The 72,089-nt window shown below is 35.5% G+C and overlaps 3 protein-coding genes across 6 annotated transcripts; 2 read left to right on the top strand and 1 right to left on the bottom strand.

The window, feature by feature from the left end:
* The first annotated feature begins 29,742 nt into the window (after positions 1–29,742).
* On the top strand, positions 29,743–32,219 carry LOC136230611 (abscisic acid receptor PYL5-like). Of its 4 annotated transcripts, XM_066019736.1 has the most exons (6): positions 29,743–29,881; positions 30,065–30,226; positions 30,326–30,544; positions 31,297–31,478; positions 31,562–31,748; positions 31,836–32,219. In XM_066019736.1, exons 2-6 carry the CDS (start codon positions 30,203–30,205, stop codon positions 31,872–31,874), a joined length of 651 nt encoding a protein of 216 aa, XP_065875808.1. In that variant the 5' UTR covers positions 29,743–29,881; positions 30,065–30,202; the 3' UTR covers positions 31,875–32,219. The 4 variants fall into 4 exon arrangements, with proteins under 4 accessions (XP_065875808.1, XP_065875811.1, XP_065875810.1 ...); XM_066019739.1 differs by lacking the exon at positions 30,065–30,226 and having other exon boundaries at positions 29,794–29,881; XM_066019738.1 differs by lacking the exon at positions 29,743–29,881 and having other exon boundaries at positions 29,891–30,226; positions 31,565–31,748.
* Positions 32,220–44,439: 12,220 nt separating this feature from the next.
* Positions 44,440–56,338, bottom strand: LOC136229359 (uncharacterized). The gene is made up of 14 exons (XM_066018087.1): positions 56,053–56,338; positions 55,466–55,542; positions 54,737–54,895; positions 54,173–54,383; positions 51,276–51,362; positions 51,049–51,188; positions 49,497–49,577; positions 49,306–49,370; positions 47,165–47,340; positions 46,910–47,040; positions 46,733–46,814; positions 45,753–45,966; positions 45,561–45,655; positions 44,440–45,331 (listed from the first exon to the last, which is right to left on the bottom strand). Exons 1-14 carry the CDS (start codon positions 56,218–56,220, stop codon positions 44,864–44,866), a joined length of 2,154 nt encoding a protein of 717 aa, XP_065874159.1. The 5' UTR covers positions 56,221–56,338; the 3' UTR covers positions 44,440–44,863.
* Positions 56,339–58,105: 1,767 nt separating this feature from the next.
* LOC136229843 (casein kinase 1-like protein HD16) lies at positions 58,106–58,839 on the top strand. The gene is made up of 3 exons (XM_066018725.1): positions 58,106–58,313; positions 58,391–58,548; positions 58,639–58,839. Exons 1-3 carry the CDS (start codon positions 58,232–58,234, stop codon positions 58,837–58,839), a joined length of 441 nt encoding a protein of 146 aa, XP_065874797.1. The 5' UTR covers positions 58,106–58,231.
* Positions 58,840–72,089: the final 13,250 nt, after the last annotated feature.

The raw sequence follows: 72,089 nt of genomic DNA, 5'->3' as shown, positions 1-72,089 counted from the left end.
TTGAATATCCTTATAAATAAATGAGTTTATATAGCTCATCAAAATGAAATGTAAAAGACCAAAAAGCCTAACTAGGGTTACAAATAATGAAGAGGGATAAGGGGTAGAGTATGAAGGAAATGCTAAAATGGTATTTATGAAATGCCAAAATGGTATTGTATGATTTGCTTTTTGGCTTTCTTTGGAAGTCCTGCTTCCTTGTTTCTGTTTCTCAAAGATTTCGGTAGCTATGGCTGATATGGAAAGTTCTCTCAAAGACTTGACACTCTCGAATGGGGAGGAGGAGGAACTTGATCTCGGCGGGCCATCTTCTAACCCAATTGCCAAGAATGGCAGTTTATCTCTGGTTGGTCGCTTTCTAACTGATTGTAATATCAATAGCGGAGCTATAAAATCTAGGATGGCTACATTGTGGAGACCCGGGAGGGGAGTGGCGATATCTGAACTGTCAGCCAACAGGTATGTCTTTGAGTTTTTTCATGAAATTGATAGAGCTCGTGTTGTTGCTGGAGGGCCATGGTCCTTTGATAATCATTTGCATGTGCTTGCTGAATGGAAGGATGAACCTTCCCCAAAATTGGTAGAATTGAATATAGCTGATTTTTGGGTTCAAATTTATGATCTGCCTATTGGTTCTATGTCTAAAAAGGTGGGTAGACAAATTGGGGATTTTATCGATAAATATGTTGACTATGATCCTAATAACAATGCTGGTATGAGGAGACTGTTTATGAGAATTAGGGTCTCTATTGATGTTCGAAAACCCTTAAAAAGAATGAAAAAGATTAGAAGAGGCAATGAGGATTGGGCTTATATATCCTTTAAATTTGAGAGATTAGGCACCTTTTGTTACATTTGTGGCTTGTTGGGGCACACTGACAAATATTGTGAAAAGCTTTTTTCCCTTAAACCAGATGAGATAACAAGGGAATGAGGCGACTGGTTGAAAGCCCCAGTTAGAAGATTGGGTGATGTATCTAATGTGAAGTGGCTAAGAGAGCCTGAGGGACCATCAGTAAGACCGGTAGTGGGGAAAGGGAATGCTCAAGAGGAGTCGGGCAATAAGGGAGTGGAGGTAGGGATGGCGGAGGGAGCATGAAGAGGGGTGGGAAAAGAGAATATGCCTGAGGGGCAAAAAGGCAAGATGCTGAGAAGTAAGCACCCTATGGGCGGAGGAGCACCAGTTCAACATATAACTCAAGCAGGGGATAGGGGGATAGGGTAGTGGATAGTGATGATGAGGGTCTTGAAATGACTGAGGATCATAAAAGAAGGCGTGCAGGCTCGGAATTGAAATCAGTTCAGGCAATTGTGAATTAGCTGCAAAGTTCTAGCTCTGACATGGTTCATAACACTGTGAAGTCGATGGTTTCTAAGGTTTCAGTGGATTTATCGTCTTCTAATAGTACAGAAGTGACGCATCCTATGGAGTAGGCTCGTCGGGGATTATGAATTGACTTAGCTGGCATTGCCGAGGGTTGGGTAATCCTCGGGCAGTTAGGTCATTTGGGGAGCTTATTAAATCAAGCAAACCGGATATTGTTTTTTGATTGAGACATTGGTAACGAGTTTGTGTATTGAAAGTTTAACAAGGAAGTTTGGGTTTGAGGGTGCGTTCTTTGTCGACTATAGAGGTAGAAGTGGAGGGCTTGCATTACTGTGGAAAAAGAGTAGTATGGCTTCGGTTAGTACTTTTTCAGATCACCATATTGAGGCCCAAATACATTATACTGAGCTGTGAGATTGGAGACTGGTAGGATTCTATGGGTATGCCAATCATAGTTATCAAAATTAGTCATGGCTTTTACTCTCTCAACTATGCTCTTCCTCGATCCCTCCTATATTAATCATTGGTGACTTCAACTGTATCTTAGCTGATAAGGGAAAATCTGGTGGACCAGCCTACCCTCTAAGGCTTATGCAAAAATTCCAGGAGGCTATTAAGGAGAACGTGCTTCTGGATATTCCTTCTCAGGAGAGTCAGTTTACTTAGGAAAGAAGTTGGGGTACCAGATTCTGGGTCCGAGAAAGGTTGGATAGGGCTACGGTCACTAGCGAGTGGCAGGGAAGATTTTGTAACCACCATCTTCGCACTGTGGTGTCTCCCTATTCTGACCATGCACCATTTTTCCTTGAGTTTGTTCCCTCAGTCAGGAGTTTGGGAAGACACCAGTTTCGTTTTGAACAGGCATGGATTAGGGAGCCGGAGTTCAGAGAGTTTGTCATGGATGGTTGGTTGGGAGGTAGAGGTAGAGGTAGGAACTTAACTGAGAAGTTGGTTGCATGTGCTAGTAGTATGGAACAGTGGGGGCACAGTTACATGCTACATTTCAGGAAGAAAATTGAGGGTTATAAGAGGCGGCTTGATTTTCGGGTTGATAGTGAGGCTCCGAATGATGTGGACAGATTTTTCAGGCTAAGAGAGAGTTGAATGGCATGTTAGAGGCGGAAACAGCTCATTGGCAGCAACGGACTAAGCACTTTTGGCTGAAGGAGGGGGGCCAGAACATGAAATTCTTCAACGCATATGTCAAAGCTCGAAAGCAGTTGAACATTGTCCACATACTGAAATCCGATAATGGTCTGTGGGTGGAAGGTATGCATAATCTTGGTAACATTGTCAATGATTACTTTTTTGAGCTATTTGCTAGACCCGATAATACGTGTTATGATGTTGTTGATGTACTGGTTCCATTAATTCTGATGATATGAGCAATGAGTTGATATCCCCGTTTATATATGATGAATTTAAGAATTCCATGTTTCAAATGCACCCTGATAAATCATCTGGACCTGATGGGTTGAACCCTGGCTTTTTTTAGTTTTTTTTGGGATTTCATAGGGGTAGAGATTATTAATGCGTGTATTGGGTATCCTGAGTATATTAAGGACTTTAGACCCATTTCTCTATGGAATGTCCTCTACAAACTGATTGCTAAGGTTTTATGCTAACAGATTGAAGAGAGTACTACCTTCCCTTATGTTAGAAAAACAATCTGCTTTTGTTCCTGGAAGGTCAATTACTGACAGCATTATGGTAGCCTTCGAATACTTACATTATATGAAAAGGAAGAACATGGGTCAAGTAGGTGAGATATCATTGAAATTAGACATCACTAAGGCATATGACAGAGTTGACTGGACCTTTCTGCGATTAGATATGACCAAATTGGGTTTCCCAACAGGTTGGATTGAGTGGATAATATTATGTGTTACCTCTATAGAATACTCGGTATCGGTGAATAGTAAGTTTATGGGCCCTATTTCACCAGGTAGGGGCTTGAGGAAAGGCGATCCGCTTTCACCTTGTCTCTTTATTCTCTGTGCTGAGGTTATGTCCAAACTAATCACTAAGGCGGTTGTTGAGGGATTTATTCATGGGTGCTTGATTGCTAGGGGGCCCCCATTATCACTCATATTTTCTTTGTAGATGATAGCTTCTTATTCTTCAGGGCTTCTATGGAAGAATGTGACAGAGTGGGGGCAATCCTGATAGAGTACGAGGCTGCCTCAGGCTAGGCTGCTAATTTGCAAAAGTTGGCTATTTTCTTTAGCCCCAATGTGGGTTTAGATCTTCGCATACATGTATGCTCTTCACTTTAGGTGTCTAATCCACTTGATACGGGTCGCTATCTGGGTCTCCCTTCACTAATTGGAAAGTCTAGAGTGGCAATTTTTAGCTTCCTGAAAGACAGATTGTGGAAAAGGTTGAGTTTGTGGACCTACAGGTTCCTATCAGCAGCAGGTAAGGAAGTTTTGATTAAGGCTGTAGCTCAGGCTTTGCCTACTTTCTGTATCAGTGTGTTTAAATTGCCAAAGTCCCTTTGTTTGGAACTCAAACGGATCATGATCTCTTTCTGGTGGGGTATGAAACCGGGGGGCAGACGTTCAATTCATTGGCACAGTTGGGAGCGGATATGTAAGGATAAGAGAGATGTAGGGTTGGGGTTTCGAGATCTGCATAATTTTAATCTAGCCTTGCTAGGAAAACGGGGGTGGAAGCTTTTGGTTAGTCCAGATACTTTGTTGAGCAAGCTCTTAAAAGCTAAATACTTCCCTAAAGTTCATTTTCTTTCCTCCAAATTAGGCAATAATCCTAGTTTTATTTGGGGGAGTGTCTGGAAGGCCATTAGTGTGTTGAAATTGGGTGTGAGATGGAGGGTAGGAAATGGAAAGTCCATATCAGTTTGGAAAGACCCTTGGTTGATTTCTGAGGCACCATTTATGGTTAAGGAGACTACATGGAGGTCTCCAAGGGATATCAGGGTTGCTGACCTCTTTGTCCCGGGGAGGAAGGTTTGGGATAGAGGAAAGATTGAGGCGATGTTATCTGAGGTAGATGCTCGTATTGTGTGCAAGATGATTTTTCCATTTAGAGAGGTTGAGGATGGCTTAATGTGGAATTTCACTAAGGATGGAGTGTATACAAGTAAGTCTGGTTATCGGGCACTGAGTGATGGAAGTGGGCGGGAAGTGGGCCATGAGGGTTGGGTGAGGTTATGGAAGTTAAATATCCCTCCAAAGGTCAAATTGTTCGTATGGAAGTTAATTGTAGGGTGTGTGGCCACTAGACATAGGCTGCAGGGCGTGGGCTACTGGTCCCTATCCATTACTCGTTCTGTCATACTGATGTTGAGCACGACTACCATCTTTTTGTGGGATGCATATATGTTCAGGAGTGTTGGAACCTATCTGGGATCAATGCGGATGTATTCCAACTTGATTATCTAATAGATGCTATTTTGCAGGTTTTAGCTTCCACGGATCATGAGATTTCTTACAAGGCTGCCATGACACTATGGGTGATTTGGACGCAACGAAACCAACTCGTTTGGGAGAGCAAGTACTAATTGCCAGCACAAGCAATATTCTCAGCGGCTCGGTTCCTTGCAGAGTGGCGCCTCTCTCATGTCAGAAGAGTCAGTTGCAGCCCTTCATCACTTACCGAGTCGACAGGTCCAGGATAGGAGGGTGATGCGGATGGGCTGAGTGATCTGGTTCTGTCTATATTAGACGAAGCTGTACAACCTAATTCACCCGTACATGGGCATTGTCGGCTAATATCAAGGATGTTGGTTGCTACTGTGACGAACGCGAATAGGGGCATCATCGACGGGACTTTGGCAGCATCACCTGCGCTGTATCTACCCGCACCAACGAACACCGCACCACAGGCACTATCATCGGACTTGCTGGTAACAGTGGACAGAATCCCACCGCTCAAGCTTTCTAGGATCAGGTGCAAGCAGCTAAATCATCATCTGTTCCGACTAGGTGGCAGCGTCCTCCTGCCGGACTCGTCAAATGTAACTGTGATGCGGCTTCCTTTCAGTCTGCTAATCACAGTGGTTTGGGTGCGCTAATCTGCTCTTCGGATGGCTCTTTTATTGCTTGTAGGAGTCGTTTAATCCCTTTTTGTGAAGATGTGCATATTGCTGAGGCACTAGCTCTCAGAGAAACTATCTTCCAATCTATCGATCTAAACTGTATTAACGTATTATTTGAAAGTGACTTTTTGTCTGTTGACAATATTGTGTCAATACTGTCAGCTTAGATCTGTCAGAGTTTGGGACTATCATTCAGGATTGTCAACTTCTTTTAGGTTCTCGACACGATTTTAAAATGTCTTTTATTCCACGCCTACCGAATAGGGAGGCACATGTTGTTGCACATGTCCTGTCCAATGCTAGTGAGTTTGTGCCCTTGTCTACTCCATCGTGACTGGAGGAAACTATTTGTTCTGATTTGATTCTTTTTGATTAATTTATTTCTTTATTCTAAAAAAAAGTAGTATTTTTATATTTTGAATAAAAACCTTATTATAATCCATCCAACTCATCTCTCAACATCCGTCGTATATATATAGAAAGTGATTTTTTTTTTAAATTAACTTTAAAGAGAAAAAAAACTCTAATTTCCTTTTTCATCCTTCCTCAACCTCTCTCCCCCATCTTTTTATACATATATTTTTGTGTTTATTTTTTTTTATATGATTTGATTGAATTATTCTTTGGGTAAATTACACTTATAGCTGTTGAACTTTATTCTTACTTTTATTATGGTTCTTGAACCTAATCAAATCTCACAGTCTTCTAAATTTTACACTTCATTATTATCATGATAACTTATTTTAACATTGATTAAAATGATATCTCCAATAGTAGAGAACCTTTCAATGTTGAAATGATAAAAAAGACATTTTAAAAAACTAAATGTCTGATTTTTTTAATTTTTAGTTCAAATGGGTGTTGTTTGATTAAGAGAAAGAAATAATTATTTAAGAGAATATGTTCGGAAAGTGATGATTCTGAAAATTTATAATTTTATTTAATATAAAAAAATGTAGTTTAAATAACTTTAATTCTTAAACTTTTATTTTGATATTGTAATTAGTAATTTTAATTTGGGAATTTACCCAATTATTCTTTGAAAATAAATATGTAACTGTTTTATCTACAAATTTTTTGTTCCTCCAAAAGGAAATTATTGGTTTTTAGACCTTTTGGTCATAGTCAGTGCATTATTTTAAAGGGTTAATACACATATTTGCTCTTGTGTTTTCTCGAAAAAACAGATTTGCCCTTAAATCAAATAAACCCACAAAACTATCCCTGAATTTTCCATAAACCTGCAATTATACCCTAATCTGACGGAGCTGCTAAACGGCGATGACATCAAACCTTCTTTATCTCCAGAAAAATTTCAGAAAAGAACAACCAATCACAAACAGAAAAAAATATGCACATTCAATTTCGATTAAAAGCAAGTTAGAAGAACAGATTGGTCAAAATTCATTTTCATAAAAGCTCAATCAACCTAATAAAATGACGTCTAAACCTCCTAATTAATCCAAAAGCAATAGCAATAGAAAACGATAAGAAACCAAATGAATTTTGATTGTCGTCATCCAATTTTTTTAGAGATAAGAAGGTTTGATGTCATCGCCGTTTAGCAGCTCCGTCAGATTAGGGTATAATTGCAGGTTTATGGAAAATTCAGGGACAGTTTTGTGGGTTTATTTGATTTAAGGGTAAATCTGTTTTTCCACGAAAACACGGGGCAAATATGTGTATTAACCCTATTTTAAAAAATCTAATTACTAGTATGGGATCTTGTGATGTTGCGTGTTATCCTGCTATAATGATGATTTACGGACAATGGATAAATTTTTCGAATTTCAAAGGTCTCACTTTTGATTTTATGTTTTTTAATCTTCTGGACTCTTTGCGAAAAAGATGTGTTGTTTTTGGAATTTATTGTCCATCTATTTTCCTTCTTTGGTTCTTGATGTTTTTCTCTATTTAGTGGAATAAATATATACTTTATTATTAAAGAATAACTATACTAACCATCACAATTGCTTCCTCTTATACTTATAACCCTGCTCAGTTTCAGTGGAGAAAGGTCCCCAAACATCAAGATGAACAAGTTCAAAAACTGAAGTAGTCTGTGTTATACTAACAGGAAAAGAAAGCCTCTTCAGCTTAGCTAGAGGGCAGATATTACAATCAAAATGTGAATGAGATGTCTCCTTCACAGTTATTGGTAAATCATGCAACAAACTAAATTTGGAAATAGGAAAATGCCCTAATCTATAATGCCACAACTGTTCATTAGTAAAATGATGTGACTTAGGCTTAATGGATGTAGAAATTGCTCCCACAGTTGATTGCTTAGGAGATGCTTTATTATGCTTTTCATGTGGAATAATGTATAATCCTTTGTAATATCTAGCTGAACCAATCGTCAGCTGTTGATTGGTATCCTGAATATTACAAATATCAGAATCAAATAAGCATTTTACATGTGAATGTGATGCTAATTTGCTTACTGACATAATATTGAAAGTAAAAGAAGGTAGATAGAAAACATTCTTTAAGTATAAGCGATCATTAACCTGAACATCCCCTATTTTAGTAACCGTAAGCTGTTGATTATTAGGCAATTTCACAACTATATTATGAGTATCATGCACCGTATGAAAGTAATCTAGATTATTAACAATGTGGTCAGTAGCCCCACTATCTAGAATCCAACCATGTTGCATAATATCCATAGAATCTTTCATGCTATTATTAATAACAGGGATAGAAATATCTGGATTGATAACACTTCCAATGACATGAGAATGTCCTGATTTTGTTGTTCCATGTGATGGATTATCCAGCATATTCATCAGCCTATTATATTGGTCCTTGGATAAAGTGATACCAGAAATAAGTTCTTGAGGATTTGTAGAAGCAACTGCTTGACTGTCTACAGGAAAATTCTCAGCAGCAACATAAGCTGTAGTATTATCACCACTACTAGAACCTACTCCTTTCTTCTTTGTGAACTTAAAACCAGTAGGAAATCCATGTTTTTTGTAACACTGATCAATTGTATGCCCAGGTTTGTCACAGTGACTACATTTGGGACCTTTTTTCTTATTGTCATAAAACTGACCCCTAGCCAAATTCACAGATGACTCAGTAGAAACACTTCCTATATTCTGTCTCTCTTGTTGCAAAAATAAAGAAAGTGTATTAGTGATATCTGGCATGGGTTTCATCAAGAAAATCTGTGACCTAACATTTGCAAATTCAGAGTTTAAACCTTTGAGAAACCTAATGACTTGATCCTCTTCTTGATAATTCTTCATCTTAGTTAAGAGTGTTGAACACTTACACACAGGATCGCAATTACAAACATAAAGTGGCCTGTAATTGATTAGTTCCTCCCATAAAATCATCTGCTCAGTGTAGTAATCTGTTACAGAAAGAGATCCTTGATTGAAAGAATATAATTCTTCCTGTAACTCAGAGATCTTGAGGGAATCAGCTTGTGCAAAACGTTTTTTCAAATTATTCCAAACATCAAGAGCAGATTCAAACCATTGAACACTTTTGGCTATAGAAGGAGTAACTGACCTTGTTATCCATGAGAAAATCATGGTATTACATCTATCCCATGTAGGTCGATTCTGAATTCTAATTGAAGATAGCGGCATCGATCCATCGATAAAACTGATTTTATTTTTTGCACGAAGAGCCCTCTGAAATTCACGGCTCCATGAATGATAATTGTTTCCATTCAAAACCTGCGCTACAAGAACCAATGAAGGATTCTCTCCTGGATGTAAATAGTAGCAACTAGCCGGATTCAAAGATGGATCCACAAACCCTTGATTTGAAGAATTTCCTCCATGAGAAGTCTGATTTAATGGATTCTGAGTACCTGTTTCAGTTTCGTTTGCCATTGTTCAAGCTTGAACACCAAAAGTACGAATAACTGAACAAGACGAAAGAAGATTTGTGAAAGAAAATTTTTGCAAATAATTGCAAAAGAATGAATCGATTGAAAGAATTTTTTTTTTTTGCAAATAATTGCAAAAGAATGAATCGATCGCTGACAAAACGATCGAGAGGTGAAGAAATTGCAGTAATGCGATTTCTGATTCAAAGATTTCAGTAAAACAATCGCAATAGAATTGAGATTTAGCACGGAAGCGGCTCTGATACCATAACAGATCTGAACAAGATATGCGTGTTTACTGAAAAAATCTAACCAAAGGTTAGACAAATTACAAGAATTGAAAGATTGAATTACAGAGAATGAATGAATTAAGAAATGAAATCTTGAGAATATAAAGATGACAATCAATCGATCCCTTATGCCTAGCAGCTAGTCTGATATTTATACAGCCTAAAAACTAAAAACTAACCGTTGAGTAAAACGGTAGAAGCTACTGCGTTTTGTCTAATAATGCTTATATTGTTAAGCTGAAAGCGGTAATTTTTGCAGTTGACCTAGCTTGGGAGAAAAACTGATACAGGTTTTGGATTGAATCGGACTCCTTGTTAGTGGTCAATAAGTTAAAGTCACATTCTACCAACGTTCCTTGGTCCGTCCATCAAGACTGGTTGAAATATCTACAACAGTGCTCGCAGATGTCCGTCGTGATTACCCCACATATAAAAAGAAGGTAACTGGGTTGCTGATGCTTTAGCCCGCTTTGACGTCTCCTCCTCCGGCATTACGTGGTAGCAATCGGTTCCGCACTTCTGCCACTCACTGCTTTTTGATGATATCTGTAATGTTGGTCACTTTAGATTTTGCTGATATATTTGTTTGTTTGTTGCTTTTTATTGTTATTTGATTTTTTACTTTGTTTTTCCTTTTCCCTCTTTGCATTACATTACTTTTTTTTTAATAATATTGGGTTTTCAGTACGTGCTCTTGGGGTACTAACCTAGTTAGGATTTCAGGATCATTGCTACTGTATCGTTCCAGCTTCTAACAAAAAAAAAAAAAAAAACAATCACAACATAATAGAATAGAAACCAAATTTAATTTAGGTTTAATTACACATAGATGTCCTGTAGTATTATTAATTTACAGATATGTATTTGTCGTATTTTTTTTACAAATTCAATCATGTGATTTGCACCGTAGCAAAATCAAGACAACTGTCGTAACACTATTGAGAGGGATAATTTCGAGGAAAAAAAATTTGACATTTTTTTTGTTGAATTTTCTCTTTCTTTCCTTCTTTTTTCCCCCTCCTTTCTTGTATTCTCTTCTTCTTCCTCCTCTTTCTCCGCATCCTCCTTTCTTCTCTTCTTCTTCCTCCTCTTCCTTTCTTCTCTTCTTTTTCTTCTTCCTCCTCTTATTTACTTTAAATATTGGAATTTGAACAAAACGTTCTTCAATGTCTAGAAATTCATCTGGAATTCTATAATTAAAAAAATTAAGACAAAAAATATGAAGAAGAAGGAAGTCCGTGATACACAAAGTACCTATATATAATTAACCTTTTAATTTATACATAATATACTATAACTTAGAGTTATATAGTAAAGAAATGGATCCAGCCTGAAAAGAGGGTTAAGTAAAAGAATAAATAGTCAAAGAAAATGGGAATATTAAAGATATAAATTAGTAGTAATGTTTTTGGGGTTATTGTAGATTAAGAATTATGAAATCTGTAGAAAGAGATATAATAATTATTTATAGAAATAAAAAAAGAAAGTAGGGAAGGGTATCCCTATCAAATATTAAAAAAAAAGGTAGTATGGTATGTGTCTTATTTCCAAAGTGGGGACATGACATTGAAAAGCTATACAGTCGAAAATATATAAAATAATGAAACCCACATTTTCAAATTTTGGATTTATTCCCCATATATTACAGAAAGTAACACTTGTATCAATCATCCAACTTAAGCCGCCTAATTTCTTAAACACTCTCGGCTTAGTGGCTTCTTAACTTAAGCTATGTGTTGTTGTGTGATTAAATTAATTAAAGGGATTGTAAAACTAATATCAATAATGATTAGTTTATGATGATCATGGAGTCTTCAGCTTTGTCTAATTAAAATCTGCAAAATTCATAACAATTTAATTTAATTAAATCACAATTGTTAATTTGCAGCAGATAATTCTGTGGTGTAATGCGGTTTCATTGAAGTTCTTTAATTTCTTTTAAAGTAAATTTTATGTCTTTCAAAAAAAAAAAAAAAAATTATGTCAAGTAAGTGTACCTAATTCGATAAAAGAAATTCCTACAATAAAATAAAATGTTGTTGCATATAATATTAAATTAGTGATTTGATTTTTATTTTCTAATCAACAAACTGGCATCAAATTGAGTGATTTTCTGATCTTATTAGTTCATGTAGACGATATTCTCCTACTTTTATTTATTCAAGAAGCAACTATTATCACTCTCTTTCCCAGCTTCATTTAAAACGGCATATTTAACTCCAAGTGAGCCGGTCTAGGCGTCAAAATCAGTTTATAAAAGGACTGAAATATTATCATAATCAATGACTAAAAATTGTAATATAAGTTTAATAGAATGGATTAACTTATGTACCTTAATGATGTCGAGTTATAAAAGCCGGTCATGAGTTGTGGAGCAGGATGGACCACGTGTCTCATATTGATAGGAGAAAGTGTGCCTAGCTATCGCAGCTTATTATCCCTCAAGTCCACTAGGTCCATGATTCTCGAGATTGGGGATGATCATAGTAACAATTGGATCCTTGACTCGGTCTAGTGAGACTTTCCAAATCAAGCTTCCTGATATGCGGTCATATTATTTTATTTCGCTGAGGATATGTCATGTTCTCTCTACCTCCGATAGTTGGTTCAGGCCTTTTAGGCGCCACATGGCAGAGTTATATTCGCCTAATATTACATGCATGCCTTCCGGGTTTAATTTATCGTTCTTTAGGATGAGAAAGTGTTGCCTTTAGGAAACGTTGTACTTATTGATTCCTAATAAGTTGAAGGAGGGGGATTTGACATTAATGTCTTTTTAGAAAATTTTAAAATGAGGTGATACGGGCTCCTCAAGATTGATTTTTCCATCCCTTAGTATGCTTATTAATGTGAATGTCAAATCATGTTTTTCTATGCTCATGGGCATCTTTTCAATTAACGGTGGTTCACTTCTATTTTGCCATGTGTCATCATTTTTCTATTTTTGAGGGAGCACCAGGACCCATTTTTAATCATTGTTTTTTAATATTGATGGCATCTATCGATTCGTTTGCCTTTTGAGTAGTATAAAATGAGAAAGATATTAGATACATTTCTTTCATTACTTATCTGATTGCCTCTGATTATTTATTAACCTTTTGGCAATCACAAGGTTCTCTTGAGTGGTGACATCTTGATTTCGCATATTGATCTCGGGGAGATTGTGGTTATATTTTTTATGATGGGTGTGCCTATCATCCCTTTTGTCGAGCGAACATGTTAGGTATTTATGCCCCATATATTGGGTTAGGTTGGCGATTTTCTTTTATGAGCAGAGTTGTGAGAATTTTGGAGGGAATTCTATCTTACCTTTCAGTCCTTTCCAAGTCCTCAGGTGGAGCTTCTGGCCTTTGCGAGAATTATACCTCTTATAGGTTTTGGAATGATAGGAGCTGCCTTTCATCCTTTCTTGAAGTCCAAACTAAGAAATAGGTGGAGGGAGGAGAAGGAAGAGCTGATTCGCAACCTACCCTTTCTTACACCCATTCGCTTATTGTATCTAGAGTGACGTCCTTTTCTTTCGATCCTCTTCATGCATCGTGTATGGGATCGTGAGTGAATCTTTGTTAGCATCTTATGTTTTAGTTTTTGTTTTGTAAAAAAGTAATTCTAGTTTGGCTTGTTTTCTCTTGTCAATTTTATGACTGAATCATTTTCGATTTATGTTTCGATTTGTGCTATGATTTGTTTCAATCGAATAGACGTAGATGCGAGCCTCAGAAAGTTAAAAGTCGTTTTATGTGTTAAAGAAGGTTTTGTTAAAGCCTTTCAAAGAAGGTTTTGTTAAAGCCTTTCAGACTAGGATTGTGATTGAAATCCTTATATCATGCATAAAATCGACCTTTAATATCATTTAAAGAAACTTTAACAAACACACTAAAAAGCCTTAGTGAAAATAAATAAACAATGTAATTTTTTATTATTTGTTTTTCGACTATCTTTGAAGATAGGAAATTGAAATAATAATTACAATAAAAAATCTTTATTTGGAGAGCGTATGAGGACCTTCACTGGTAGAATTAATTAGTGTAGTGGCATTCCAGGTCTTCATCATCCTTTTCCAAAACATATGAGGATCTACTAAGTCATCATCATTCTCTGCATTCACAGTTCCTTCATCCACATCTCATTCATTCACATGTCCTTCATACGGGTTCTCATCGAATTCAATTCCATGTTCAGCTGCAGACTCAAAGAACGCATAAAAAATGTTCTCACTTTCAGTAGCTACCCCTTCATTCACAGTTTCCTCTACATGATTCTCACCTTCAATATCTACCTATTCATTCACACTTTCCTCTACATGATCCCCACATTCAGTATCTACCCTTTCATTCACAGTTTCCTTTACATTATCACTACATATAATCTGCTCCACAAAATTCAAAGTCTGCTCCACACTGTACTCCAAATATTTTATACCCCTTCCATTTTAGACTTACCATTTGCCTTTTTCTTCCTATTCAAGATCACATCTTCATTCCCACCAACATGTACATTCTCATCCTCAATCTCTTTTATCACCACACTGCTTATGGTTGTGGATTCTTCTAAAGCATCTTCAATGTCCTTCACAGTCAATCTCTTCACATATATATTTATTTCTCCAACCTTATCTCCAACCAACTCCATGTTATAGACATGAATGTCATTTCCTAAGGACTAAAGATAATCTGTGCAAAATGGTTGTAGATAAATCTTCCAAAAAGTACTGAAGGACAGTTCAGGCTCATCAATTTCGCGTCCACTGCCACTAGGGACAACCTATCTCAATGGCAATCTGGTCATATAAAAGTGTCATCTTCAGCATAACGGCTTTCCTTCATTATTCTATTGTAATGGATGATAATAGCATAGTACGCATTTTTTAGGTCTACAATTAAAGACAATAATGAAGCGTATTAAATATTGTAAAACCCATTATCAGATAAACCACAGACCTACAGACAAAACAAACCTTTTCACATAATATCACGATAAAGCATATTAAAAAAAATTTAAAACCCTCTTTTTGATCAACCACACATACAAACAATCATTTTTACATATCCTAGATAGCAAAAAAAAAATAACCATATTTTACTTACATGGCATATCCATTTCAGCATTTTCAACGTTGAACCAGCGAATCTCACAAAAATATGTGTCAATGCATTTGAAACCCCATAAAGAGTAGAGTCGAAAAAAAGAAACCAAAATAAAACCATAAGAATGTGAGAAAGGAAAAAGAAACCACAAGTAACAAAAAAAAAAAAACCACGCATGCATATCTTTTTCAATCGACGTTTTTGGAGATGAGTTTCTTCTTTATACTGAGCAGAGATAAACTCGTCAATAGTGAATTTGTAATATTGAGCAGAAATATTGATATTATTCCATCAAACCCTTCGTCTTTATAGAAAGGTTCAAATAGAGAACTAGAATGGAAATGAAAGAGACTGTTTTTGTTGGAATGGAGAAGAAACTGTTGGAATGGACTATGAAGGAGAGAGAGATTATGGTTGTTCGAAATTCGTGATTACTGTTTAAGAGGGAACTAATTAAGGATATTTAGGTCTTTCTAGCGTTTGAGTTTAGGAGGGTCCTGCTTTTTTTTTTTATTAAAAATGGTTGAATAGTTGTTGACCGGTCATAAACCGGAGAAATGCATTTAAATGTCCGATTATCCTTATTTAAAGTATATTTTTGGGCTAAGGTGCAAAAATACCCCTTACGTTTTGGGACAGGAGCAATTTTACCCCTAACGTCTAAAATGGTGCAATTTTACCCCTAATGTTGGAAGTCAAGAGCAATTTTACCCCTAACGTTGATAAATTGGGCCAATTTGAGAAATAATTCATCAAACTGTCTTCTCGGTCATGAATCTTGTCTCTACACTTCACACATGCGTTATTTTATCAGTAACAAATCACAAACATATGTTGGGATGTGAAAAAAATAAGAAAAAAATATTAAAAATATATTGTCTGTTGTACGAATTAGACAAAAAAAAATCAAAAAATTCACCGAATTTATAAATATTAATCACTAATTTTATTATTAAATTACAAAAAACATTATATCCTTTTTTTAGAACAAATTGATATGCAATTGGTGTAAAATAAAGAAAAAAAATGACTGTATTTTATAATAGTGTCTGAAATTGATCCAATTTATCAACGTTAGGGGTAAAATTGCTCTTGGCTACAAACATTAGGGGTAAACTTGCACCATTTTAGACGTCAGGGATAAAATTACACCTGACTCAAAACGTTAGGAGTATTTTTGCACCTTAACCCTATATTTTTAAAACAAAATATAATCAATGGATTAAAGTGTGAACTGATTTATAGTATAGTTGAAATACCATTGATATTGTTTGTAATTTACTCTTTTGAAAGATAGGAATAGAAACCCAAGTTTGGAACAAAAGATGATGTCCGTAAAAACCAATCCTAGAGCTTGTAAAATTCCGAAGGCACCTGAGGTTTTGAGCTATTAATTTTATTTTTGCCTAATGCTTCTCCAACCCTCTTAATTTGTCCAAATTGGTTATTTTACCTTCTTAACTTATTGAATGTTCTATTTATTCTCTTAACTCCATAAAAGTGGTATTTTTCACCTCCTTAACTTGTCCATTTACCCCCAACTCATAGAATGTCCTATTTACCCAATTAACTCCATAAAAGTGGCATTTCTCACCCCTTACAATCGGATATACCTAAATTGATACTATTTTTTAAACGTTAAACCTATATTAATGTTATTTTATACGTGGAACCTAAATTAATACTTATACAAAAACCATATGTCTATTTTGGTACCTTATCCCTACATATAATGTCTTTAACTTGTTTATATTAAGCCTTAATACCTTTCCAGGCCCTCCAAGTTGTCACAATACTGCAACTGACCCCCCGAACTTTGACTTGTGACAACTAACCCTCTCAACTTGCTTATTCGAAAAAATAACTCCTCAAATAGGTTATTTCGGAAGTTTATTTTTGTCCTTTACTTAATATATCACTAGATTAGTTAGATGTAGCAACCAATAATTTGAAATCTTTTATTTCTGATGTAATATTATGTTGGATATTTTTTTGGGTTTAGGGACTATTTGTTCTAAATAAGCAACTTGAGGAGTTATTTGCTCCAATTGAGCAATTTTATGGGTTATTTGTTTCAAATAAGCAAGTTGAGGAGGTTAGTTGTCATAAATCTAAGTTCGGAGGGTCAGTTGTAGTATTAGGACAACTTGAGGGGGCTGAGAAGGTATTAAGCCTTTATTTTAATGTTCTTGTTATTTCTATCTTAATAATTCTTTCTTTTTTTCAACTTTTTGGACTAGTTAAATTTTGTATACCTAATTATTGTAATACAATATTATTGTAATAAACACATGAAGGATCAATATAATTATCAAATTAAAACAAAATAAAATATTGATATTAAAAAATATATTTTCAAACTCATTTGAATAAGTCCTATTAATTCTGCACTATAATGGGTAAAAAAAATACAATTTTTATGCAGTTAATAGAGTAAGTAGGACTATAAGGGGTGAGAAATATCACTTTTATGGAATTAAGAGGGTAAATAAGACATTCGATGAGCTGTGGAGTGGTAAAATGACCAATATGGACAAGTGAAGGGGGTGAGAAATACTATTTTTATGAAGTTAGATAAATAGGACATTCGATTAGTTAGAGAGGTAAAATGATAAATTTGAACAAGTTAAAGGAGCTGGAAGAGCATTAAACCTTTTATTTTATTTCCTATTGTACAGCTTAGTTTTTAGTGTTTTACTAGTGTAGCCGTTTCTTTACTGTATAAAAAAGGTCGTTGCCTTCTTCCACAGATCACTAGTGAGAAATATTTTTTTCTCTTCATTACAACTTTACTCTTAATTTTAGCAAACACTTTAAGGTTTTGGAATTTTATGTGCCAAAATGACAGTACTTGTGATGTTAGGGAGAGAAAAAATAAATAAAATAAAATAAAATAAAGGATTAATACATACCCAGCCCCCTAAAGTTGTCCATTTTATTCATTTAACCCCTTCAACTTAAGGGACATCCTTTTAACCTCCTAAACTCCAAAAAAACGCTACTTTTAACCCCCTATTTTAGAATGCCTAGATATAATGTTGTCCGTGTGTATCACGCGCGTGACACGTGTGTATCCTGAATTACCCAGCCCCCTAAAGTTGTCCATTTTGTTCATTTAACCCCCTCACCTCACGGACCGCCCCTTTAACCCCCTAAACTCCAAAAAAATGCTACTTTTAACCCCATATTTTAGACTGCCGAGATATAATATTGTCCGTGTGTATAATTTGCTCTTTTCTTTCCTACTTTCTTCTTTTGAAAGTCCTTAATATTGAAAAATTGCTATAAATATCATTTAGTCATCACTTCTCTTCCACTGTATTCTATACTTCATATCAAATCAGATTTTAACTCTTTCTTTGTATTGCCTTCCACTGTATCTATATACACTATGGTCATAATTCATACAAAGTTAAAACATTTTTTACAATTCCAACGTGGATTGAGACCAAAAAAAGCACCAATTAAAAATTAGAAAGACACCAATTAAATCTTCTTTATCTCCAATGTCCGTACTTGAGTTGGAACTAGGATTTTTTTGGAGTTTAGGGGGTTAAAGGGTTGTCTCGTGAGGTGAGGGGGTTAAATGAACAAAATGGACAACTTTAGGGGGCTGTATGCATTTTTTTTACCGTTGGAGGCAAGAACAAAATCCTCCCACGCGCCTCCTGTATTTGAGACACAAACGTTGACTAGGTCAATGCCACGTCGGATGATAGGGGGTTAAAAGTAGCGTTTTTTTGGAGTTTAGGGGGTTAAAAGGATGTCCCTTAAGTTGAAGGGGTTAAATGAATAAAATGGACAACTTTAGGAGGCTGGGTATGTATTAAACCTAAAATAAAATGTAAAATTGTTAAAGTAATAGGATATTTTTCCGATCATGACTCTCTGTATAGGCATTCAAAATTTTTTTTTATTTTTTTATTTTTAGAGATCATCTAAACCACTAGTTAGCATTTTCTCTCTCTTGGCGACTCCCATGGCGAAGGAGCGTGAGCCGAGATCTAGGTCGACTTTTGGAGGAGCGGGCGGTCGATCGGCGAAGGAGGCGGCGGATCGTGAGGTAGCTAGGGGGCTGGGCAGGGATCTGGATCCGGATGGGAGTTTGGCGGAGGAGGCGAGGAGATTGGCGCCTGGTTCTCCGCGTGGTAGACGGTTGAGCGCCGACCGTGTCTGAGAGAGATCGAGGGAGCGGGGTTCAGTTCCGGCGGCATTGGTTGATGGGGCGAGATTTCGTATCTCGGAGCGTGGCCAGGAGAAGGCCGTGACATCGGTGGCGCCCGGTCTGGTTGGTGTCGAAGGCGGGTTTGCGGGCGATGTTGGGTTGCCGGCTATAGGAGAGGGAGGGCAGGAGCGGGGGCAGGATCCTGCTTGCTCTTGGCCTGCGATGCGGCAAGTCCCGCCCCGGCTGGGGAGGGCGGCAGGCCCGCGCCTGGAGCTTCGGCTAGTGAAGGAGGATGCCCTGGGCGAGGCCCCGACGACTGTCATGGATTCTAGGGCGATTAGGAATTTTGAGGCTCCCCCGTTGAGTGGGGCTTTGGCACAGGGGGCTGCATGCCAGAATGTCTCAGTTCCTAGTTCTAATCCCGCTTTTGTTGGTAACCCTGGAATAGGGCTGAGGAATTTATCCTGGAGAGATAAGGTGATGGGGGTGGTTAAGGAAGAACCCATGATTGAGGATGACATTATCGAGGAGGATTCTGAGGGAGTTTTTTCTGACTCAGATATTGAGGATGGTGAGCAAGAGGACCCGTTGTGTCCTGTTATCCGGCTTTCATCGGAAGATAAACGGATTCTTAGATCCAAATGGAAACTCTCTTTAATTGTCACTGTGCTTGGGAAAAGGATAAGCTTCAATTACTTTGCCCAGAGGATCCAGGCCCAATGGGCAAAGAAAGGGAAGGTTACTATCACGGACCTGGAGAATGACTATTATGTCATAAAATTTACAAGGGCAGAAGATTATAATGCAGTAGTTAATGGTGGACCTTATATCATCTCCAATCATGTTTTAGCGCTGAGGCCATGGGTCCCAAATTTTAATCCGCATGATTGCTCTGTTAATAGGATCCTTACCTGGGTTAGATTCCCAGGTTTACCCATTGAATACTATAACGAAAGATTTCTGAATAAGATTGGTGGCCTGGTTGGGAAAGTTCACCACGTTGACAAAACTACCGTTGGGGCAGTAAGAGGCAAGTTTGCCAGGGTTTGTATTGACATTGATCTTGCTAAGCCTCTTCTGTCTAAATTCTCTATTCAGAATAAGGTCTTTCATATAGAATACGAAGGTATTCACAATATCTGATATGAATGCGGTATGTTTGGCCATACCTATGATGGCTGCCCTAAAAGAAGGAAAGTGGTTGAGGAGGTGGTGGAGCCTATCATAGGCAGAGCTGAAGCTAGCCAAGGTGAAGAGAAGAACTTTGGACCATGGATGCTGGCCAAAAGGTCGGTCCGAAGAAAGCCACGTGCTAATGCTACTCGGAATCAAGTTCCAGATATCAGCAAGGAGATGAACTCTCTCCAAATTGCTTCTGAGATCAAGGCTAGGCCTCCTGATATTAAGAGTGGTGCTGGTGTTGTCTCAACTTCCGGTTCAGGATCTAGATTCGGAGCCCTATCTCTTGAGGATGGTCAGGATTCGGATTTACCTATTGAGCACATGGAGTTAAGTATGTCAGGCCTTGAGTCTGCTGAGCCAGCCAACATCCTTGGTGACTCTATTAATCCTCCCTTCGATCCCAAAGCCTACGCTAAGGGGAAATCCCAGATCATTGGCTCGACAGGGAAAGCAAAGCTTAATGAGGTTAGTATCCTGCATCCTCTTGTAGACCCCCTAATTGGAAAGTCTATAGGAGTTAATAAGTTACATTTGAAGAAACCTAAGGCTAACCTTAAAAAGAACCTTGGTTCTTTGGATTCTTGGGATAAAAGAGGGTCGGCTGGCACCTCTTCTAGGCTCTCAGGAGCCCCGAATAAATACCTGCTCTAGGATTTGGGCATGTGATCAGTTGTCTTCCTTCTGATGGATTTTTTTGTTTGGAATGTTAGAGGTGCGGCTAGCAAGGCGACCCGCATCCATGTTAATGATCTTATTAAGCAATTTAATCCTTCTTGTTTTGCTCTTCTTGAAACCAAGGTTAGTGGTTCTAAAGCAGATGAGGTGGTTAAAAAGTTTAAGAATTAGAAGTGTGTCAGGTCGGAGGCGACTGGTCGAGCAGGGGGGATTTGGCTTTTTTGGAAGCCAGGTCGTGTTAATATTGATATTATTACTATTGATAATCAATTCATTCATAGTAAGGTGTGTTATCCTGGCAACAAACCTTTCTTTGTTTCCTTTGTCTATGCCGATCCGGTCTTGACTAACCGGAAGAGGCTTTGGGAGATCCTGTACTCTATTAGTACAAACATGGTGGATGCTTGGTTGGTTGCTGGTGACTTTAATGATATTGCCCTGATGAGTGATAAAAAAAGGGGGGGTAATCATTATGTCAACCGGTGCCTTAACCACAAGCAGAATATGGATCTATGCGGGCTGTCGGACCTGGGTGCGGCTGGCCACAAGTTTACTTGGAAAAGGAATAGCGTGTTTGTCCGGTTAGACAAAGTTTATGCGAATGTGGCTGTGATCTATAGATTTCCCGAGGTGAACGTGCTGAATCTCCCTTTTCGTCATTCTGACCATTGTCCTATCCTCGTTAAGCTGGTTAAAGGTCATCGGCTCAAAGGGAATAGACCTTTTAGGTACCTTGTTGCTTGGGATACCCATCCTGAGTTCAGAAATTTTGTTAAAGATAATTGGCAACCTCATTCTAATGTTCTCCTTGCTGCTGAGGAGTTTAGAAGAAATGTGGTGGGATGGAATAAAAACATCTTTGGCCATATTATCCGAAGAAAAAATAAACTTTTAAGGAGAATGGAAGGCATTCAACGCTGTTTGGAGACCCGTTTTGACCACAGTCTGAATTGTCATCTTAGATCTCTCCAGAACGAGTTGGAAGCGGTGCTTAGACAGGAAGAGCTCCTTTGGTTCCAGAAATCTAGGAAGGCTTGGATTAAGGACGGTGACCGAAACACCAGATTCTTCCACCTCTCTACTATTATTATGAGGCAGAGGAACCAGATCGATGCTATTAAAGACTCCAATGGTGATTGGATTTATGAGGAGGAAGATATCCGTCGCCTTGCTCTTGATTTCTATAAAGACCTCTTTAAAGAGGATGAAGTGGATCTGGACAAAGCCCAATCCGGGATCTCCTTTCCTAGGCTGGAGGAGGATGCTATTGAAGAAGCTTTTCATCCTATCGACCAGAAAGAAATTGATCTTGCCTTCACCAGTATTGGAGCTACTAAGGCTCCAGGGATCGATGGTATTCCTGCTAGTTTCTACCATAAACACTGGGATACGGTGAAGGAAGGCGTTTACAGCTTTATTTTAGGAGTTTTCGGTGGATCCAACGATATTAGGCTGGTGAACAAAACCCTCCTGGTTCTGATCCCTAAGGTTGAAAAACCTTCCTCCTTTTTACAGATGAGGCCGATCAGTCTGTGCAATGTGTTATACAAAGCTATCACTAAGATTGTGGCTAATAGGCTCCGGCGTATCCTTCCTGAGATTATTAGCCAAAATCAGGGTAGTTTTGTTCCTGGTAGGCAAATGATGGACAATGTGGTTATTGCCCAGGAGATGGTTCATTCCATGAAAATGAGGAAAGGTAAGAAAGGGATCGTGGCCCTCAAACTTGATCTGGAGAAAGCTTATGACCATTTAAACTGGAGTTTTCTTATGGATAGCTTAAATAGAGCTGGTATACCTGAGAACTGGAGGAGATTGATTGAGGGTTGCATTTCTTCTCCTGTTTTCCAGGTTTTGATCAATGGAGATATGTCTGATGAGTTCTCTCCTTCCAGGGGTATCCGTCAAGGAGATCCTATGAGCCCTTTCCTTTTTGTGATTGCTATGGAAAGGCTGGCTCACCTAATTCAAGAGGCTGTGAGTAAGGGGATTCTCCATCCTGTGTCCATACAAGTTTTGCCCTCCTATTTCCCATTTGTTCTTCGCTGACGATGTGATGATCTTTGTGTAAGGGAATGAGGAGCAAGTTGGTGTGGTCATGGATATCCTTAATTGCTTTTGCGCCGCTTCTGGCCAGAAGATCAATGTTCATAAGTCTCGGATGCTTTGCTCTAAGAACATGGATAGAAGCATTTGTAAAAAACTTAGCGATCTTTCTGGCATTCCTCTTACTCACTCTTTGGGTAAGTATCTTGGGGTCCCCCTCCACAGCGACAGAGTTTCCAAAGCCTCCTTTAAAGAGAATCTGGATAAAACTAATGGGTTGTGTGCTAGTTGGAAGGCCAATTCTCTCTCCATGGCTGGCCGTCTAATCTTAATTCAGTCTGTCAACTGCGCGGCTCCCAATCATATCATGCAAGCCTGTAAATTGCCTGAGCCGGTTCTCAATGAGCTTGACAAAATCAACCGGCGTTTCCTTTGGGGAGAGTCTGGAGAGGGAAGGAAGATTCACCTTGTCCCTTGGAAGGAGATCTGCCAGCCTAAAAGCAGGGGGGTCTTGGCATTAGACAAGCTAAGGACAACAACAAAGTTTTATTAATGAAGCTCCTCTGGAGAATGTGGCAAAACCCTTCTTCTCTTTGGGTTCGTTTGCTCTGTGGCAAGTATCGAAAGGACAAAATCTTTGGGGGCCCTAAGGAGAGAGTTGTCAATTGTTCTTTCCTTTGGAAAGGGCTCAGTGCTGTGTTTGCTGAATTCTGCTCGGGGGTTGGCCTGGAGGTGGGTAATGGTAAGTCCATTAGCTTCTGGTATGACACATGGATCGGAGATAAACCGCTTATAGATGTTTGTAGCTCCCCCCCCCCCACCTAGCAATATCCGCAACTGGAGGATTGCTGATGTGGTGGACTCTGATGGGGACTGGATTTGGTCTAAGTTTGATACCTTCTTGAGTCTGGATACTCTCCTCAGAATCAGGGGAGTTAAGATTAGTAATCTTGAGGAGGACAAGGATAGGCATTGTTGGGCCCTGACTAACAATGTAGCTTACTCTTGCAAATCTTCCTTTGAAGCCTTTACTCTCGACAGATCCGACCCTCTCTCGGATACTTGGAAATCCATTTGGGCTCTGAAAATCCCTTACCGAATGAGGAGCTTCCTGTAGTTGGGAGTTAATGACGGGTTGCTTACTAATTCGGATAGACATAGACGGCATTTGGCAGATTCAGGAGCTTGCAGTAGATGCAGAGGCCATGTTGAAACCTTTTGCCATGCCCTTAGGGATTGCTCTAGAAGTAAGGAGGTATGGAAGAAAGTTCTCCCGCATCACATTCTCCCCTCCTTCTTTGCCCACTCTGAGAATGACCGGTTCTCTAATAGGGTTAATGGAAAGTTACTGGCTAACATGGAGCATGGTGACATTTTCTTTGCTATTATTTGCCACCAACTCTGGAAATGGAGGAACGAGGAGATCTTTGGTGAGAAGACTGTTTTTATTCAGAACTTACCTAAGTTCTTCTCGAATAAGCTCCTTACTATTACTGAGAGCTTCAAAGGGGACCCCCTTGCCAGGTCTACCCAGAATAAAGAGGTTCACCTTGTTGGTTGGAGCAGGCCGAAGGATGGGGTGGTGAAGTTGAATACGGATGGCTCCTGCCTCAACAATGGAAGAGTCGCAGCCGGAGGTGTTCTCAGAGACTCGGGGGGTGCCTGGATGTCTGGGTTCACCCATAACCTGGGATTGGGCTCGTCATTTTCAGTGGAGCTTTGGGGTATTCTCTCTGGTGTCAAGCTTGCCAGAAATCTAGGTATTAAGAGGCTTTCTGTGGAGTTTGATAATAAGGAGGCCATTAGTATGATTTCTAATAATCATGCTATTTGTCTTAATAGCCAGAACCTTATCAAAGCTATTAGAAGTCTTGGCTCCTCCTTTGAGTTCTTAGAGTTCAGCCACATCTTCAGAGAACAGAACCGGATTGCGGATCGTTTGGCGGTGGCTGGGCATGAGGGGATGTTAGGTGTTACCACCCTGTCTGATCCTCCTATCTTTCTTTCGTCTCTCCTTTTAGAGGATAAGGTTGGGGTTAGCTTTCCTAGACTGATCCCAGACTAGTTTGGTCTTCGTGTTGTCTTTCTTTTCCTGTTTCTACCAAAAAAAAATCTAAACCACTTTAAATTACCATCTTCATTTGAAAATAATGGCAATTGAAAACAAATAATTAATTTGATCTCTGTTACTTAAAGTTTCAAAGTGTGGAAATTTGTAATTCGTTTTTTTTCTTACTTTTATTTTTTTAAACTACTCTTTCCATTTCAAAATAATTGTCACATTTCATAAAAAAAAAATTACTTCATATTATTTGTAAGGTTTAGTTTTCAAAGTAACTTTTTCCTATCTTTATTAATAATTTAATATTAATTACATTTTTATCATTTTAAGTTTTTAATATATAAAGAGTGGTTCAATTTAATAACTGACATAAAAAAATAAAAATTATTAATAAAGAGAAATAAAAAATATTTTAATTCATATTCAATAAATTTAATGCAAACAATTATTTAAAACTAAATAATTATTTAATGCAAATTAATCATTTTTATAACAATTATTTTGAATCAAACAAAACACACATAAAATAACATTTACTTTATAAAAAAAACAAAATAAATATAAGATGTACCATAAATATTGATACCGGGCCTCTTCCCTCCTTCATGATTTATTTAAAACTGTGTATCCTTCATGATCCATTTAAAACCGTGTATTTTGTCTTTAATTGAGAAAATATATTTGCTTTGAATATATATATATATATATATAGTAAAACCTCTATATAGGAATACACTTGGGACCGAACTATTTGTATAACAATTGGAAGATTATTACTAAATAGAGTTTGGTATAATAAAAAATTTCAACACATATAATTTTAAATTTTAAATAATACCATTTGAAATTGGTTAAGATTATCATACGCATACATGATTTATATATAATGTATAACAATAGACATTAATGGAATAAATTAAATATTTAGAATTTCAATTTAGAGTTTAGGTTTTCAATATATAGATAATTGAAAGAGTTTTATGGGAAAAATATAAACATCAATGAGAATACTAAATATTTATAATTTCAAGTTGTAGTTTGGGTTTCCAACTCGTAAATAATTTCAAAAGTTTTTTTTAATATTTTATGATTTAGTTTGAATTCTTAATATATACATATAAATATATAATTATTACTATATGGAGGCATAATTTCTAAAGGTGGGACTTGAAAAGTGTATAACAAATAACGTTTGGGAGGTTATTCCTATTTATAACTGGTCCAAATTGGGACCGAATTTTTTTATAACAAAATAGAAGTTATTCCTATATAGAGTATTCCTATATAAAGGTTTTACTGTATATCTTGAAATGGTTTTATTAATATTTTGGAATGATTTTCCTTTGGAAACAAGCGGTGCTGGAAAAGGGAACAACACACTTGAAAATCATAAAGTAAATTGTTGCTTTTATTGGTAAATATTCATCAATTAAAATCATTAACTTCTTTTGGGAGTAATACGTACTCCATGCACTTGCTTCAACTTCATTATTCTGAAAGAAAACAAAGAAGAAAAAAAGCGACATGCCCACTTTAAATAATTTATTTAGCAATAAAAATACCTTCAATTTAATTTAATTTAATAAAAAATTGTAGTACTATTGTAATTTAGTTTGTGAATTTGCCTACTTTATTTTAATTTATTTAATTATTAAAAACACTTACCAATCAGAGCATGTGCACCGTTTCCAATATGTCCACAAGGAATCTTGACATTTGCTCTATTTCCTCACTTAATTGCTTAAATTGAACCCATAGCCACTCAACTTTATTCATTTTATGATATGACCACTAAAATATAAAAACTACTCAATTTTAAACTTTTTAATATTATAATCATTAAACTTCAATTTTGAATTCCTCAAAATGACCAACAACTTCAAAAAAAAAATAATAATAATAATGTTTAAATAATTTTAATTCTTCAAAATTTTCATTTTAAAGTTATTTACTATTTGTTTGATAAAGAGAGGAATTGTCAATTTTTAAAGAGTTTCAGAAATGGTTATTTTGAAAAATAAAAAAATATGTTTTTATAGTAAACGTCGTTCTAAACAATTTTAATTCTTGAACATTTTCATTTTGAGATTATTAACGGTGAGTTTGAGACATTATTAAAAATTTAATGCCTATAATATTATAAATATAAAGTTAGGTGACTTTTATGTTATGTTTTGAAATTGAGTGATTTTACGAGTAAAGTTCAGTCATCATACATATATTTTACTCTCACTTAAATTGCAAGGGCGTAATTATATAATATTATTTAGTAGTAGTATAATTGTATAAATATTGTAAATGTTAAAAAATTGTAGCTATAAATTCCCATAAATGGGTGCATAAACTACCTTAATAAAATCTAATTGAGGGTCCCTAAAATATCATGTTTTGTCTTGCAATAGATATTACTAGTATATGCTAAGCAATGTTTATTGTATTAAAATCAAATATAAGTTATTTTAATAAATATTCTCTGACATATACATCTCAGAGCCTCATAATAACAGCCGATCCAAGGATTATTTTCTCTATTTTCTATTTTAAGCATGTGAACTCCTCATTTTTTTAATTTATTCTTTTTATTAAAATTCTTCGATTTTCTACTACTGATTAAATAAATAAGAGACAACTTCTAATAATAATAATAATAATAATAATAATAATAATAATAAGAGACAAGAATAATATAACAAAATTGCAGTTGAGTTCAGCATCATTTAATAAATAAAATACAACCAGTTGAAAAGAAAAAGGATTTTCTTTTACCGAAATATTATAAAATAAACTACCTATTTGTAATTTGCCAAAAGAACAGAAAATTAAACACAATGCTTTTAAAATATTGTTTTTCTAATACTCTTAGAATAACAAATACTATATAAATAATTAAGAAAGAAAAAGTGATATTTAATTCCAGTTCCATTTAAATTCTCGATAAATCGAAGAAGAAAAAATCAATCCAAGTCGATTTGCATTCAGATCTCTAATGTTCGTATTCCAATAATAAGCTATCTGATATAACCAATATACATGTGATTAATTTCATCTCATATTTCAATTATCATCAACTCTCACTGTATCCACGTTCTTGAACGTGATGCATGGTTTAACTTCCAGATGTAACCTTCATCCTTAAAACCTATAAATAGCTTCTCATTTAATGATTAGGGGTGGATTTTTAGAGAGTGAAATGGAAGAGAAAAATTATTACGTCATTTTAACATTAGAATGTTTATGGGAAGAACATCCTTCCTATACTGTAACATGTACATGTCCATCAAGGAATGTTAGAAAACATCAACCATCCTTTTCTAAGACGTCAGACGCACCCTCAAGGAGTCGTCAACTGTATCCTCAAGGCTTTAATCTTTGGGGTAAGACCTTCATCCTCGAGCTCATCAGGCTTTCAATGAACAATCTTCTATTAACAAATTTCATAGTTGAGTTTAGGCTACAACAATTGTCGTCGTCGTCTGTGAAAAAAATTAAAAAATCATTATTTTTTTCTTTTTTTCTCTTAATTCAAAGAGATACCTCGAAAGAAATCTTAAGTTCCGCACTGAGAGATACCCGTAACCTAGAAGAGGGAATACATAACATAACAATGAAGAAGAACTTGAGATCCAATTTGGAATATCAAGAAATTCCACCTATAGTTCTCTTAAGTGAGTATAAAGCTCCCAAAAAGAACTTTGACGAAAATAATAGCAAGCTGGATAGAATTAATGTTGTTCAACAAACATTTCCTCAAGATATGCTTCCTCTAAATCTCCAACATAAGGGAAACAACTACAAGAAATGAAACCTCTTCAAAAGTACCATTAAGAAATGATGGCGAAGAATTGACATTTCATGCAAAAAATCTGAAAAAAAAATGATTGAGGAAGTATTGAAGAAAAAAAATTCTATTCTTAACTGATGAAAATCAACAAGGAAGGAAAGACCCTTTTACTAAAAATCGTGAAGAAGTCTATTCCTAATAAATTCAAGATGCCTCAACTAACCACATATTTAGGCAAAGATGATTCGCATTACCATATTCAAAACTATGAGGTCATGATGTTACTGCATGAATAGGATGATGCAATAATGTGTACAGAATTATCTATCACTTTGATGCAATATGCTCGTACATAGTTCAACAATCTGGAAAAAGGATCCATATATATCTAGTTTCGATCAATTAAAGAATGAATTCACGAATGATTTTATCATAGAGACTAGAAGAAAAATGGATCCTACTTATCTGCTTACCATCAAGTAAGAATAGAAAGAAACTTTGAAAGATGATGAAAGCATTCATGAATTCTTTCATCAATTGATCGAAGCTAAATATGGATCGTTTTTCCAAATTGTTGAACCATGTGCGAGCATGTTTCGTCAAAGTGATAGAGAATTATCTACACATTATTACATCATCACATCCATGCGATAACATCATAGTCTCATATTTTTGCATATGGTCACGAGGGTCACTTTTACTTGAGTACGTGGCTAGTTAAGGAATCTTGAATTTCTTAGAAAGAGGTTTCTTCGTGATCTTTTCATTAAAAGGTATTTTGTTTCCTTGTTGACCTTTCTTGGTTGAGGCTAGATTATTCTCCTTTTCGGACTTCCTCAATCGCGTTTATTTTCTTTCACGAAATATAAGTGCTATTGATTGTGCTCGTCGAAGAAAGAAGGCAAGTATTTGCAGTGGAGTAAGAATCCCCCTGAATTCTTAACCATCCTTACTTGGTGATGATTTTGAGAGGTTTCATTTTATCGTTGTTGATTTAGATGGGGTTTTTTTCCTACTTTAGAGATTTAGAGGAAGTGTATCTTAAGGAAAGGCCTGTTGAACAAAAAAAAACATTTATTCTTCTAGCTTGCTATTAATTTCGTCGAACTCCTTTTTTAGAGCTTCATACTTAGTTAAGGGGTTGATGTTCCAAGTTGGTTTTCAACTTGTTCTTTTTTATTTTTAGATTGTGTATTCACTACAAGAAAAGTGGGCTTTAACGGCCCTTTTATAGCAGCTGCAAGACAAACCGCCTAAATGGGCTTCATTGAAATTTATCCATGAATTATAAAGGGGCGGGTCCATAACTTCTTCCTTCTCTTTCTTCCCTATGATCCTCTTTCCTCCGTTCTGGTTCAGGTACATTCTTTCTCTATAGAAATTTGGATGAGTTTGCTAATTGAGATTTGTATATATAGAAAACAATTTTTATGTTTTTTCTACTTTTCTAATCCCTTACGATAAGAAATGCAAGTTTTTTCTACTTTTCTACTTTCCTCCGTTGTGTTTGACTCTCTTCTTTGTGTCAATCGAGGAATCCAGATCGATCTCGGTGGATTTTGTTTGGTTTCAGTTTCTTTTGTGCTGAACTGCTTCTTCTTTGTGTCAATCGAGGAATCCAGATCGATCTCGGTGGATTTTGTTTGGTTTCAGTTTCTTTTGTGCTGAACTGCTTCTGGAATGACCAGATTTCTGTTTTCAGTGGTTTACGCGGAGAATTTTCATTTCTAAGTTCTGATCAACCAAACTGCCGAGTTCTTTTACATCAATGACTAACGGAAATTCTTAATTCTTTTGGATTAGGTATGGTCAGTGGTTAGGCGATTCGATCAGCCACAGAGATACAAACCATTCGTGAGTAGGTGCTCTGTCATGAATGGAGAGCTTGGGATTGGAAGTGTTAGGGAAGTGAATGTCAAATCTGGACTCCCTACTACCACTAGTACAGAGAGGCTCGAACTCCTCGACGATGAAGAGCACATTCTGGGAGTCAAGTTTGTAGGCGGTGATCACAGGCTAAAGGTATATATTCTATCTGCTTCTTTTGAGATTCTCTTTTGTTTTAAAGTATTAATTGCTTAAAGAGAACCTTGTAAATTTATAATTGCTCTACAAATCCTAGTGGTATGAACCTTGTAATTGCTTAAAACATTAAACTGTACATTTTTGATGTTCTGTTGAGTATTTTTAATTAAATGTGTGTATGATATATATATTAATGCTTAAAATTGAAGGGGACTAGGAAATGAGTCAGATGGACTATGAATTTAGTTGATTACAAAATGAGTTAGATGGATGCATAGTTAAAATAGGAATCGGAATGTGTGCATCTGCTTTATCTATGGTGATTGCGGCTCTTGTAGAGAAAAAGAGACTTGAAACTGTTTTGTAGCAATATGAACAAGGCTCATCTTTATTATTTTTATTGGCTCCTTGCTGGACTTAGTACACTATGCCTACTTGTATTTCGCTAGGTCTTACGTATATCTAAGGGTGTATTCAAATTAATTGTATTCTTATAGTATTGTTTGACGCTATTTTGATGAACGGGAAAGACGTATATGATTATGACTCATTAATGTACCTTAATGTGAGTAAATGAAAGACATACAGATTGAGGATATCAAATGTAGGAAGTGCAATGAGTTTGAACTTTAGGATTGAAAAGCATAAAATGGAATTGGTAGAAACAGAAGGATCTTACACAATTAGTATTGGATTCAATTGATGTTCATGTTGGGCAATCTTATTCAGTTCTTGTGACAATGGATCAGGATGAATCTGATTACTGCATAGTTGCAACACCTTTGTTGTTCAATAATACAAGCTTGAGCCCCTTTGCTGGTGTTGGGGCACTGCACTATATGAATTCAAATTCTCAGGTTCAAGGTCCTTTACCTGCTGGTCCAGATCCTTTTGACATGGCGTTCTCAATCAACCAAGCTAAATCCATAAGGTAAAACACTATGCTATCTATAATATTTCAGGTAAATTGTATAGACAGACATTCAGTCAACTTCATTAGGTGGAACATGACAGCAGAGCAGCAAGGCCAAATCCACAAGGAACATTCAATGTATCCAATGTGAACATAACCCAAACATTCATCCTTGAAACATCCCAAGTTGTAATCGGAAACAAGTCGGTTTATGCTGTGAATAATTTTTCATATTTCACACCAAATACACCTTTGAAGCTCACTGATTACTTTGTAAATGGCTCCAATGTAATTTTTCATCTAATTTTGCTATTCCTGTTGCCTAGTTATACAAGCTCATATGTGATTAATTTCTGAATGTTTCATTGTTTGTAGGGCCAAAACCTTCTGAGTCATTTGGAAAATATACATTGAAGATAGATAAATTGTCTATGCATCAAGTGCATTTTGCTTAAGTATTCAAAAGGAAGCACAATATTGGCTGCTAGAGGTTGTTATGTTGCAGCATTGGCACTCGGAGGCGATGCCATTAGTGTCGAGGTTTCCAATGAGGACAGATGGGGCATCGACAATTTAGAAACAAGAGGAAATCCCGTGTTATGTTTTTATTTTGATATTGAAATGACATTAGTGTTGCAATATCGAGGTAGTTATATTGAAATGACATATTCCATTAAATTTAGTTTCTTTTTTTAATTTTAGAATCATGTATTGAATTATGTATTGAATTTAGTAATCTATGGAAAGTTGATTTTTTTATATTCTGTGTTATTTTTGAATTGATTTGCACATTTAAATTTGATTAATTAATAAATAGTTATTGTAGGTAGGAAATTGGAATATAAAAAGTAATATATATACTAAATGATGCATAAATTATGTAGGAGCGGTTTTAACCGCCCCTAGAGTTAAAAGAGAGATTCTAAAATTAGATATAGGGGCGGTTTAAACCGCCTCTACAAATTCGTCGCTAATTTTTATTCTACCCCGTCGATGATGATTTTCGTCGCTAATTCGTAGCTCCGGTCTCCTTTGGCGGCAGTTTTGGGGCGGTTTGTAAAACCGCCCCTAGACCTTGTAGGGGCGGTTAAAACCGCCCCTACAAGCGAAAAAAACTGCCTCTATAGGCAGTTTTTGTTGTAGTGATTTCCTTCTTGTGGGTTAAGGTCATGAAAGAATATGCAACTTGAGATTTCTTTGAAGGGATTTCTTTATATTTAAAAAGAAAAATAATGACTTTTCTATCAATTCCCCGTAAACAATGCCAACTGTTATAGCCTAAACACAACAGTAATTTGAAAGGAATGCCACTCATTTAGAGCTTGATGTCTTTAGGATGAAGGTATCAATCATGAGATTAATAATCTTAGGGTGATTATTGACCTTCTTATTGTGAAGGTACTAATCATGAGATTAATATCTTTGGAGTGACAGTTGACATTCTTTTAGAAAACGTATTAATAATAAGATCAATAACTTTGTGGTGATCGTTGACCTTCCTCTGGAAAAAGGTGTTAATCATGAGATTAATAACTTCGGGGTGATCGTTGAAGATGACAATTAATGTTTCTGGACCTTTCTCTGTAAATGTATCTATTACACTGAGGGAATGGTGTTCTCTCACAAACACTTTCATACCAAAATCAACTTACCGTATAAACTTTGTTATTTCTCTAAAAAAGATTCAACCCCATGATATTAAGTGATAAGCTATTTATAGCTTTAAGGATATAAGTTATCTTTGCAGTCTCGAAGTTATTTTGAAAGAAAAATGTTACACGTTTGAGAACATCAATTATGAGGTGGGTTGATGATAAATGTTAAACAAGATGGTGGAGGCTTAATTACATGTATATGAGTTAATCAGAACTATGTAATAAACTAAATACATGCAAAACTATATAAAATGACATGAAATAATAGGATAAAATATCCTATCAAAATATATATGATATCAAAACATATATGATGATAATAGGATGACCCTACAATGGAAAAAGATCAAAGAATAATGAACATCCTAGAAGCACCTAAAGGATAATACATTACCCTATCCTAACAATATTATCAACAACTTTATCTCCTTGTAGAAAATCAAGTTGTAACACTTTGCTAATATCCTTGTAAATATCACGTAGATACTATCGGCTTTAGCCATATAATCCAACACTTTAGATCTCACGGTTTTAAAATGCATTTATATGTATTACAATCGCACTTTACTAATATGTCGAGTTCTTTCCATTTTTAATTTGGAATTTACTTCATTCATGCTCCATTGCAATTCTTATAGTGACTTCCTTACCCTCAAGCTTCTACTTTTACCGTTTCACTCAATATGCACCGGGTTGTTATACAATTGGCGATCTCTATATATGAGAGAGAGAGAGGGGTAAGAAGCTCACTGCTAACTTTACACAATCAACATAACATCTTTCAAAAACACCAAGATAAATAAGTAAGCATCTTCCATGAAATAAATGAAAAATCAGTAAGGAAAAAAATACTCTCATGTTAAATTGCTAACAAAAACAGTAAGCATCTTTGTCAGCAAAGTCACAAGCAAGAAACAAGAGAGTAACATCAATAGCACAAGAGAGCATTTTCCCTCATATCTCTATTTTTCAATTTCAAAGAATCCGGATTATCTTTGACATGAACTTGGAGTGATTATTTATTCCCAGGAAATCAAATCAACCCTTAGCATGTTTGGATCCCTACTCTTAAGTCCCTAGGCATAGGGTTTTTTTTTTTTTTTTTTTGAGAATAGGGATAGGGGTGTTAAAAAAATCGAATCCCGTAGTTTTTCAGTCTATTAAGTTTGGTTTTTTTATAATTTTTTATAGTACTTTGGTAGTTTTGATGGTTCGATTTTTGTGGTAAAATAACCAAAATAACCGTACCAATTGAAATAAAGCTTAAGTAGATTTATAAAATAATGGTTAATAGCTTTTTTAGTTCACAATTTCTAATTAATTAATATTTTTATTTTTAAATCATGGTTATTTATAATAAAAAAATTATAATTCAAAACTACTGTAAGTTTGTAGTTGATATTTTTTCTTATATCAATTGCAAATTAAGGATTTGAAAATTTGAAATATAATTCAGACTTAAAACCAACAATTTCACTTTCTGTTATATATCACTATAATAATTACAATTAATGTAATTCATTAAAAAGTACTTCTATCAATTTGTTTGGAGTTTTAGATTAAATTCATTAAACTTTTATTTATATTTTATTTTAATTTATTAAATAAATGTGTGTTGGAATTGAAAACCTAATTGAACCGATTGAAGTAATTCGTTCAGTTTGGTTTGCTTCTTTATTATTATTTGGTTAGTTTCGGTTTTGATTTTTAGACACAACCAGCATTAAACATCCCTACCTAAACATACTATCAAATAAAAGAAAATCTCTCTATTCCATCTGACTGCTTGCAAGTTGTTAACTTATTAAATAACCATGTGCCAGACAATTCATATTTTTTTGAGGTCATTTTGTCTTGTCTTAGTATCTTAAAAGAGCTAGGCAATTGCTCAATCTCTTAGGTAACACGTTCAGCGAATTCGACCGGTTATCTCTTAACTAAGACCGTCAATTCTCTGTGTATTCATGGTGTATGGGCATATCCACCACCATATCTCAATGTTATTCTTTCTTCCGATTCTAATAATTAATAAGTGTTTTATTTAAAAATAATAATAATCTCTATATACCTAAGTATTCATTGCTAAGTAATTTAAAAATAGAGATATCGGCTTGTCAACATATGCTCACGGACATACATATCAAACCCATAACTAAGGAACTCAACTCAAGTAGCATTATTTGTGGACTTGTCAAAATCTGGTCCATCTACAAAGTCTCCACTGTAACTAACTGCACTCTTATTTACAAATAACTGATATATTGAATTGATTCAACACGAACAAAAAGATAAAGTTCATGTTTGTGTTAGCTAATTTCACAAGGTATTTTTGTAATAAAACTTAGTTCATTGCTAATAATTGTTTGTATAAAATGACAAATATAAAAGATTGATATTTTGGGTATTATTTCCTTTTTTAATAATTCATATTCTTAATTACATTCTAAAAAATGGTATACATACATGCTATAACTTAGATCTTTATAATACATAAAAATATATTTAAACAATAACATTATTCTTAAGTTTTTATAAATGATAGTGAGATTTTCATCTATGATCATAAAAAGAACTTTAGAATTAGATTGCTGATATTATTTTGGATATCATATAATACGTTTTCTTTTTTTTTAGGTAGACAAAGGAAGAAAAAAGCAAAAACCAGGAAAAACTTAACCCGGGATTAGCCTGGGAAAGCTAATCCCAACTTGATCAGCAGAAAGGAAGGACAAAAGGAAGTCTGGAGGCGATGAGAAGGTAGAGGTCCCAACAACCCTATCCTGGCCCTCAGCCGCAAGGCGGTCGGCAACTTTATTCTGCTCTCTGAACACATGCCCAAAACTGATAGTATCAAATGAAGAACATAGCCTTTTGATGCCTTTAAGTAAATTTTGGCTGCCTAGACCAGAGAACCTATTCTCTGAGATAATTTTCACAGCTTCAAGGTTGTCGGATTCTACACTCAACCTTTTAAAACTCAGGTTCTTAGCGAGCCTAAGCCCTGAGAAGATACCCCAGAGCTCAGCAGAGAAAGAAGAACCCACTCCTAGGTTCTGAGCAAAGCCAGACACCCAAGCACTGCCAGCGTCTCTCAAGACTCCACCAGCTGCGATCCTTCCATCCGAAAGACAGGAACCGTCAGTATTTAATTTAACAATTCCTTCCTCGGGTTTGCTCCACCCCAATAACTGAACCACCTTATTCTGGCAAGAATAAGGTAAACCCCCTTCCTTAAAGCTCTCGATAATAGAGTTAACTTTTTTAGAAAAAAAGGCAAGTTAGGACAGATAAGTGCTCCTTCTCCAAAGATGTCCGCATTCCTCCACTGCCATAGTTGGTGGCAAACAATAGCAAAGAGAATATCACCATGTTCAAGCTCAGGTAATAGCAAACCTTTAACCTCATCCACAAACCAATCCTGACCAGGATAGGCCAAGAATTTAGGAAGCAAATAGCTCGGAAGGACTTCCCTCCAAATCTTGTTGCTCTTTTCACAGTCCCGAAGAGAATGGCAAATAATTTCAGCCTGACCTTTGCATCTACTGCAAGTATCAGCCTCCGCTAAGTGGCGTATTTTCCTTTCCACATTAATGAGAAGCATGTTCTTAGCTCCGAGCCACAAGAAACTCCGAATACGATAGCGAACCTTCAGGGCCCAAATGCTTTTCCAATCCATTGAAGGAGGATAATCCGAGTTAACATAGAACGCCTCAAAGGCAGATTTACAAGAAAAGGCCCCGTTATTTGTCAGGGGCCAACAATGACGATCCTTATCATCCACCTCGCTGCTCACTTTAACACCCCGGATCTTTAGGAGCGACTCAAGATTAAGGTAAGCCTCAAATTTGGACCAAATCCAGTCTCCCTCAGAGTCCACCACATCAGCAATACTCCAGTGGTGAATCTCCAGAGGCTGCGGCGACACACTCTCCTCTAATAGGGACTTCCCCCCCCCCCCCCCAACCAGGTATCATTCCAAAAACTAATAGATCTGCCATTACCCACCGACCAACCAATCCCAGAGCAGAACTCAGAAAAAACTAATATATACCAATTAATTTATAATTTAATATTTTACTAAAATAAAAACCTAATATTTTTATATTCTTTTCAAAGTTTTCAATAATATTCATTAGTTTAAGTATTAATTTTAATTCATATAATTTTGAATTGAAATATAATTTCCAAAACATGATAATAAATTTAGATTTATTAATTGATATTTACCACTAAAATATAGCGAGATGGATATTTTATAAGGCTATTAGTTTTTTTTTTTTTTGTAAAGGAACAAAATAACATTTGTTTAAGTAAAATGTAGTAATTAGGAGTAAAAATGTCCTTAAAAAAATATGGAGCAATAAGCTAATTGAAAAGGTTCATAAAACTAGTTTTTTCAAAATTAGAGATTCGAGTCCAAAAAGCTCTTTCAAACCCTATTCACCAAACACCACTATTAAAGATTTGATTAGTTAAAACTTATAAAGTGGTTCAAATCTCTAATTTTACTCCAATCCTCCCTTTACCGAACTTGCAAGTTGCACAGCAGCTCAAAGATTACCTACAATATTCCATCCCAAAACAACATATAATATCCAATTACTACTTATTGGGCTACCAAAAGGCCTGGCCCATATCAATATAAAAAGGCCTGGCCCATATTAATATAACGAACCCAATTTTTGATTGGGCTATCAAACACGGCCTTATTCGGATACACTGCAATTGAATAAAAAGCCGTCCAACAAACTAAATAAGGATAAGATTACTGATATGCCCTTATCATATCTAACCAATCCCGCTGATCACGGTCGTCCGTTTACGATACACTCCCACGTGGCTACTCATCATAAATAATGGTACAACAAAAATGCTCGTGCTGCTGACTTTTCATTCCAAAGGAAGGAAGGAAGGAAGGGCTCGAGAGGATTTGTTTTAGTATTTATATGCATTCCCACGTGCATCATTCCGATGGGTCCCACCCTATTTTGTACTCTTTAGCTTCCAAATTAACGCCGTCCATTTTGCTGATTTAATTTTAAAGCAAACTGCCAACTGTACTACTCCATGCAATTAACGATCTCTCACACGTTCCTACTCGGCTTTTTAACTTTCTCTTTTCAGAATTTATTTAGGGCCTATTAGTAAATTTTGAAAATAATAACTAACCAGTAATTCTTTTTTAAAATTAACTTATTTTAATGTTTTAACTACATTTTTTAAGCTAAGTAAAAATTTTAATTTTCAAGAATAAACAATTTATTAGCATACTATATTAATTATTCTTTTTCATATGGTTAAATTCTGTTGTTTCTCATGTAAGCTTAAAATAAGACAAAAATGTGGTCAAAGGAGGAATTGGACTTCCACTAATCCACTCTGATGTCTAAATTAGTTTTTAGGAACGATTTGAGGAAGAACATACCAATGAATTAAAGTTAAAATATAAGCTTAGTGAATATGAATGAAATATGTACCTTCGAGAAGGTTTTACTCTATTTATATTGTGATCGAACACAGAAAGACAGTTATAAGCTTTGTAGTGTGTTGTGCTACGTATCACCCGTTGATAGGTGAACGTATGTCCCCAGATCGGGGTTCAGTATTCCTCAAGCACACTTGGGCCATGATTGATAGGATTGTACATGATTGTTGTAATAGGTTGATCTTTGACAGAGTGGATGGTGATCTCTCAGATCAATGGATCCTACGAGGAACTGATTCTCTATGATTATTCCACGTGATCTCTAATTCCAAGTGACGGACAAAAAAGTAGCCCACTCACATACCTTTATTTTGTCAAATAATGATAAATGGAAGGATGTGGTTATTATTGAACAAATTGATAGCTTGTTAAATAATATAAGTCGTTTAGAAAGAACTATGAAAGTGATTTAATTAAAGAGCAATGTGATAAATATACATGCTACATGGCCCTTGTATATAAAGATTACATGTAATCGAAATGGGAAAGGTAAAGACTGTTGGATTGTGAATCTCTTGATTTTTTTATTAATCATGAAAGGGGTATTTATACAATAGTATGATTCCTATAATTATGCTAGAGGTAATTATAATAGGAAATACAATACAATTATGGTATCATTCCTATAATTATGTTATAGGTAATTATAATAGGAAATACAATAAAGAGAGAATATTAACATATATAACAATATCTAACACACCCCCGTAGTCGAAACGGGAGGAGGACGCACGTTGAGACTAGCCCGAAAATCATCAAACAATACAGAAGGAAGGCCTTTGGTGAAGATGTCCGCAAGTTGATGTCGAGAAGGAACATGAAGAACTCGAACCTCGCCTTTGGCGACTTTTTCCCGTACAAAATGTATATCCATCTCGACATGTTTGGTCCGCTGGTGCTGAACAGGATTCTCGGATAAATAAACGGCACTGACATTATCACAATAAACCAAAGTGGACTTCTGAATGGGACAGTGAAGTTCGAGTAGGAGATTTCGAATCCAACAAGTTTCAGAGACAACATTTGCGACGCCCCTATACTCGGCTTTGGCACTCGAGCGAGAGAGGGTTGGTTGCCTCTTGGCGGACCAGGAGATGAGATTGTCCCCAAGAAAAACACAATAACCAGAGGTGGAACGTCGGGTATCCGGACAACCTCCCCAATCGGCGTCAGTGTAAGAGACCAATGAACCAAGAGATGATGGAGTGAGAGTAAGACCGAGATCCAATGTACCTTTGATATACCGAAGAATGCGCTTTATGGCTGCCATATGCTGTGTTTTTGGATCATGCATGAATAAACACACTTGTTGAACCGCATAGGATATATCGGGACGAGTAAGAGTCAAGTACTGTAAGGCGCCTGCTAGGCTTCGGTATTCCGAAGGGTCATGGTATGAGGATCCAGAGGAGATGCTAAGCTTCTGTTTGGTGTCAACCGGAGTGGCACAAGGATTCGAAGAGCTGAGACCAGCTTTCTCTATAATTTTTGAAGCATATTTCTTTTGAGAAATGAAGAGAGAGCCAGGTGAGCGAGTGACAGAGATCCCTAGGAAGTAGTTCAACGGCCCTAAATCTTTCATGGCAAATTCATTACTCAATTTAGTGATGATGGAGGAACGCAATTTATCAGATGAGGCCGTTAGAACAATATTATCAACATAAATAAGCAAATAAGAAATCTTCGTGCCTTGGCGAAACACAAAAAGTGAGTGATCAGACATACTATGAGCAAAACCCAAAGTAGAGAGAAAGGTTGCAAACCGTTGATACCAAGCCCGAGGGGCCTGTTTGAGACCATATAGAGATTTTTGGAGCAAACATACATAATCAGGTCTAGCAGGATCTCGAAACCCCAAAGGCTGATGCATGTATACAGTCTCATGAAGGTCACCATGTAGAAAGGCATTTTTGACGTCGAGTTGGTGAAGACCCCAATTTTTGGAAAGAGCAATGCTTAGAACTGCTCGAATAGTGGCTGGCTTCACAACTGGACTGAAAGTTTCCCCGCAATCAACCCCCACCAATTGATTTGCTCCATTGCCAACCAAGCGGGCCTTATATCGCTCAAAAGAGCCATCAGCATTGATCTTATGTCTGAAAATCCACCAACTTCGCAAAATATTAGCATTAGAAGGACGGGGTACAAGGACCCACGTCTTATTTTTAATAAGAGCATCAAATTCCTCGGTCATGGCATTCCGCCAATTGGGATCACGCAATGCAACAGAAGGGTTAGAAGGAAGAGGAGAGATGGTGGTGGAAACATGAAGGTTTAATTTTCGAATAGGCTTAAAAATGCCGTCTTGGGCACGTGTCCGCATGGTGTGGGTAGGGGGAGCTGCTGGGCACGTGTCCGCATAGGAAATACAATACAATGATGGTATAATTCCTATAATTATGCTAGAGGTAATTATAATAGGAAATACAATAAAGAGAGAATATTAACATATATAACAATATCTAATAAAGACAACTAAGGTTTTCTATCTTAATAACCAAAAATAGTCTCTGAATTGAAATGGACTAAGACTTGGTGTTTAAACACATCTATACTAATGCTTTCATATGGTGTTAAGGAGAGATGTACTTCTTTTAAATGGAAATTATAGAATGATATAATACATGATTTTGCATCATGTGGGCTTAGCTGTCATGAGATAAAAAAAAATATATGATCTCAACTTTTTCTAGTGTAAGACTCACATTGTAAAACTATGGTTGTACAAATTGATCCTTAGAACCCTTAGCTAATTCTAAAAGAATGATCTAATGTGACTCTTGGAAGGATACTCTGAAGGGTCATAAGATAATCTGACCTATAGGATGCCAAATAGACAATCGAGTTAGATTATGGTAGAAGGAATATAGTAAGAGAGAAAGATTTGTATGTATACACATCTTTAAATTTCTGTTTTTCACCATCCGGATAATTATGCACATGTGCATAATTGTGATAATAGAAAATTATAGAGATCTGAAGAATTACAATAGTGTTATTTGTAATTTAGGATAAAGCATACAATATTTTATGATCCATGTTTCAATGAAAAGACTTTATATCTCCAACGAGTATATAATGCTGAATTTTGATACATGTCGATCGAGATGATATATCTCTCCAATAAGTGTATAACACTAGAGCTCTTGTTCATATATCCGTTGCACGAACTATTTACGACTATAAATAAAAATGAAATAAATGAATATATTCAGTCACATGTGAGTGGGAAATATTGAAAATTTGGTATCGGCAACAAAATAGGCTAGATATTGATTATGGGTTATTAGGTTAACCTAATTAGATAGGTATATAAGTTTAGCTATCATAACCCCTAAACAAAATTTAACATAAGAATCCTTATGAAAACTTAAAGATAAAAATGGCTCTCTCTCCCTAATTTGTCGAATATTGTCCTCTCCCCCTCCCACTAGACGACTCGCTCTTAGTTCATTGATCACAGTCTTTTCTTCCCGTGTGTTTCAATGAGTCTATCTGTGATGGATGATATGCAATCGCGATTCTTTCTTCAACTGCAATCAACCTAAACAAATTTTACGCTATAAAAAGTAACTCGTAAACCTATTATTATATTCGGATTATATATATAATAATCCCAACAGCTTCTTTTCTAATCCTATGTATTTCTAAAAATTCAATATATTTTTCACCAAAGAAAATATATTATATAACTATATGTAATTTAAATTTTTATTATGTATAAATATCCTACAATTCATATCTAACATAAGATGATGAACCGACCTTAGAATTAGGATATGACAAGCTACCTCCATCCAAACAAAATAGTGAGTATTAGATGATGTAAACATTTTCTAATTGAAGAATAAAAAAATAAATAAAACTAGACGTGTGGGTCAAATAGGGCACCCTATACTACTACCCATTTTATATTTTTTCCCCACACGTGTAGTAGATTGTAACTTCTTGGAAAGTGGAATTACAATCTATATATACCTAAACAAACCCCATGTCTTCTCCTCGGAATCAAAATCAGAATCTGAAATGGGTTTCTCGGAAGCAGATAGAGTGTGCAAAGTTCATCAAAATCACGATCAAAGGTTAGGTGTTTGTCCATCTTGTTTAAGAGAGAAATTATCTCAGCTTTATGTGGTTTCTTCTTCTTATACAAAATCAACATCCATGGTTGGGACTTCTTATATGTCTTCTGGTTCTTATTCCTCTTCGACTCATATGTCTCCGGTGCACCGTCATCAGAGAAACGGCTCCGACGTTATGGGTTCCATGTCTTTCAGGATAAGTTTGGGTAACGGTTTGAGGAAAAGCAAATCGATTGCTTTTGTTTCCTCCTCCACTACTGGAAGTGGAAACAAGAAGAATAAGAAGAAGGGGTTTTGGTCCAAAATTCTCCATCCTAAGGAGAAGATTGCGTTTAATACTCGTAGATTGATCTAATTTTTTTGGGGGGGAGGGGATTTTGAGTTTTGTGTATAGCTTTTATGAATCTGCAAAATCTGTAATTGAGGGAATGGACTTTTTTTGTTTCACACGATGAAATTGAATGTATTCTTGTTATCCTAAGTATAATACACACTTGATTATTATTTTTGTTTGAATTAAATTGATAGGTTGTAGATTCTTGAGGAACAAGACAGACAGCTCATAAATTTGTTGAAGAGGAGATGAGTTTATTGACTAACTCATCATTTCATTTTCACACGTTTGCGGAACTTACGTACGAGTCAACAAAATACATCTGTATTTTTGACTTGGAACAGCCCTGTTCCACCTTTTGGATGTTTAGTTCTATGTTTATCATATTTCATATCCCATATAACTCCTCCCTCTCTGTCTTATTCTTAGGCCATTATTTTTAAGAGTACCCCTATGAGAAATTATAGGGCACATGGAGGACCCTATACACATCATACACATGTCAAATGTTTTGATTGTTCACACATGTAAAAATGTATGCTAAACTCCCATGACTTATTTCTGATTTCTATTCTCATTCGCACCAATCCACCATTTTTTTTCATTTTTTTTCATTTCAACTACCTCTTTTTTTTTTTTTTTTTTTGAAGGGTTTCAACTACCGTTTTTAATAATATTAAAATGACATAATACATATTTAAACCCTTAAACTTATCACGTTTTATCTGTTAGTTATTTATAGTTGGTTTTAAAAACCTATGACACATCTATAGTTGGCTTTAGAAACTTGTCGTATATTTATAGTTGGCTCATTCGGACCTTCTCGGATATCCAAATGAGAACTATATATGTGTGATAAGTTGACTTTTGATAGGTTTTTAAAACCAATTATAAATATGTGATAAGTTATTTTAAAAGTTCAGAATGTAATAATCAAAACTTGTCAAGCTTCTATTAAAATCATTTTTACATCAGATTCATTTTTATATCAAAAGTCTACTAAAACAATCATTCTTCAAATTTAAGGAAAGAATAATTGTTGAGCAACTTTCAAGATGCGCTCCTCAATTCCCCAAATTTGGGGAACAATATAGAACCCTTTTGGAGTTACTCTCTCTATATTTGGCAAATCCATTCCAAAATTTATATTCCTCCTTTAATTTAACACGAAATATCTTGAACCTAATTAGAGATATTATTTCTCAATACCCGAAAATTGACATGGTAAATGCTACACGAATTTAATTCCCATTACTTAAAAGATATTTCTTTTGAATAGCTTTTCATCCATTTGATGATGATATAACAAATTTAGTAAAATTGAAAATGACTATAACAGATACCACAGAAATGAAAAGCCTAACCAGCGTGCAACGAAAATATTCACAGATGCTTAAAGCATACTATTTCCATACAAAAGGAGTTAATTTTAATCAGTTTTACATACTTTACTGGGCAAGTCAAAGCATTGAAGAGTTCTTAGCATCCTTCACATTTTTCTACAGAGCTGCACTCAAGTTTCCATTACACCACTCTACTATGGGCTACAAACATTTTCAAATACTACGTATAACAATCGGTGTAAGCATAGTAAATACTCAAAAAGAAAGAAAACAAGGCAAAATTTCCTCCATCATTGTTTTACATTGTCATAAACAATTTCTTCTTCTACCCCAACCTATGTGTTATCCCAGTTTCTATTTCTGATGTATGTATTCCTCTCAAACTTCAGTAGAAAAAGAGAATGTGGTATGCAATGGGTTAACTTAAACCCATTATCTGTACACCTTGGGTTCCACTTCTTACAATGGCCACAAGTTCCTACATGGATATATCTTAACATTATCTCATTCTTCATCACTGTTATTTTCCTGCTTAGGGGAAGATCGTTTCAATCTCTGAAATATCTCGTCAAGGGACTCCGATGATGAACTATGAGAGATGAGCTTAGTTTCCTGAATTTGGCGTATTGGTAGGAATTTTTTAGCTCCTATATTTGCCTTAAAACTTTGAAAACCATTCTTCATTGATTCCCATTTGGACGATAAACCAGAAGACGGCCCTCCAATTGCGGCACTCGATTCAGAGTTGTCATCAAGCAATGACACCTTGGCAGAGGTAATATTCTTTTCTACAGGCCTATTACTGGCATTAGCATGTCTAGTTTGTTCTCTGAAGGCAGCATATTTGTTGGTCATGGCTTCTCTGCTGCTATTATATCTACGACCTTCTTCTTTTGAAGGTGTTGACGCACTCCCCCTTGCGTCATCAGTGATTAAGCTAGTTGTTGCTTTCATTTCTAAAGGAGTCTTACCCTAAAAATTTCACTTGCGTTAATAACTTACAATATACCTCGGAAAAAACTGATAATATGGTAAACCACATTAGAAACAGATCTTCCACAATTTATTGCAGAGGTGTAATCGAGTACTTAAATGCATGTAAAATATGAGAAACATTTTTTAATTTTGTTTCAAAGAATTGGTAGTTTGAGAAATATAAGAAGCAGAAACCACAACATTTGTTCAAGATGCAAATACTTACCGTAGTAAGGGACTCGATATCCACACTATTAAAGTTCCTTGCAAGTGGAATTACATGCTCACCAAGTTTTTCACCCTGCTCAAGCCAAGAACGTTCTAGAAAAGAAACAGATGGATACATATATCAACTTTCAAATGCACAAGTAGTCAAAATTCACATATATAGAACAAATGAGCCAGATAAAGAACTTGCCTTTTTTTAGGATAATTATTCCTGATGGGTCAAAGCCATCAGTATCATCCACTTCAGTTTGAAATCTAAGTCTCTTCCAGTTCCCAAAGAAAAGAATTAGGCGGTCAAAAAAATTGCTTGCAACCAACAAAGTGTATATAACCATCAGTAGAGGATATATTTTGTTAAATCCATCTCCAAAGAAAGGTACAGTTTTATCAATGTTGCCCATTAGCTGCAAAAAGATTAGAAATACAACCAAAACAAAAAAGTCAATTCTCAAGGAAAAAATAAAGGAACTGACTCGCTTATGGAAACTCTCGCGAATTAATTGACTATCAGTTAAACACCCTTTTAAACATAAATGGTTGAAAAGCACATTCGAACCAAAACACATGGGGGCAGTGTCAAGCAAATTATGAACTTCAAAATCAGAGTGAAAATCTATACAAGATCACACAGGCTCAAGCGCAAGGAAGATACAATTATAGAAGACATCTAAATCTTGAAATACATATGGAAATAAGATGCACATTCGTGACAGACAACTTCTCTCCATATTTCCCTAATTTTCAAAAAGCTATTCTGACTGCATTTTTATATACACAATATTGTTTCAAGTAAGCAATATAGAAAACAATTTCAAGAGACTCATGTAATTAACTCATTTTTAAATTCCAAGATACTTTCTTTGATAGAGATTAGAGAATAATTGCACCAGATAAAGAGCAACGCAGTAAAATCTAATGGAACTTTTATCAAACTCAGCTTGATCAGAATAAATATTTCTAGTCACAGATCACACTATGTAGCTCCAAGCAGTCTTATATTTGATTTCCAAAATGTGGACATTGGTACCCGAGGAAATAGTGACAAAGAAGATTCTAACTTCTTTAAGCTGGCAACATAGTAAAATAGACATATGGTAATTATTTATATTTATTTTTATTTTTGTTTCTTCTGGAACAGATACACATATAGATCAAATGCAGGAATATTACCTTTTCAAATACAGTTTCAGTATCAAGATCAATGAGGTTGAGAAAGTTGTATGAAACTGGAGGAGCATATCGAGCTACCATCCTAAGAGACACGGTAAATGTTAGGTATAAATATCAGCATGGCTGCACGGCAATAAAGATTAAAACTAATTAGTATAAATCTCCCAGAAAACTCACGAGCATATCATAAGCAAGCTGACAGAGCTTGTCCGCCTAGGCGTGAATGAGTAAAACATCAGCATTCCAATTTTGAACAAAGAATAGTATGTGCAGATGCACATATACATCAATGGTACAAGAGTCAACACCTGAGAAACAAAAAAGCAGAAAATAATAAAACACAGAAGTATATGTATTTCCTCTTCTAGCATAAGATGCACCTAATCTTTAAAAGTCAGAGGCTAGAATTCTTTAGCATGGATGAAAATCTACCTGCAGAAGAAGCTCTTCCTTTCCTACAGAGTTTATAAGGATTGAAAAAAGAGAGAGATCAACTCCAGTAGGAAGTAGAGTTGCCTCTGCCAAAAGAATTGCTGCTGACATTACACCAAGTAAAATAGCCAAGAACTTCTCTGATTGCTTTCTTAAGATGCATCGCCAAAAAAATTCTGCAGAACAAAATTTTCTTTTCAACAGAATAGAGATTCAAGAGAAGCTAATAGCCCAAAAAAGTTGTTGACACTGGTCAGTTAAAATTTTAAAAAATAGGGAAAAAAAAGGAGCAAGACAAGATGGAATACGATTAAAATATTGCATAGATAGAAAGTGTTAAAACAAAGGATTATTCACTAAAGTGAAGCCCAGCATAACAACAACAACAACAACAACAAAGCCTTAGTCCCGAAATGATTCGGGGAGTGAAGCCCAGCATATGCACATAAAAAATGATAAAATGTCCAAATAAAACAAAGGACAACACATAACGATATATAATTACAGCATGATATGTGCATATTACACAGTTCCCACAAAAGCCGTATGTCCTGATTTTATGGACCAAATGCACCACTTAGCTTAGTATATTACAGTGGGGGGATTCAGTTTCATAATATGTTTCCCACTCTGATAAGCTTTTTAAAATACTACATCTCATTAGCTAATATCGAACACCTTTATGCTGAAAAAAAACAGCAGATTCATATATTACTGTTACATCCTGGTTCACGTTTCAACAGTTCTCAACTTGTGATATTTTCTAACAGCGCACATGCATAAAATAATCTAACTCCATTATTAATCAAGTATTCCATTTCCAAAATTGTGTCTTGGTGGTTGTTTAAAGGTGGCTGTTTCAATGGCTGACCAGCAAAGATAGTTCAGAAGGACAATATTATGTCATTTCATTCTTTAAGGAATGATATTCAGTCTTTTAAGTTCTGCAACAATCACATTTCCCAAATATAATCTGTCTCTAGTTCAAGCTGGTGATTTAAGTAATTCAGTTACATAATTGTTTTCCAGTAGATCCAAAAAGGAAAAAACCTTAAGATTGTCTTCTTTGAATTTCTCCCAGAATTATTATGCTTCATTAATATTCAGTGTCCCTTCAGTTTCTCCTCAGGTCAGATCTTTGACTCGACAATTTTTATGTTTTCTAGTTTTATTGGAAGCTCCGATTACAACATTAAGCATGTTATCATTCTTTGGCAGAAGAATACTAAACCAAGGACATAATAATATAAGAACCAGGGAGCAATCAAGGTTCCTTTGTTTTCCTACTGCTGTTTAGCAGAATTAAGATTAGAATTCCTTTGTTTTCCTACTGTATTCGATAGCATTAAAACTGCCCCTCTGTTTTTTATGGCTTCTTCTTCATTATTCCTCCAACCAACTTGTTTGTAAACCATAGGAATAAGGTTAGATGTCCCTTGGCACACTTTAGTCACTACATTACCCATCTATATATGTGCACAAAAGTGTAATATATTCTCAACAAATGAGTAATGTCCACCCAAGTGAAATTTATACATCAGAACCCCCCATATGAAGCATATAAACAATAGATGAAGTTAATAGCAAGTCCATCTGCAAGCATCCTGAAAAGACATTATGCCAATTTAAATATATTTTACATTTTTACGTTCATTTATTATATGAGTTTTCTCAATACTGTTATGTTATAGATGAAGTTAATAGCAAGTCCATCTGCAAGCATCCTGAAAACACATGATGCCAATTTAAATATATTTTACATTTTTACGTTCATTTATTATATGAGTTTTCTCAATACTGTTATGTTCTTTTTCTTCTAGATACAGAAGTCCCATAAATCTTTTCCTTGTTAAGTAGGCATTATATGGAGCCACCAAACATGATAAAAAAAATCCATTTTAAATCAAGTGAAACAATGAAGGATAAAACAGATTATATGGAAACCAATTCAACCAACTTGGAACTAACAATATCAATATTCACATTCTCTTAAGAAAAGAAGAAGAAAATTAAAATAGGGAAGCTTTCTAACACATTAAATATAATTATCAGGTTTATCAAGAAAAATTAAACGGATCGAAAATAATCTTTGTAGTACAATTACATACAAGAATCAAGTCATTAGCAGATGCAGTGATTACCTATTGTATCAAGTAGGGTCCCCAATTTACCACTTCGAGAAGGTCTGAAGCTTGAAATGTATTTCCTGTGTCACATGAAAGTACGAAATCCAAACAACAGTTTAGATCTACCGAAAAAATATAACAACAGAAATTGGAATATACTTAAATAAATAGACCAATAAAAATACAAAAAAAAGTTAGAAGCAAACCATCCAGTTGAGCTGCCGCGTTCATAATTCTTAATTGTATCTTCTAGTTGAAGGGCTTCTAAGACATAGTTCATGTACTCGCTACAAATAGTTAAGACACAGAAGTACCAAACAGTTTAGAGGCATTAATAACTTTGAGACAGAAGCATTCTTTGAACTGCGGACTACCACAAAAACAAAATATCCTTGTCATGTTACTCAAATTAACATTTCACAAGAAATGCATGAAGAGCATAACCTGCTATCTAGTTCACATGTTCATGACATGCAAAATAACACAAATCTAGAATATTCCAAAAAATGTAAGGTTCAGCGACACAGTGCCCAAAAAGAATACTTCTAAAAGTATATAGCATATGCATAATGGTTAAATAACGTCAAAAGAAATGGAAGCTGCTCTCTAATTAATCATTTATGTGATGTTTTTTCATTTGAATGGATTAAAGCATAAATTGCACAATAAAGGGATTTATTTATTAACATATGCATGCATGTTGGTTTAAGCATTGCATGTATGAGCGTAGGGCTGTAGGCCAATATACATGTAATATTCATGTGCGTATCACCTATAAGGCAGGAGGCAAATGAACAGACCTGCTTATCCTATCCTAAGCACACACATGCTAACTTACAAACAGTTCCACATTTACAGAAATCTCATCAATTGACAAAGACAAATGAAGGATTTACATGAGAGCAACAGGCATCTTTCTGGAATCTGAAAGATATTGATCAATGCATTGCCCACTTGATTAATGATCCAAAATTCATAACATGATGCTTACCGTAGCACAAGCACTCAGAAAACAGTAAAGTAATCTACTAAAGAAATGGACAGACATTCCCACAAGGAAATGTCCAGCTTATAGACTATACAGTTATTGATTAAAAGCGTTAATGGTCATTGAAGTTTGCGCAAAGTTTCATCAGGGTCACTAAACTTCATTTCGTGCCAATGAAATAACTCAACTTCGCAATTTGTTTCAGTAAAGTCACTTTGACAGTTATCCATCAAACTTACACTGACTGACTTAATTATGAAAACGGTGAGTCTACTGAATGGCTGCTAAATAATCACCACATAGGATCCTTAGATTATTAACTAGGTTACTTTCATTAATTATATATTTTATTTTATTTTTTGTCGAAATGCCACATGTCCGCCATGTGTCGCTATCTTTTTACACATGACAATAATTTGGCAGCCAGTCAATAGACCTGCCGTCCTCATCATCTTTCCTATGTAAAATTTGATAACAATCGGTCAAAGACTTCATTGAAACAAATTGCAACTTGAGTTATTTTATTGACACAAAATGAAGTTTAATGCCCGTGATGGAACTTTGCCCAAACTTCAGTGACCTTAAGTGCTTTTAACCCATACAATTACAGATGCAACAACACAATCATTTATCACTTATACAAAGAATTACGAAAAATAGAAGGCATGAAGGCAAGAAGCAAATGGAGGTTGCGAAAGGGAAGGAGAATCCCAGAATGATTATCCTTTTATGAACACCCATCTAATACAAAAACATAACATTCATTTCACCTTTTATAACGATAGTATCCCTCGCGAGCTCCTCTAAGATGACGCCTAAGTGTTGCCATTGATTTCTCATCTGTGTCATAGTCCATGTCATTTTCCCCCAATTGGCCACCTTGTGGTTTAAAGGATGGGTCTTCTTTAAACTATAAAATATAATAGAATATTAAAAGAAAAAATGAATGAAAATTACAAAAGAGCAGGCAAGGAGGGGAAGAAGGAAGAATAAATACCATTTTGGCTAGCATTTTATCAATAACATCCATGTAAGGTCTCAAAGGATCACGCTTGGACATCTGATTGGATGTTGCCTGAGCAACCTATTGAAGGAAAGCATAATCAATAAATTTGAGGAAGGAAGCAAGCAGAAGACAGTAATCTGATAGTCCATACACTACATAATGGAACAATACAATTCAAAGAGATCGCCTACAAAAGTAGGAGAAATACAAAATGCTCAGAACAAGAGTTGGAAGTTTTTTTACTGGAAATCAGATGATAAATCTGTGATATGAAATAAGAGATGCATATGTGGAGGCATATACTGTTAGGTACCCATGCTGTTTCATGCTTTTGGGGGAACACCACCTTGACAAGGTATAGTTTCCTAGAATATGGTATTTGCTAGGTCATTGTATGAACACGAGATGGGTTACCTAGCTCAGTAATCAGTCTGTCTGAGTAATACAAGGGCAAAGCTTCTGTACAGAGTTTTGGATCATGGAACAAAAGTAATCAGATAGGAGGGCATTTTTTGCCTAATATGGTGGTATAAACAATTTATAACCAGATTTGAGTTGAGCCTACCTTTATATTATAAACAAATGAGGGTCCAACATATCTGGTAATTAGCTGAAAATAATTTTTGTCTAGCCCTAAGAGAGGATAATTGGTAGCCAAAACATATTGACATTCTGGTCTGAAGCTAATAGGCCACCCTGCCAAAAAATTGATAATCAAAGACAAAGATCGGGCCATTCAAATAAGACAACAGAGGACTAGCCCAATAACCATCAATAAATCAGGAGTCAATCGAGTCTCGACCACCCAGTAGAAAAAAGCCTGATAAAACTGTAGGCCAGATACAAAAGAAAGATTCTAGATGGTTTAGACAAAATTGGGCAGCAACCAGAACACTCCTCGCATATCTTATTTTATAATATTCTCTTGGTATCTTAATGTTATCCTAAACCTTACTAACTACATTCGGGTGGACTCTCCAGAGAAAATTCCAACAACCACTTTGACTCATTTAAAACTGATCTATCAAAATACAGTACTCATGCTCCACTGTAGCAGGAAGCATCACTATAGCCAGCAGCTTGTCGGAGTTCTACCAATTACTGAATCACCACTCAAGCAATCTTGCCAACAATTCATGAATCCTAAACCAAATAACTGAACCTATATGACCAGGAAAATGATCATGTTCCGTCACTCCAAGATAACAAATATATTCTGATTAGGGATATCCATATCCTGGATTTTGGTAAAATGGGACCACTAGTAAATTAAGTACTTTAGGACTATGTTGCACGGAAACGGACACCGAGAAACGTAATTTCTAAAAAACATAGGAAACGGAAACGTGTAAATATTAAAAATATAGAGGCATATTTATAAATATTAAAACTATAATAATATATTAAAAAAAAACAAGAACAAAGAACAAGATGAAAAAAAGTCCAAGCTCAATGAGATTCAAGAGACCGGAATTATAGGAGAAAGAAATACAGGTAAGTTCTTTGAATTGAAAGATAAAAGGAAGGAATTATATCAGTTAAATAGGAAGTTTCAATTTTTCTAATTATAGACTGAATAGGAATTGCAAAATACAAAGTTTGAATTTCCAGAATTTTAATCGAAATAGGCAGAGGAAACCGTTTAAAAACTGAGAGACGCATTTCATATTTTAGGTAATTACGGAAACGTGCCCAGAATCGTTTCGTATCAGTTTCCGGGAGTTTCCATTTCCCACATCTGCCGGAAACGCTGAAACGCGTGTCATGATGAGTTTGCATTATAGCTTTAGGATAATATAGTACAGGCAAAGTATACTATGCTGATAAAATCTATTAAAATGATCTGTAGCAGCTGAAACTTTTGGATCCATTACACACCTGTCTTATATGTTATACTATTAAACACTACTGCCCAGTTCGTTTAACTTGTACTTTCCACATTTTTCTATATGTACAACTTTTGCTTCTTTTCCCAATGTTCTTTTAAATAAACAAGGTTTAAAAATCAAGTTGAAATTCCTCAAACAAAGGGCGGCCCGGTCGCACTACGCGTCCCCGCTGAGCGAGGGTCCGGGGAGGGGTCCCACCACAAGGGTGTACTGGGGGCAAGCCTTCCCCTGCCAATTTATTTGGCAAGAGGCTGCTCCTAAGACTCGAACCCGTGACCTCTTGGTCACACGACAACAACGTTTACCGTTGCTCCAAGGCTCGCCCTCTTGAAATTCCTCAAACATGTCAAGAAAAAGTTTAGTGCTCTGACCATTTTGATAAATTTTAGGAGCATGCATATGGTTTAGGGCGCATTTAGCATTCCATATTTTCCTTATTGCTTTGCGCAAAAAAAAAAAAAAAAAAAAAAAACAACGCATAATCTATTTAAAAAAATTAAGATGGGACAGAAATTTCACTGAAATAGAAAGAAGCAAAAACAAAATTAAGAAAGATTATAAGTTTATATACCCCGAACAAAAATTGGAACACACAAATTATCTGATATAAATATGATTTAGAATATCCAGTCCAACTATAGTTGCTCCTGTGCTATTAAAACATGCACATGCGTGGTGCGAGCAGACACCAAACCAACATATATGTACAGTAGCTGAAACTCAGGCGCCTTCAATGAAAGCTATTTTCTAAATTGCAGAAAAATATGAAATGGACACAGACATATATTGACAGCTGCTGAAACTCATGTGCCTTTAGTGAAAGCTATTTCCTAAATTATGCAGAAAAACAGAAAAAGCACAATCTCTCAATCAAGATAAAAAAAAAAACGCACAATCAGAGAATGAAGAAAATTCACAAAAACATTGCTTTTGTCATGTCCTATAAATAATAAGTGACATATTCCCAAGTTTGGGGTTGGAAACTAATAGAAGACTTACTACAATTGCATTGGAAAGTTGTTGATGAGCATCATCGAGTTTGACAGCCATTTTGGCAATCTTATGTGACAGAACTTTTTGACGAGTTGTCCAATCTGCATTTCTCCACAGGCCCTTGGGAATTTCACTCAGACCAAATCCGAGAAGGAAGGCACCTGTAACAAGTCCAAATGTGTTCGAACATGCTATGGCAAAACCAAGTACTCCCCCCCTATACATAAAAGAAGAAAGAAAAATGAAGTGTAACAAATTTTTCACAGGGCCAAATACAAACTTAATCTATTGAGGTATGGCCCAATGTGCATCCATCATTCTTGCATGTTAATAGAACATGGTAATCAATCAATAGCCAAATTAATTCAATAAGTAAAAAAAATGCAGTAGATGCTATGCTGCATGTACAGAAGAAAAGAAGCAGGAGCTTATAAAGTGAATACAGATAGATGAATGAAGTGAGAACCTAAAAACTAAGTGACGCCTCTGGAGACTGAAAAATAATGAAAACAACATTAAGAAACCATAATCTATCCAAAGGAAGTAAATATTAGGAGGTAAGAAACAGACCTTATCTTATGCATCAGGATGAGAAGAATAAGTCCAAAAAGTCCAATAGACCCAACAATTAAATAGAAGACCAAGTTAGCACGTATGCTAGTCTTTAATCTTTCCGTCACAGTAAAGTCTCCTGCATCTTCAAAACCCTGGATAAGGGGCACCACAGCCCTGCTTAGAGATAACATAATTAAGTACATGAGGACTCCAGCATCTACAAACTGAAATATCACGGTACTAGTAACTAATTGGAAGTAGCCTTAAGATGATAACCAAAAAAATGATATGGTTAACATTCTTAATATACTCTCTTTTTGTACCAAACAGAAACTTCCAATCCAGGTTCGTGAAAGGTGATATGGTTTGCTTTTTTAAAAAAAGGGGATTGATTATCAGAATGGGTACATATACAAAATGTGAATTGCCAAATGAAACTGAAACTAGATGTCTGTAAGAAAAGGAAAAATTGTTTCTCATAGAAAACTAATAACCATATACATCTGTCATGAAAGTGAATTTGCTCAACAACAAATAAGAAGTATTATAGCTACTTAAAGAACTGAAATTTATTGTACATGTTTGTGCAAAAAGTCTGAAACTAAAAATCAAGATCATATGCTTATCTATTATTATTTAGTATATTAAGTTAGAGAAATAATATGATCATAGGACATTGAAATATGAAGCTGACAGTAAACAACGAGGATAAAATTAAGGAATATAAGTTTAGATGAGTTATACCAAGTAAGTAAAAATGAACTCCAATATGACCAGCTCCAGAAGAAAGAAACTCCACTATTGTTAACATGATATTTTGTCTGCACATATGAAAAAAGACTCAGCTACATTAAAAAATGCTCCAAAATATTGCACACACTCAAAAACCACCTCCATCAAAATTAAGTCTTTGAACATGATTACAGCAATAAAGAAAAGGAAAGAGAAGACAGCTGAAAACAGTGTCATGAAATTTCAACAGCAAATTATAGCTAGCTCAAAATATCACTATAACAAATTCCCTATATGGTAAGGAAACAGTTAGAATGCTAGTAAGAAACTAGACAATACATTTCTACTAAAAACAATAGCATTTTTGTGTCCATGGCCGTGAACTCGATGTTACAAGACGGGATTAACAAATTTCCTCCTGAAGTGAATTTAACTATGGGGAGACAAGAAAAGGAGAATAAAAAAGCACCATAAGAAATAACATAATTATTATGAACCAGCCTTGTATCAAGGTCTAGGACAGACGCAGGAGAATTGAAAATCAGCTTGAAAGAAAAACAAAAAATGATTGAAAAATGAAGAAAAGGAATCGCAAGTACCGTATAGATATCGGCGGGAACAAGAATAATAATTGAAAGAGCACAGAACCAGGTGTATCCAACGGTGAATAAGACATAGCGAGGCACCTCCGGGCCGGAGAAATATCTCAATGTGAAAATGACCATGCCCAGGGTTAGAGGCAGCGAGATCAGGTAAAACACCCACATCTCTGCTGGTCCTCCCTAATCTCGATCAATGTACGACTTTTCTTTGTTTCGTCTTCTTCTTCTTCTTCTCCCGTTTCTTTATAATAATTTCTGCTTTCTTCTTTCGTTCCCTTTCTTTCCCCACTGTGAAAAGCTTTTTAGACCAAATTGATCGGGACCCGGTGAAGCGGATCCGAAAGAGGTCCGATCACTGCATCCATTATTTGGATTTTTATGTACGGATTTTAATTTGGGAAAATTACACAGAAATTCATCTTTTAAAATCTATTTAAAACTATGTCAAATTATAATTTTAAATTATGTCAAACTAATAAAATCAGTATTTTTAATATATTTTAATGATATGAATTTATAAATTAGAAGTTCAGAATATATTTTCTAGGATTTATGATTTATGAATTTAAGTCTAGAATTTTTAAATTATAATATAAAATTATAATATATAAAAAATAATGACATATTAAGAATTAAGTTTTATAATATGACTTAGTTGTAATTTTTTACTTATGATATTCATGTAATTTACCCTTTTAATTTTTAATCAACTTTCAGTTAAGTTTAGTGTTTAAGTAAAGTTTATGAACCAATTGGGCCCGTCTCCATTTTGGATACAAGTTACCAACCAGAGAACACAGCAAAGAAGGGAAATTTACATTCAAATTTAATTTTAAAAAATTATTTATAACTTGAATTATATAAAACTAAATGTTTGAATTGGGGTCTAAATGTTTTTTTTAAGAGGATGGGTTCAAACCCTCAATATTCCAACTCTAAAACTATAGATGTACCAATTAAGCTAGTGTGCTGGGTCTAATTTTTTAATTAGAGTATAAAAACATATTTTATTTATGATATACGGAAAAATACTAACATGTTAAAAATTATTTTTGATAATATAATTTAATTGTAATTTTATAACTAATTATAATTTTCATGTAAAACCCAATATTTAAAGGTAAGGTGTTTTCTATGCTTACTTTGTTTTTAACAAAATAAGCTTTACTTTGTTTTTTCTACCATTAGATGAGTTTACTTTGTCAAAATTCATCACCATCCAATGGTAGAAAAAACAAAGTAAAGCTTACTTTATTAAAAACAAAGTAAGCATAGCCTAACCCTTAAAGGTATTACACTTAAACAATAAAAAAATATCATTTTTATTCTAAAAATAACAAATACGTGGATTATATAAAAAATAGGGTAAATTCCAAAAAAAAACCCTGTGGTTTGATGTTGTTCCAAAAAACCTTTGTGGTTTGTTATTACAAAAAAAAAGGACTGTGGTTTGCGCCGTTACCCGAAAAACAAAAATAGGCTTAACACCGTTAATTTGCTGACGTGGCACAGGGGTAAAACAGGAAATTCGAATTTTTATTTATTTTTTTAATTTTTTTCCCTCTTCTCTCTCCTCCTTCTTCTTCTTCCTTCTCCATTCTTCTTCTTCCTTCTCTCCTCCTCCTTCTTCCTTCTTCCTTCTCTCCTCCTTCTTCTTCCTTCTCCCTTCTTCTTCTTCCTTTTTCTTCTTCTTCCTCCTTCTTCTTCTTCTTTTTTTCTATTCTTTTTTAAAAAAAAATCCACCACTCGAAGAAATCTACCCTGAACTTATCAGGTTTAAGCTTCTGAGATCCTTATTTGCTGATTTGGCAAATTTCAAATAAAATCCACTTTGCATTCTTGATCAAATTTGAAGTGTACCGAATCAGCAAATAAGGGCGCCATAGACCCAAGGGTGGACAAGATCATCCATAAATCGGCCAGGTGATTAGGACTAAAAGGCTTTGCAATAAGAAGGGTTATTTTTACCAACTGGATAAGACACTATTGTGGGTTCTATTCCCTGGGTAATTTGGTCCAGGTCTGATAACTGTTGTTTGTGGCTCTGCATTTTTCTAATTGGACTGCTTTAATCTGCAAAGCAAAGCAAATTATGTCATTGTCAAAACATGATTCTATATTTGTTAGTCAATGAGTAGTCTTGTATGTATTTTCGGTGTTTTTGAAGGAATGGATAATGGACCAGTGGGAGAAGAATTACTACATCAGTGCAATTGCAGGAGCTAATAATGGAAGCTCATTGGTTGTGATGTCAAAGGGTTAGTCTTAGATATTCTTAGCAATTCTTTGGTTTTAGCTTCTACTTGTTGCAGTTATTGACTCACTTTAATTTCAGGGACCCAATATTTACAGCAGTCATATAAAGTCAGTGATTCATTCCCTTTCAAGTGGATCAATAAGAAATGGAGAGAGGGCTTTTATGTTACTTCCATGGCTACTGCAGGATCTAGATGGGCAATTGTTATGTCTCGTGGTGCTGGTTTTTCTGACCAGGTCTAATTGACTTTTTAAACCTCCACATTTATTTGCTTTTCTTCAAGAGAATTTATGTCATCTTTTTTTCCTTCTTGTCCCAAATTTTAGGTTGTGGAACTGGATTTTCTATATCCCAGTGAAGGAATTCATAGGAGGTGGGATATTGGTTATCGCATTACTTCAACAGCAGCAACATCAGACCAGGCTGCATTTGTTCTCAGCATTCCCCGGAAAAAACCAACAGATGAAACCCAAGAGACTCTTCGAACTTTCCAGAATTCTGGAATTTTCCAGAATTCTGGAAATTAAAAAAAAAAGATGAAGAAAAAAAAGAAGAAGAGAGAGAGAGGAAGAAGAAGAAGAAAAAAGAAGAAGAAGAAGGAAGAAGAAGAAGGAGGAGGAGAGAAGGACGAAGGAGAAGGAAGAAGAGGAGGGAGGAGAGAGAAGAGAGAAAAAAAATAAAAAAAATAAAAAAATTTGATTTTCCCGTTTTACCCTTGTGCCACGTCAGCAAATTAACGGTGTTAAGCCCATTTCCGTTTTTCGGGTAACGGCGCAAACCACAGTCCTTTTTTTTTGTAATAACAAATCACAAGGGTTTTTTTGGAACAACATCAAACCACAGAGGTTTTTTTTTTAATTTACCCTAAAAAATAATATTACAAATTAAAAATTAAAATTCCTAAAATATATTTTAGCCTTTTCTTAAATACCAAACACTATAATCGTTTACTAATCAAACCAATCTGAAATTTCTTTCGTAATAAAATTTTATCTCCATACAAACTCTTAATAAAAAAAAATCACATCGAAACAACATTTTCAACTATGATCCTTGTACTCTCATAATAATTTGCATTCTTTAGTCTCATTCGACTTCAAAAACATAGATTCAAAACAATTCTAAAAAACACCTAGTCACAAAGCTCGATAAACAGAAAGATAGCAAAAATGGAAGAAATTGCAATTTTCATATATACCAACTATGTACATGAATTAAAGAAAATAAATTCTTAAGTATAACATCAAAAACATTTCAAGATCATCTGTATATAATATAAAACAGTAACGATGGAACTGAGGTGTCACTTCCTCCTTTTTTAATGATAAAAAATTTAATATATTAATTTTAATTTTATTATGTATATTTATCTATAAAAATATTATTTTATCTCATATATCTAAGAGTACTACAGAATTTAAATTAATCCCTAAAATCTCTCTAATTCTCTACATATCTATATATAATATAAAACAGTAACGATGGAATTGAGGTGTCACTTCCTCATTTTTTACTGATAAAAAATATAATATAATATATAATATATTAGTTTTTATTTTATTATTATATTTATCTATAAAAATATTATTTAAAGTAAATGTGAAAATCAAATAATAATATTTAATTTATATAACACATTTATGTCATTAATTGTAATTATTAGATTGTATTTTTATTAATATTTATATATTAAGATGAATCCGTGCATCGCACGGGCCAAAAACTAGTTAAGAATAAGATTGCTTCAATTTAGGGATAAGACCAAAAACTTATCAAATCAATCTCAAGACAATTTTAAAAATGCTCTAAATTCAACAAAAGTGAAAGAAATCATATAAAAATTCATAAAATCCACTGTAGCCCATTTTAAAAGACATTGAAACTCTTAACAATGTTCAATAAAATTCAAAATGAAATTTTGTAATTTCACATCAATTTCATTAAATTTCTCATGTTTTGAAATTGAGGAAAAGTAGAAGGAAATGATAAAATCTATTATTAAAATTAATATCAAACTAATATAAAGTTAAATTAACATAACGAGAATAATTACATATGAGTATATCCTTATAAAACAAAATCACATCAATTTATCACAATTTCACAATATAATAAGATAACTCAAAGTAAATGAAAGTGGCCGAAATGGGAAGAAATCAAATGCAACTTACATCACAAGGCCACTCTTTGGATCATGTGGTGGAATCGGCTATGCTCCATATATGGCGTGGAGACAGTTTGGAGATTGTTCATATATTGATAAGGTAGAACACTATGGAAAATATGCTTGAAGAGTGAAAAGGTAATCATATATCTTTTTTCATGTATTATTTTGATTCAATGTAATAACTCGGGGAAAAATCCTTGATCGGAGCACTTCCCTGTGAGGCGCCGTTGGGATCGGCCGGGGACACTCCGATGCCAAAGTCAGTAAGGAAGATCAAGAGAGCAAACTGAATTGACAAAGGGTAAGTAAAAGTGTACCTTGATAGCCTAGGGATGTAGGCTATATATAGCTAGGAAGTCGTAACCATCAGCAACTAGAAGGTCTCCATTAATGCTCCATTAATGACGGTTACTGGTTACCTTTAAGCTGGCGGTTAGCTAATTGATAGCTCATTAATGGTCTTTATGGCCGAGTCGGCGGTTAGTTGTTACTGTGATGAATCAGGTGAAAGAGGAGATTCGCCTCATAGGTTCGCCAGCGGATCTCACTGAGCTGAACCGAGATCCGCCATCCGGTTCTTCTTGTGGCGTTCTCAAGGTGAATATCCCTTTTGGTCCTTGGGATAATATTCTGTCAGTAAGATGAATATCCCTTTTCGTATTCTTTGATCCGTCAAGGCGTATGTACGCTCTCCTTGAGAGCTATGGCGGGTCTCCGCTACTTGCTCTCATCGGGCGTATCTCGTTATGGCGTATCTCGCCATGGTCCACGTGGCGTGGCATAATGCTAGAGACTCCTTCCTTTTCCTCATTATTTGCATATTCTCTCCTGCATTAATTATCATTAATTCCACATTAATCATGTATAAATATCTCTTTTAGAAGGAATAATGGTTTGCCATTATTTCTATTAATTTTTCCTTATTCCTTATTCAAGAATAATTTGGGTTGTTATCAGAAGCCCCCCCTAAAGGTATAAAAAGCTCTTTAGGGCTGTCTAAATGGTGTTTTATTTTTCTATCTTGGAGGAAAGTGGACCCGCCCTAGATGGGGGATCATATATGGAAATGATGCGCCTTTTGGGGCTTCCTTATGCGGGATCTTATGAACAAGATCTGCCCTATGTGGGATCATATATGGATATGATACGCTTTTAGGGGATTTTGCTTCTTCGTGGATAGGTGGCCAACCGTATCCATTGTTAGCCTCTAGGGGCTTCTTGAGAGGTATATTTCCTTTAGAAAGGGAATAACCCGCCCTTTATGGGACCATTTGTTCCTACGACATAGGATTATGATTCGCCTTAGGGACTTCTTTTGTTCAGTTCTGCCATATTGAGGAGAATGACCCGCCCTTAGGGATCAGTGAGAATGATCAGCCATTTAGGGACTTTTGTGCATTTTGTGGAGGCGAGACTTTGTTATTTCTATGATGAAGATGAGGATTCATTACTTTGATGAAGACGAGGCTTCATTAATTGGATGAAGACGAGGCTTCATTGATTGGATGAAGACGAAGCTTCATTGATTGGATGAAGATGAGGCTTCATTAATTGGATGAAGACGAGGCTTCATTGATTGGATGAAGACGAGGCTTCATGAATTGGATGAAGACGAGGCTTCATGAATTGAATGAAGACGAGGCTTCATTAATTTGATGAAGACGAGGCTTCATTGTTTGGAGATGAAGACGAGGCTTCATTACTTGGATGAAGACGAGGCTTCATTATTTGGAGATGAAGACGAGGCTTCATTATTTGGAGATGAAGACGAGGCTTCATTACTTGGAGATGAAGACGAGGCTTCATTACTTGGAGATGAAGACGAGGCTTCATTAGTTGGATGAACCCTTTGCTTTCCAGAACTATTTTTACTAATGCATTATATCTTTTAGCAAGTAATTTTCTAGAATCTGGTTTAGGATTTCTCCGATTGTTTAGGGTAGGTGGCCAGCCGTACCCCAATGTGTGAACCTTTGTGAAGGTTTAGAAGCTGTTCTATTCCTTCTAGAGGAAGTAAAGCTGCCTAGGGGATCAACTTGCTACATATCTTTGAGGTGAAGCGATCCGCCCGTAGGACTTGTGAACCCTTCTTTGGGAAGGGAGTGACAGAGTGTAAAGTCCTTGCGTCCAAGGAATGTTTTAACTCTTTCTCGAACGGTGATCATCTAAAGATGGATCCGCCCATGAGAGTGTTCTCCTATATTTGAGGAGAAAGTTGAGGGTGTAATGATCTCATGTTTGAGACGATTTTAACCCGCTTTTGATGGTGGTCAATCCTTTTTTTGTCTTTGAGGAGAGAGTTGAGCTCATTTGAAAGCTCCTGAGGGTCTGTGCTTCTTATCTTTATGGAAAGGGGATCCGCCCGTGATGGGATCAATTGTCCTATCTTTGAGGTAATTGATCCGCCTGTGGAACTTTTCATTCGCCAGCCACTGGGCGTATATCAGCACTAAAAGCTAGGCAAATGAATATAAGAAGTATGGCGAGAAAGAATAAATTATAAAATGTAGGATACTATAACAGTTTAATGCACATATAAGAATATGTAAAAATACTGATTTTTAGGCCCATGGTTCCGCCTTTTCCGAGCAACTAGAACCGCATCCTCAATGATGTTTAACTTATGAGTAATCACATCTGGGCTTACTCCTGTGGGGATCTCATTCTCCTATGTAAATATGCTCTCAGACTCAATGAGAACTTTTTTAACATCCTCTTTGATCTCAAGTTTTAATCCTTTGGCGATCCGCACCCGCTTTTCATCAGCAATAAGGAGTGTTTCTGTGTCGCCCAAAGCTGTAGTGACAAGTTAATATTTCTCACCTTCGTCCTCTTTGGATTGTGGGCGGATTGATAGTGACGCCGAGTATAAGTCTCTTTAGCCACCTTTTGGTTCCCGCTAATCATTACTCCTCCTTTGCTGGTGGGAATGTACATTGTCAGACGACGGATGGAAATTAGGGCTGCAACCTCTGGCCATTGGTCTGGATAGTGTGACCCGTCACTCCAATGATGTCAACAATGGTTGTTTCTATTTGGATCGGATCAACCTTTAGTTTGGCGAATGCACCTATGGTGATGACATTGCAAGAACTGCCCGTGTCTACCATTACTCGCTTCATTTCATCTCCCATCCTTCAATTGTCAACGCATCTGTATGTGGAGAGATTACTGGACCTGTTTCTGCAAAAGGAGCAATGGAGGGATGTTTTATCCAGAGCGGATATTTTTGCTTTTTCCACGGGTGGCTGATACACTGGTCCATCTGCTATGACATTAATGACACTTTTGAATTTATTTTTGGGATCTGTCTTCTACTTGTCATCTTGTTATTTGTTATTCTGGACAAAGCTATCTAGTTTGCCAGCTCCCAGCAAGCTTCAGTGTGGTGGCCAACCAATGTGGTGGCCAACCTGTAGTACGCTTTGGCGTTTCTTCCAACGGTTACATGCTCCCCTCCTTTGGGTTCGGGATATGTAATGTCCCGCTTATATTGAATCTTTTCTTTTATATTGTGGCAAGTTGGAAGCTTTAAATATTTTGTCCGCTTCGTACCCTAGGATCCGTGCTGTGAATGGCGAATTCATGTTAACTTGATGGCGTACCTTTCTGCATTGTTCTCTTGTCTATATAGAGCGGCATGCACTCGCCTTTCAATCTCATCATACGTGTGTTCAATGTTGAATCATGATGGTGAAGCCGGTTCTTGATCTTGATCTCGATCATGTTGAGGTTATGCTTGGAGATATGGTTTAATGCGGATGGATGTTGTCACAACCGTGGGAGCCATTTTATCTAACTTCTGATATCTTGTCTCCGCATCCTTCAACATTTTGCTAACATAATAGATGAAGAACTGCTGACCTTCTTCTTCTTAAATAACCACGGTGCACATATCTTTATCCATGATAGATTGATACAAATGCAGGTCTCCCCTTCAGATTGGTCTGCTCATCAATGGTGGTTCTACTAGGAATTGTTTTATACCTTGATATGCTTGTTGACAATCTTTCTAGTATGATGATCCGCCCGTTCAACCTCTAGATCTTTCTCACCCATTGTGGGGTTTTCATTTAGGCGCTCTTTTCACCTTTTTCCTGGCATGGCTTTTATTTAGGCGCTCTTTTCACCTTTTTCCTCGCAAGGTTTTTTATTTTATCTGGATTTGCTCTAACTCCTTTTTGGCCAATGACATAGTCAAGGAATTTTTCTGAAGTGACTCTGCATATACACTTCTTTGGATTGAGCTTTATTTTTCATATCAGTGTTTGCACTGGTTGTAGTATTAGCAACTCCCTTGTACCTGTGGGTTAGCACTGAAAGAACTCCAGAAGTGGGGCATGCTATGTCCATTATTAAAAGATTGTGGTAAGTCATAAAAGCTATATTTACTTACCTTGGGGATCAATGGCTTGATCCATGGAACATACTTCATAGCAAAAGAATGTTTGCATTTGCCTTGTTGGCAAATATCATGTATGATGCAATGTCTCTTTATGGAATTTTTAATTCATCTTGGAATCAACTTAATAATTCCTTCGCGTTGGTCCCTGACTCTAGAATAAACTTAGTCAAAGGATAAAACCGAGTAAATATTATATGTCAAACAAATTCATAATAGAATTTTAATCGTGCTTGTTTTAATAATAATATCACGTATAACGGTCATAACCATAAAGATTGCTACTGCACATGAATATCATAATGAATTCTTAATAAATAACCATAATGAGAATGGTTTAAGAATAATGTCCTTTTGTATTTCAATGCGCATTAATATCCAAGATAGCATATTTATTTTAAACGTCATAAAAGTTATGACATTCTATATTGGGTAAGATATCTTACATAGTTGCTATTTACTTGCAATTAATATTGTGCATCCATACATTAATGGCATTCAGAGATCATTAAAGCCTCATTTGAATGAGGTGTAATTAAAGAAAGGTAAGTGATGATTTAATAATATAGTTATATATAAAATTACTCTTATATCATTTCATTTGTACGAATAAAATAAAAGAGAAAGAGTAATTTTGGAAGAAAAATACATGTACCATGATTCTCCTCCAATTTGGAGTGTAAGGAAAATTACTCAAAATTCACTCTCACCTACCTTCACATACAATCCTCCAATCTTTAAGGAATTCTCATGTATATCCTAAGAATTTTGCATAAATTAATGTTCTGATCCGAAACCGACACTTGCACTATTTTGTAGTTAGCTCAGGACATGAAAGTTTTGTTTATCCAATTTGGTAATTCATCAGCCCATAATGGCCTTAATAGTTAGGGACAATTACAGGATAATTACAAATAGACTCAATATTTTCAAGTCTCTTGTGTTGGTAACAGAAATTCTAACAATGTCAAATAAACAGTTTTTATATGAATAGACACATCCTTGTAAAAAAGGGAATGAAATAACTGTTTGACAAAACAATATTCAAAAATATGAATTTTTGATATTAAAAGTAGTATATAGGAGAAAAGCCATATATAGATGGTGAATAGTACAAGGAAAAACCAAATATGATTTTTTTGTAATTTCTTCTAATAGTTATATGCATGTTCATCCAAAAGACCAACCAGATTTAAATCATTTGTAATTACATGAGCCCTTTTATGATATTTTAATATCAAATGACAAAATCACATTGAATGGATGATTTTTTTTGTAAATCCCAAGATTACGGGTCTTATACATGCGTTTGTACTAATTCAATGATAATATCATATTACACTTGTCATGCATAAAAATATGAGGGCATAGTAAGCATGCAAGATTTAATGAAAGATCTGTGTTTATGACTTCATCTTTCACAGTTTATTAGATTTATCATAATAACATGTAATGATATTCATAGCACTTTATAAGAGTGAGGGATCTCAATTTTCTTTAATTAAAAATGGAATAAGAAAGGGGAGGAAACTTATCTTTTTCATCATAAAATTCCAGATTCAATGTAGAAAACTCTTTCCCACCAATATATGGAGAACTGTATATTTGGATAGATTTGTTGTACTGATTGAGCCAAAGTTTGAGATTGTGATTTCTATTCCGTTGACTCCATTGTTTTGTTCTTTGTGAAACTCTATACAATCAAGATTTTGTGATCTTCTGTTTGTTAGAGATCCACGTTCACCGCACCAATTGATAACTCGGGGAAAAATCCTTGATCGGAGCACTTCCCTGTGAGGCGCCGTTGGGATCAGCCGGGGACACTCCGATGCCAAAGTCAGTAAGGAAGATCAAGAGAGCAAACTGAATTGACAAAGGGTAAGTAAAAGTGTACCTTGATAGCCTAGGGATGTAGGCTATATATAGCTAGGAAGTCGTAACCATCAGCAACTAGAAGGTCTCCATTAATGCTCCATTAATGGCGGTTACTGGTTACCTTTAAGCTGGCGGTTACTGGTTACCTTTAACCTGGCGGTTAGCTAATTGATAGCTCATTAATGGTCTTTATGGCCGAGTCGGCGGTTAGCCGTTACTGCGATGAATCAGGTGAAAGAGGAGATTCGCCTCATAGGTTCGCCAGCGGATCTCACTGAGCTGAACCGTGGAGATCCGCCATCCGGTTCTTCTTGCGGCGTTCTCAAGGTGAATATCCCTTTTGGTCCTTGGGATAATATTCTGTCAGTAAGATGAATATCCCTTTTCGTATTCTTTGATCCGTCAAGGCGTATGTACGCTCTCCTTGAGAGCTATGGCGGGTCTCCGCTACTCGCTCTCATCGGGCGTATCTCGTTATGGCGTATCTCGCCATGGTCCACGTGGCGTGGCATAATGCTAGAGACTCCTTCCTTTTTCTCATTATTTGCATATTCTCCCCTGCATTAATTATCATTAGTTCCACATTAATCATGTATAAATATCTCTTTTAGAAGGAATAATGGTTTGCCATTATTTCTATTAATTTTTCCTTATTGCTTATTCAAGAATAATTTGGGTTGTTATCACAATGTATGAACGTTGTTAACAAAGTATTTGCCTAAGTAATTAATATTATTAATCTCATTCTCATAAACATTCTGTTACATATTATACATTTTTTCTCATCTTTAAAAAAAATGAAAGAAAATACTCAATGCTAAAAATTATCTTTTGGAATAAGCAGAATTTTCACAATATAACCTCGGTTTAGAAAGGATTTTGCTGGCTCATCGCTACGAAACTCGCTCCAAAGCAAGGTTCGCGGTGACTGAAAAGTTGCATAAAGAGTTCTTGAGTGAAATGTAGAATGTGAAAGAACAACTGGCATGAATAAAAGAGCGGAAGGAATATATGGACTTACTGAGTCCGTGTAATAATAAACACCACAAGGATAAAAATGAATATCTACATACACTTTAGCCTCCTTGAGATATCTAGTCAACCATTACCTTGGTGGTTGCGGCACCATAGGGTGCGTATTCTTAATCTTATTCTACTGTAAGGATATCTTAGAGGATATGCTTGAAAAAATTGTCGGAGTCCTTTTGACTCAAAGTACTAGCAACCTTATTTAAGAATTGATTAATTGATCACTAGTAAGGGGAACATTGGTGGTTCTTATGTTGATGATAATTCAGATACCGCCAAATCGAAATTTAATGAACTCATGATAGTTTTACGAGTCTACCCTTTTGCACCAATACTATATGTATTTTTAGAAAATATCCAATTTAATCTGCAAAGCAAAGAGTGAGACCACTGAACGATCGAAAATTCTCTCCTTGTAATTTGCTTAACAAATGATAATTTTAAATAGTTAGAAAAAATACTATTGTATAATATAATGTAGATCATACTTTTGACGGTTATATTTTTTTTGTTACAACTTTCAACGGTTATAAGATAAAGATGGTAAACAGTCATAATCATATTTAGAATACACTTAGATTTTTGTATTCCATTTAGTTTCCTAAAGAGTATGAAATCCTTCTACATGTAAGAGTTAATTAGGCTATTCAAGGTATTACAATAAAGGGGGAATTGGTTGATATGAATATTAATTGAATTTTCAAATGAACATTTGGGTAAAGATTTGAACGATTGGATATTGAAATTGATTTTAAGAATCCAATACACATGAGAATAGACGAAGAAGGGGGTTTCTTTGCATACCATTTTAGGCCTATGTGGACAATTCGGTATCCAAAAGCCTTTTGGGCTGAAAGAGAATGAGATGGGTGAGGTCTGTCTCATTGGTCAACCTATGGGATTTGTCTCTTGTTTTGGGACCAATTTGGCTTATACTGTAATATTAAAAAAAAAACTAATTAAGATTGGTTTGAGCGGTTAAAGGCTTCAAGTTACTTAAACTCTTAAGTTTGAGTCCTAGTATATCCAATAAATGTCTACTTAAATAAAATTCAAAACTTAACATAAAAGTCACACAACTTTATACTTTCTAACGTGACCAATAAACTTCAATTAACACATCAAAATGACCGTTGAAAACCCCTATGAATTGATGATATTCTAAGCAATTTTAATTTTTGAACTTTTTTTAGGTCATTTAAGTGTTACTTTGTTAGAAAAGAGAAAGCTCCGAAAATTGTGATTTAAAAAAGACGCGGCTTCATTGTAAATGTGTTTCTAAACAACTTTAATTCTTGGATTTTTCTCTTTTAAGATCATCAAATATCATTTTGAAGTGTTAATTTCAATTTAGTAAACATAATATTAGAAAATATAAAATTGAGTAATTTTTATATTACTTATTGAAGTCTGATAGTTATAATATTAATAAAGATAAAAAAAGTTCAGTCACCATGTATAAAATTTAGCGAACATGAACGAGAATGAAACAAAAAAATGTATACTTAAATATCTAGTTTTATATTCAATGAATTATGCATCTAAATAAATGTATGTTTAAATTATGCAGATCGGGTGAAATTAATACAGATAGCGCTTACAAGATATCTGTGTATCTGAATTTGTGATGAGAATTCGAATATCTAGCCGAGTCTTTCGGAGTCAACCTATAAAACAGAACCAAAGGTTAGAGAGTGGGGTCGTAGTTCAACGGACCCGTTATGATGTCTAAATTAGTAGGTGCTTTAGAAAGGTTGAAGTGTAAGAACTGGTTGTGAAATAGTAGTGTTAACGTATTGTTGAAGGCGACCATATCCATATATTTATAAGGTAGGATCGAACCCTTTTCTTCTAAAAGTCCTTTTCGTATTAAAATTTATTCTCTAGTTAGAAGTCTGATTTTAGAAGGTGCCCTTCATACCGTGGAGTCTTTGACCTATCTGCATGAAGTTTCCTTCAAAAGGGAAACTTTTCGAGGAAGCTTCCTCACGGATCCGAAGATCCAAATTATAATAAGTGGTAGTTAATTTGAGGGTTTTTATAACGACACGTGCCTGATTCGTTTTACATATATTATATTAGTTGAAATCCTTGAACAATAATTTTTTAAAAAAAATCTAAAAATGAAAAAAAGAAAGTGCATGGGACTCATTCCGTATGGTATGAATGATGCAACTGAAACCCCACATTGATGCCATATAATGATATAACGCGTGGTGCTCCAAACTAAGATGGTTGAGACAGTACTGTTTCCAAAATGACATATTTAAATGTTACCATTTTAATTATTTATTTATAGGATAGGAACATCAAACCAACAACCTCATATCATATCTATGTCTGTCACTGTCTTCTTTCAATATGTGACCCAACAAAACTATACCACTAAGTAATAAACTGTCCAAATTTTGAAGGATTTTTTTCTTCAATTCATAATGGTATTGAATGCTCTCTTTTTGACTTTTGTTTAATTTTGAAATAAAAAAGGATTGCCATGTCTACACATATCATATGCTTTAGAAGATTCTCAGTACTAGGAAAAGCTATGCTATGCTTTTATTTTGTTTTTGTGAAATAGATAGAATAGAAACCCTTTTCTTCTTTTGCCTTTATCTCTCTTTCCCAAAGTTATCTTCACTATTTCATCCCTAAATTTCACTACACACACGTGCCTTTTATCCTCAATCACTCTATCAATCTAACATGTTAATTTATTTATGTTTCACTTGGTTTAATTCTGCATATCCCTAAATAAGTATGAAATAAAACAGAAAAAGGGATTAAAAAAGAGGCTGAGGATTGATAACTCCATTCCGATGCTTAAATAAGTTCTTAAGGATGTGATAGGGATGAAGATAATACTGATAAAAAGTTACGAGAAATGAGCTAGTGATTGAATTCATATTTTGGGCTGGCTAAGGGAGCTACAAACCTAGGGTTTGTGGAGACACGTATCCTGTAGGTTTGTGGAGACACGTATCCTCTATTGACAGACTAAGTTGTGTTTCTCACCGAACAAGCATATCAATATGATTCAAACTTATTGCTCCGTGATGGACGAGATCGGTGGTGATGTGTTGTAACAGATTGATCCTAGGCAGGATTTGTTATGATGCCCGAATCCTGTTACGTGGTAATCATGTGGGCGATCATGTGGAAGCTTATGATGGCGCCACATGGATCATTTTATATTGCTTGACATCAACTGTCCCCCTTGGTTCGGGGTTTGAGTCCTTTAGGACGAGACGAGGCATTTCCTTAATTATACCTTGGTGGACCATGTTTCGGATTGGCTGGACTAGACTGAAAGGCTAGGGCCCATTCTAGAGAGTCTTGGATGAGAACCTTTTGTTAAGGTGATTTAAAAAGTAGATTGATCTCAAGGTGGGGCGAGGCATGTATGTGAGTTTTTATCAACTATGATGCTCGTCCTTTCACTTGCCCTAATTACAGATGTGTTAGAGCACATTTATCCGTGAGGGGTGCTTTTGAGCTGACAGTTGACAATCTTCGTTTGCCACATGTCCATAGTGGCATTGTTGTTTTTTTTTTTTTTTTGCAAAGACATACCAGGAGCAGTTAATGCTCTTTGATCATCACTGTTTGGTAATAATTATTGTTGCGCCCACTATATGTGCCTCCTTTTATGTTGTTGCTCCTCTTGCTCCTCCATGACCAAGTCCGCGCCCATCCCATGGATGGTCCTCCACCATTCTGGGAACCCATGGATTTGAAAACACGAGCTCTCGTCGTGCCCGTTTATGTTGCAGTGATACAAAATTTGTTAGAATTGTCCATAAATTTGGATTTGCCTCATACATCAGATGTGATCCTAAAGGCCATGATGTTGTCACAGTTCTCATGAGCCGAGGACTCTCCTCACCACAACCTCTCATCTTGGATTAGTCTGATATCTTGATCAATGTTTGGTAAAAGATCCTTGAGCGAATTGTTGCATAAGCTCCATCGAGACCAATAACAAAATGATGTAGGTAATATTTTCAAGCAAATCAATCACTGGTTTATTGACATTGCACAGACATCCTCCACGCTTGCAAGATTGATTCTTGATATTCGCCACAAGTTCATCCTAAATATGAGATAGATGGCCAAAATAGACGGATGCCTCTTCATTTTTGCCTTGCTTGCATCCTCCAAGAGATGCCTTCAATTGGCATATACAAGTCACGTTCACAACACAGAACCACTGTTTGAGATGAGTCCACAGCGCATGCGCATCATCATATATAGTAAGAGATGGTTTGATAGTGTTGAGCAACCATGCTATGAGCATTGAATCCACC

The sequence above is a fragment of the Euphorbia lathyris genome, chromosome 5, assembly GCF_963576675.1.
Source record: "Euphorbia lathyris chromosome 5, ddEupLath1.1, whole genome shotgun sequence".
Taxonomy (NCBI): Eukaryota; Viridiplantae; Streptophyta; class Magnoliopsida; order Malpighiales; family Euphorbiaceae; genus Euphorbia; species Euphorbia lathyris.
Note: the sequence above shows the minus strand (reverse complement) of the source record. Positions and strands in the feature narration are given on the sequence as shown.

What these genes read in the sequence shown, in the direction of transcription:
- LOC136229843 (XM_066018725.1), top strand. Translation starts at nt 58,232, where the DNA reads ATGGACCAGTGGGAGAAGAATTACTACATCAGTGCAATTGCAGGAGCT. An exon ending in ATTGGTTGTGATGTCAAAGG is followed by an intron (nt 58,314 to 58,390) that starts GTTAGTCTTAGA and finishes CTTTAATTTCAG; the next exon opens with GGACCCAATATTTACAGCAG. An exon ending in GTGCTGGTTTTTCTGACCAG is followed by an intron (nt 58,549 to 58,638) that starts GTCTAATTGACT and finishes CCCAAATTTTAG; the next exon opens with GTTGTGGAACTGGATTTTCT.
- LOC136229359 (XM_066018087.1), bottom strand. Translation starts at nt 56,220, where the DNA reads ATGTGGGTGTTTTACCTGATCTCGCTGCCTCTAACCCTGGGCATGGTC. An exon ending in ATCCTGATGCATAAGATAAG is followed by an intron (nt 54,384 to 54,736) that starts GTCTGTTTCTTA and finishes TTTTATGTATAG; the next exon opens with GGGGGGAGTACTTGGTTTTG. An exon ending in AACTTTCCAATGCAATTGTA is followed by an intron (nt 51,363 to 54,172) that starts GTAAGTCTTCTA and finishes TTCCTTCAATAG; the next exon opens with GTTGCTCAGGCAACATCCAA.
- LOC136230611 (XM_066019736.1), top strand. Translation starts at nt 30,203, where the DNA reads ATGACCAGATTTCTGTTTTCAGTG. An exon ending in GCGGTGATCACAGGCTAAAG is followed by an intron (nt 30,545 to 31,296) that starts GTATATATTCTA and finishes ACAATGGATCAG; the next exon opens with GATGAATCTGATTACTGCAT. An exon ending in AACCAAGCTAAATCCATAAG is followed by an intron (nt 31,479 to 31,561) that starts GTAAAACACTAT and finishes GGAACATGACAG; the next exon opens with CAGAGCAGCAAGGCCAAATC.